We start from the raw sequence: 63,115 nt of genomic DNA on the forward strand, positions 1-63,115 counted from the left end.
AGCTAAATTATCCTTGGTATGACCATCTTAAAACAATTCCATATGTTAGCTTAGTAGAACTAATATCCAAGGTAAAAGTGTATTATTCATATCATTAATTTGGCATCCTATTTATAGGGCTAATGGTAACTACTTCTAAACTTCCAATCAACCATGGATGAATTATAGTATACCTACAGTAGATACACTTTGAAATGATGGTGTCCTTTGTTGGTTAAATCAGATGTCAATGTAGGCTACATAAACTCAACTTCACTCCGAATTTACTTTACACATACAGCTTGTGTAAGAAAAGTTAAAAGCAGTTACTTTGAACTAGTCAATGTTATTTAGGTAGTCTACGCAAATGAGTATGTAAGCAGATCAATGTTTAAATGTGTTGACATGATAGCTCAGCTGAAAAGAACGTAGGTTTTTTGGAAAGCTAAGCAGGGTACATAGAGGTAGGCATCTGCCTGTTAGACTTGTTCTCACTGAAGTGCATTACCCCTCATATACCAGTAGGAGTCACTGTTCAGGCAGAAATCGTTGGACTGTGGCTTCATATTTTATTTCAATGTACCTCTTTATTTAGGTTGATAGCATGACATTTACACAATGACGTTGATTCAAATATACCATTTTACTATCAACATTGGAACAAGGTCAAATAAAATATTTCTAATCAAATCTAAAATTCAACATCATTTCATACAGTATATTGAAAATAGGATGAAAAGTATTTTGTACGTTTCTATATTGAATTCTCAATGTATACATTGTTCTGATGATTAGGTTGAAATTAGGTTGATGTAACAACCTGTTAGTCAGGTTAAGTCAATGTATATAAATTGAAGTTTTACCCTAATTCCAATGTTTACAACGCTGGTTGAAATGAGATGAAAACAGTACTGGTTGATTACGTTTTTGAAATCCAATGTTTTTTCCACGTTGATTCCATGTCACAATACGTTGAGAAATTACGTTGAAACAACGCTGATTCAACCAGTGTGTGCCCAGTGGGTTGTAGCTTTTAACCGTTTTCTCCAGCACAGTAGGGGTGTTTTGATAGTCTGCTTGGGTCTCTGGTCTTCTCTGACTGGTAGTGAAGTATGACGTTGGTACACTGTTGGTCATACCAGGCTTCTGCTATTTTTACTGGCGAACAAGGTCAGTGCTTTAGTATGGCTTCAACATGGTGTGAATGCTGTCTTGGTACCCAGGAAATCATTGTTGTTTGGAATAACAGTGCCCTCAGGGAGTTTGAGTCAACATGGTCTCATTAGACTTGATCAAAATGCTGACACATTGGCATCTGTTTGAGTAGGGGTCAGGGTGAGATGTTTCCCCCACACACACACACATGTTTTTCTGCAGTATTTGCTACCGGTGTGAAGCATGATAAAGTAGATCCTTCATCTAAACTCAATAAATACTTCCCTCACATCATTCAGATATACAGTATGGATATATGGATATTTCCTAAACAAGCTTTTATAATATTACGTGGGGTGGTAGATAAAAAATACTCACTTACCCAGCCTGTAGCTTTGTTAAATGTTTTAATCGCTTTACTTTATCACAGTATAGTGTCAGAGACTTTCCTAATGTTAAAACGAATAGTTCTCCAACTCAGTGGCTGCTTGTTGTGTTTTGTTATGTTGTGGTGTGTCCTCTGTGAAAATCAACGGTAGTTCTCTACATTTATTAATGTTCTCTATAAACATGATCAAGTTAGGGCCATGTTGCCTGACATTTAAGCTGTTTGCAGAGGAGTAATAAACTGTGCTAAGCTCATTTGAGCTTTGCCATTTAATGTGTTTAGTACCAGGGGAGCCATAGTACCACATCCCTGCTTATGAGAGAGACCTTCCTGTCTGCAACTCAGGATAATCAGAAAACATGAGCTTTTGTTTCTCCCTATTAGATGGTTGTTCATCGCTGTGATCCCTCATCAATGCTCCTTTTCCTTTCTGCTGATAATATATGCCATTTAGATGCTTTTATCCAAAGTGACTTATAGTCATATTTATTTTTTAATGTATGGATGGTCCCAGGAATCAAACCCTCTATGCAGTCATTGCAAGAGCCATTTCTACCAACTGAGTTACAGAGGACCTTCGATGCCGTTTCCAACATAAAGCTGGGAGTTCTACTAACTTTGCTAACACTCAACGCAACACTTGATACTTAACTTCTGTTGACACTGTATTAGATTTGTCAGGGGTGATGCATAGCAGTAGTTAAATGATTTGATTTTGGTTATTATACACACAGTCATTGTCATCATGTGCAACATAATGGTATGCCTTGGTATGCCTCTACCATCAACTAATCCCTTTTTATTGTAACGTAGATGCTGTGGATTTATGCAATGTTGGTCTGTTAGATCAGAAATGGTCACAGAGTTAACTGTCATCATGCTGTTTCTCTTACCAACATGCTGCACACGTTCACTTTTTCAATATACTGTGTGTCATTCAGTATTAACATACAAATTGCTTTGTCTTAATGAACTGCAGGTCCAGCTTGTGAGGCCCATATTTTGTTGTTTAAACACTCGTTCTCTACAATCTGCATTAATGTTATTCTATTGGCGTTTCTCTCTAAGCTTGTTGTCATGATTTAGGATGAGTTCATTTTCCTTTTAGGCCCAGACAGACAGTAATCGATTACACAGTGTTCTACTCCTGCAATAGATTGGGACGTGAAAGTGGGCCTGATAAGTATATCATGTTTCTTCTAGCGAGGACAGAACACTCTCCCGAGTGGCGCAGTGGTCTAAGGCACTGCATTGCAGTGCTAGCTGTGCCACTAGAGATCCTGGTTCGAATCCAGGCGCTGGGGTGGCGCACAATTGGCCCAGGGTAGGGGAGGGAATGGCCGGCAGGGATGTAGCTCAGTTGGTAGAGCATGGCGTTTGCAACACCAGGGTTGTGGGTTCGATTCCCACAGGGGTATGAAAAATAAAAAATAATGTATGCACTCACTAACTGTAAGTTGCTCTGGATAAGAGCGTCTGCTAAATGACTAAAATGTACATATAAACACAGATAGTGGAAGTACCTGCCGCGAAGCCTCCTTTGAAGGAATCAGCCAGTATGTTTAATTGGCATCAATTATTCATTAGTGTAATTGTTCAGTGAGGTCAGCAGAGTTTTATTGCCGGCATGCAGTGAATGCTCCTGCATACAGATTGGTTGGTGATTAATCTAATTCTGGAACTAACTCGGTTGACATTAAGATCTTGCTCCTTGCTTGTGAGTTATTAATTCATGGCAGCAACATTATTTTCTGTTCTGTTGGCCTTAATTTTTGTCTTTGTTCTTTTCATATTTGCAAAATGTCCTCTGTCTGTGTATGCACACACACTTTTATCCACAACATAACCAATACACTCTTGACATCTTCATTAATGGAAGCCAAATAGAAGTGTGGCGCTTGAGTCAACTGTTAATGCTGTTAGCACAGTTGTGATAATATCTGCAAGTTTGGATAGAAGCCTCATTTTAATTTAAAATGCCTTTGGTGTTAATGTCTACATCCAAGAGAATTTTAAATACTCAAACTTTTACCCTTAAGCTATACATTCTTAAGATAATCTATATAATGTACAGTGAGCTATGCGAGCTTGGCAGCATATTCCTGCACATCTCGAAATTTGTCTCAAATACCTCAGAGGCATTTCTGTGGTATCTCTAATTGTACTATCTAGGTTGTGTACCTTGATCAACAACACAACCTTCCGTCTGATATTTCAGATTCCAAGTGAACAACTTACTTCTGCATCCAGTCATTGTGGAATGGTAAATTGCAACTTTTTTCAGTTTGCTGCACTTTCACTCTCATGAGATTCTGCAGTGTTAACTATGGGATTTTTTTTTGTCAAATTGAAGATTGAAACACTTCTGAAATGACAGGCATGCTCATTATCTTTGATTAATCAATTAAGGTCTGATTGTGTGATAGAAATTGAATAAAAAAATGGTGCATAAAACTCGAAACTCTAAGTAAAATCTAAATATTGCTTTGATAAAATACTGAAACGCCGCTTTGATAAAAGATGAAATGAACAATAATTAATCCTTGTTAATTGAAACTTCATAGAGAAGTTTAATCTATTTGGACCCTCTGTGTAATTCTGGAAAGAGTGGGAGGTTCTGTATTCTGATGTAATAAAGTATATCAGAGCAACTGCATCATTCAACTCTCTTTCAGCTTACATGTTACCTTTCTCACTGAGTTGACATAATAATGTTTTGCAGGAGGTAATTTTCCATCAGAACACATCCATCCTGTTATAGATAATTTTTATATTGGCCACCACTATTTAAAAAGTTTTCGTAGAAAAAAGTATTTGTGAAAGAAATTCAAGACCTATTTCTGGACTGTTGGGGATAAATTGAAAAGCTTTCATCTCTCAGACATCCAGATTCCATACACTCAGGAGGAGCAGCTGTATTTTGGAGACATTTTGAGTTTTTTTGGCTAAATTTGATCAGTAAAGTAGTTTGAAACTGCAGGCGCCCAGCACCCTTTCATGATTATTTTCATGGAGTGTTAGATACAGTAGGTTGTGTATGATCAAAGGCCAGGCAAATTAAATGGAAGAGTTAATGGTCAAGCTCTGAAAAATCTCCATTCTCAATTTTCCTCTTTAAGCCTCACTGCCATTTCAAATGACTTTCTGCATCTAATTTGGTGCATATTATTTTATTCCATATAATGTAGAAAGATCTCCGTCCATACGCCTCTTGATTGCACCCATCCCCTTGAACTGTAAAAACGTGTTCCAGTCATTTGTGTTGGTGCTCTTTCTATGAATTTAGTTGGCCCAAAACTGAAGCTCTGATTTAAAGAGTCAGACCTTCTCCCCATTCCCTCTTAAACATGTTATTTTGTAAGCAATGCTTTGATTCTGCAGTTTAACCAAAATGAAATTTAAATGTCACCTTTTTTATAACCACTATAGTTTAAGTCAATAAAAACATAGTGTTAATTCTAGAGCATCTTTACTCTCAGACCCACCAGTGAGATAGCAGCCATTGCAGCAGCAGCCTCCTTAGGTAATTGTGTTTCTGCTGTCAGAAGCAGTGCTTTTCCCTGGGCTGTTTTTGGCCTCCCAGGCAGAGCCCTAAGCCAGCCTTCTCAGCTGTAATGGTCTTCGTGCTTGCCTGGCTGCCCCTGGCATTAGGCTCAGACCTTTACCTCTATAGGAAGTCGGTTCATTGTGGCTACACTCCTCTCTGCTGCAAACTTTCCATTTCTTTCTCTCCTTGCTTATTACCAAAGATATTACCTAAGAGAGTTCAAGGGCCTTACCGTCCTGATGAACTGACATTTTCTCAAATGAGCTAAATCACCATTCAGGCACGTCTCCTAGGGGGGAATGACAGAAATCCTATTTTTAGGCATGTGTTAAACCTTATTAGTCTACTGTGGCTGTTTCACACTGAGTCATCTGAGGTGGTGACTGGATCTCTAATATGAAGAGAATCATTAAGACATAAATGGTGGTGGAAACCATGACCAAGAATAGAATCAGAAAAACACCTCACTAACAAGATGGCAAGATGCTGATTTCCCTGTGCGCATGTTTGTGAGTGTGTGTGTGTGTGTTTGTGTTTGTGTATGTGTGTGTGTGTGTGTGTGTGCGCGTGCGTGCGTGTGGGAGTTTGTCAGCAGTGAGGAAAGGATGAGTAATGTGGGTGTTAGCTGAATTCATTATACACCTGTTTATTGAAGTCTCACCTCAACATCGACATAGATTTACTTCCAATGCTGTGAACAGATGTGCTTTCGTATCACTTTTTCTATCACAGCCCCCCACTCTAACACATACACCACATAAACACACACACACGCACACACACACACACACACACACACACACACACACACACACACACACACACACACACACACACACACACACACACACAGCTTTGGCTTTCTTGGTGGTACTGTTGCCTCTGGCTAGGTGCTATACTGTAGACCTAGATAATGTGTGTTTGTGCATGATAAAATATAGTAATCTACACCTGGCTTGGTAACGTTAAGCAGTTGATCTAATCTAATGAACACAGAGAAGAGGCTTTTAGCCAATCAGCATTCAGGGCTCGAACCACCCGGTTTATAATATAGAAATATACACCTGGCATATTGATCTAGGAGGCTCTTGACTCCTTGTTTCTTCTCTTCCTGCAGCCGGCTGACTAAGACTGACATGGAGCTGGAGGTCCCGCGATACACTAACCGGATTTCCAGTGAAGCCCATAAAGAGGTAAAATCCTGCAGAACAGACAGACATACCTGCCACAGGGGGAGAAGGAGCTCCAGATTCTGGCTCATCTAATTTTCAAAGAGCGGTGATCTGTGCATTTTGGAAATGGGATGCCAGGATCTTCTGAGGCACAGCATTCAGCCTATGGATATGTTCTAAATGCAAAAGATGAAAGTTTACAGCCCGCTAGCAATGTAAACAGACATGTGAACCCAACATAGCGTCTTGATGCTACTCTATACAGATTAAATTGGTTCTATATACTAGGACTGTAAACATAAAGTACTGTAAACTACAAAGGTAGCCTACATAGCTACAGCTCTTAGGCATCAATTCCCACCTTGCAACTACTAGGAACACCAACCACCAGGCACTATAGTGTGGACCTAAAAGGCTTAGCCATCCCATATCCATGCAACATGGCATGATCATGGTATTGTCTCCCATTCTACACAGGCTCGTAGTAAAAAAAGCAAACACTAAGATGAGGAAGATTCATACAGTCCCTCCTAACAGTCAAGCCGGGCCAACCCTGATCCCATTAAGAAAAAGGTGCCTAGAATGGTTGGGGTTCAAAGCTCTACCCTCCATACACTCTCTCCTATTATCCATATTTAAAAGTCCTGTCTTAAAAGGTTTTCTCAGAGAAGTGCAGGGCAGTCAAGCAGCAGAAGTGAAATGTTCCTTTGGAAGCTTTAGAGTAATTGACTAATCCAGATTGATGGTCACATACTGTAACAGAAAGAAAATAATTGCTGGCAGTGAATTAAAATATGAAAGAGGTTTCTTCTAGGAAATGCAATATTAATGCACTTGCTGGCTTTTTATTGGCAAATAAATTAAGAACGTGATGACAAATAAATATTGAGTTGGGTTGTAATCTTGGCTCCAAAATAACAAATACAAATTGAGCCTGACGACTCCTCTTGAGCAATGGGAATTGCAATTTGATGTTGAAATCTCTAGGTACAGTGGCTTGCGAAAGTATTCCCCCCCCACCCCCAAAGTCAATACTTTGTAGAGCCACCTTTTTCAGCAATTACAGCTGCAAGTCTCTTGGGGTATGTCTCTATAAGCTTGGCACATCTAGCCACTGGGATTTTTTCCCATTCTTCAAGGCAAAACTGCTCCAGCTCCTTCAAGTTGGATGGGTGTACAGCAATCTTTAAGTCATACCACAGATTCTCAATTGGCTTGTGGTCTGGGCTTTGACTAGGCCATTCCAAGACATTTAAATGTTTCCCCTTAAACCACTCAAGTGTTGCTTTAGCAGTATGCTTAGGGTCATTGTTCTGCTGGAATGTGAACCTTCGTCCCAGTCTCAAATCTCTGGAAGACTGAAACAGGTTTCCCTCAAGAATTTCCCTGTATTTAGCGCCATCCATCATTCCTTCAATTCGGACCAGTTTCCCAGTCCCTGGGATGGTGTTCTCGGGGTGATGAGAGGTGTTGGGTTTTCCTTGATGGCCAAAAAGCAAGAGTACCTTCTTCCATATGTTTGGGGAGTCTCCCACATGCCTTTTGGCGAACACCAAACGCGTTTGCTTATTTTTTTCTTTAAGCAATGGCTTTTTTCTGGCCACTCTTCCATAAAGCCTAGCTCTGTGGAGTGTACGGACAGATACGCCAATCTCCGCTGTGGAGCTTTGCAGTTCCTTCAGGGTTATCTTTGGTCTCTTTGTTGCCTCTCTGATTAATGCCCTCCTTTGCTGGTCCGTGAGTTTTGGTGGGCGGCCCTCTCTTGGCAGGTTTGTTGTGGTGCCATATTCTTTCAATTTTTTTATAATGGATTAATGGTGCTCTGTGGGATGTTCAAAGTTTCTGATATTTTTTTATAACCCAACCCTGATCTGTACTTCTCCAAAACTTTGTCCCTGACCTGTTTGGAGAGCTCCTTGGTCTTCATGGTGCCGCTTGCTTGGTGGTGCCCCTTGCTTAGTGGTGTTGCAGACTCTGGGGCTTTTCAGAACAGGTGTATATATATATACACCTGGAGAAGACGAAGATGGCTGATGGTGGAGTGGCTGAGACAGAGAGCCCTGCTCCGGGTTACAGTGTGGCTATCTCCTAAGACTGTTATCTTTAATTCTGGTCCTGGAGACGCCATAGCATAGTGCAGGCTTTCGTTCATGCCCAGTACTAATACATGATTAGATGCATCTAATCAAGGCATTGATGATTGGTTGATCAGTTGTGTGTTAGTACTGGTCCGGAACAAAAGCCTATGGAAAGCCAATGGAGCGTTTGGCAGTAATCAAGGCATTGGGGGCCAGTATGAAAAAATAATAAAAAATAATAATGTATGCACTCACTAACTGTAAGTCGCTCTGGATAAGAGTGTCTGCTAAATGACTAAAAATGTAAAATGTAAAATGTAAATGTGACACTTAGATTGCACACAGGTGGACTTTATTTAACTAATTATGTGACTTCTGAAGGTAATTGGTTGCACCAGATCTTATTTAGGAGCTTCATAGCAAAGGGGGTGAATACATATGCACGCACCACTTTTCCGTTATTTATTTTGTATAATGTTTTTAAACAAGTTTTTTTGAAATCCCAATAAAAATTAATTTAAATTACAGGTTGTAGTGCAACAAAATAGGAAAAACGCCAAGGGGGATGAATACTTTTGCAAGGCACTGTAGTATTTCCCACAATAGATGAAATACTTGAAGAATATCACATTATTTATCTCAATTCTATCAGAATACAATACCCATAGTATATTCTAAAAATAATAAAAAGTGGAAAATATTAAATATTTAGCCAGTTAAAGTTAAATAGTAATAAAAAATGTTTACATTCAGTCTCCACATCCTAATACGTGCTGGATATACCCCACATGTATTCCCCCTGCACTGCAGGAAATGTTTCCACTGCCCCATCAGGTGTAGGGGTGTCCTTGACAGACAAGGCCAATCGCTGCTCCAGGTTTGCCCGACCTTGAGCAGCCTGAGGCGATGAATCTGCTTTGTGGTCTCCTTTTCTGCAATAAAGCTGTTGATGTATATTAACCGACATTGGTCTTCGTAAGTGCCAGTATCACAAAGGACTTATAAAGACAAATACCTCAGCTTTTCCACTGGCCGCTGTTCTCTCCTTTATTGCTGCATACCCTCTGAGAGAGGGTACAACAATGAAGTGAAAACAAATGGATCCTGAATGCAGAAATTAATTTAAAAATCCAATAGTGTTATGGGTTCAATACAGGGGCATGGCATACCGAGTGCCGGTGCTATTGAGTTCGTATGATTTCAACAGAACTGGTCATGCAAGAAAACTGCTCTAGAGAATTAGCACTTAGTCCAGCAGGGGAAATCTGAAACAAAAAACCTGACAGAGCTTTGTTAAAATGCAGCATGCCAATGGGTAAAGGCCAGGTCTAAGGCAGTGTCACTAATTCATGCAGTCATATTAAGTCATTAACATCATACCTATTGGTCTCTCTCGTTGCATCTTGCAATAACCATATTGGAAATGTGTAATATTTCCACTTAATTACTTAGTTAGCCTAAACCCGCCTGTCTGTTTAATTGAACATGAAGTTTCACAGAGAACAAACGCTATTGGGCATTCTGGGTAAACAACTAAATATAACTAACTGGAAGCAGTTAATCAGCTTCCTTGCCCCTATACTGTAATATTAATTATACTGTTATAGTCTTGCAATGCGATGTGAATTAATGTATATTACACTCGTAGTCATGAATGTTAAAACAGTGTGTAACGGGACAATATGTTTTTTTTAAAGAAGGAAACGCACATACCATACAGCATTTGGACATTCAGAGTGTGTCTAACATGCAGTTTATGCAGGTGAAATCAAGATACCACTGTTTAAATTGGTTTTAACTGAGCTAATTGAACAATCTAACACAATGCACTGATGTCCCATCTATTGGCCAACAGGGAGGATGTTTTACTCTGGAGCCCCAGTATTCTGTCTCCAGCTGAGGGAGGAAGATGTGCGCTCTGTCCCAAGGCCTCCCCAGTCTTATCAATCTCACTAGAGGAGGGCTGTGCAGCTGTTTGACCCTTGGTCCTGCTTGATGAGAGGGTCGGTGTGCAGGAAGATGTTAAAGGCTCTGGGCTGGGGAATACTGACACTGTATAAACTTGATGTAGTGTATTATAACAGGAGCCAGATGTGACGTCGTCCCACTTGCACTTGGAGCTCTTGCACTAAGTCAATATGGATGGAGCTAGGAGGATTCAGTGACATGTTTGGCTGCAGTGTCCTTCACTGTTGTTTTCCCATTTCACTGCTCGCTCTGATGATGTCATTTGTCATCATAGAAGAAGCTACTACAGCTCAATGATAAGAGTGCTGCCGCATGTCAACATTATTATTTTTAATAAAGTTATAGTTTTCTTTGTATTATCTTCCCTGTCTTTTATCCTTTTGGACACCTGAAGGCAGCCAAACGTTGTTGTGCATAATTAAGATTATCATAAACTTCTTTCCTTCACTGGCATAACTGTTTAATGAGGCAAATTATTTCCTGGGATGAAAATGTCAAAGTGCGAACCGGGTGGAAGAAAACACATTTGCATGTACTAGTTTGCTGCTCTGCTCTGCCTGCTCTGCCAAGGTGACTGGCTTCAGTTGGACTTGACAGGGTCAGCCTTCCTGAGCACTGTCTTCCTCCTGGGACGTCATTAAATTTCTGTTTCCAGCACCTGAGCCTCTTTGACGCCTCGGGTCACGTCCCTCCCTGACTCCCAGCTCTATGATGTGATGTCCTCATTCCGTGGCCCCGGCTCAAATTGAAAATCAAAAGTTTCTCCAGAGGCTGGTCCGTCAGTGTTGTTGAGTCTATGGAGAGATCTGGCTGGCTGTGTCGGACGGCCAAATAAAACAGGCCCTTTCCAGATCATTGCAGCGCTTGCCCTAGATTATTATAGTACCATATCACAGATAGGTTGTGTTCAGTAGGCACGAAATGGAAGAAAAAGGAGTGAAGCAGGGAGGTAGTATCTGAAAATGTCCAGTAGGAAACATATGTTTCGTGGACTGCAGATTTGTTATCTTGTTATCTTAGCTCATTGGTCACCATAGCAACACCCACCCGTAGTATGCACTCCAGCAGGTATATCTCACTGGTCATCCCCAAAGCCAACACTTCCTTTGGCCACCATTCCTTCCAGTTCTCTGCTGCTAATGACTGGAACGAACTGCAAGAATCTCTGAAGCTGGAGACTCTTATCTCCCTCACTAACTTTAAGCATCAATTGTCAGAGCACCTTACCGATCACTGCACCTGAACACAGACCATCTGAAATTAGCCCACCCAACTACCTCATCCCCATATTGTTATTTATTTTGCTAATTTGCACCCCAGTATCTCTATTTGCACATCTTCTTCTGCACATCTATCACTCCAGTGTTAATACTAAATTGTAATTATTTTGCACTATGGCCTATTTATTGCCTTACCTCCATAACTTACTACATTTGCACACACTGTATATAGATTTTCTATTGTGTTATTGACTGTATGTTTTGTTTTATCCCATGTGTAACTCTGTGTTGTTGTTGTTTTTATCGCACTGCTTTGCTTTATCTTGGCCAGGTCGCAGTTGTAAATGAGAACTTGTTCACAACTGGCTTACCTGGTTAAATAATGGTGAAATAAATAAATAAAAGTGTGCATGGTTAGCGTTTCTTTCTTCTACCTCATTGAGGCATTTAGTGAAACGTGTTCTATTTGTTTGTGTTCAACTGAAACACTGTTACCTTTTAGCTGTGTTAGACTGCAGACTGTGTCAGAGGGGACAACACAACATTTCCAACTTTCAAATTAAACATAAAAATTGAGCTGATATTGAATTTTGTGTCTACTGAGACTACAAGTATATAACAGTAATTTGTGTTTGTCTTCGTTCCTCATGATGTCATGAGGGCTTGAGTTTGTGTGTAGGGTCTATGTTTTGTGTTCTATGTTCAGTTTCTAGTTCATGTGTTTTCTAGGTTGGCCGGGGTGGTTCTCAATCAGAGGCAATGAGAATCAGCTGTTGCTTGTTGTCTCTGATTGGGAACCATACTTAGGCAGCCTGTTGTGCACTTGTGTTTTGTGGGATCTTGTTCCGTGTAGGTTTGTGTTTTGTTAACCGAGGACTTCACGTATCGTTTGTTGTTTTTGTTGTGTTCTTGTGTTGCTAAGTACTCTATTAAAGAAGATGTACGCATATCACGCTGCGCCTTGGTCCACTCATTATGACGAACGTGACAGAGTTAGAGTGGCACACATAGAATTGGTCTTGACAGTCTCTACGGTATAGGCCTATAGCATTTTGTCTAGTCCCTGGCAAATAGAGTATATAGAGTCACATTTATTTCTCCCATTTTGAAGGTAAAATGCCTGAGAACTAACTATACCAGTAATACAGCAGTACACATTGCACTGCCACAGCATACCAAGTGTTATCTTGACCCACAGTTCCTATTATAGCCTCCTATTATCTTGACTAAGATGCTTACTCCATGAGTTTGAATGAGTGGCTCTTAACTGTTCAAATCGCCTGCAATTGTGAATAATCCCCCTTTCCCTGAAGCTTAATTTTCCTTTCTGTCAGACAGTAAATTTGTTTGGACTGGAGTAGACAATGACACTTATCATGGACTCAATAGCATGTAATTTGCAGGGTATTTTACCTCATTTTCCAATCCAGAATCAAACACTCCCACAACTGCCCTCACCTCCCACAGTTTGTGGTAGATGAATTACAACAGTGAATAGTAAATGTGCACGATTAGCCTTTAGCCACAGCAGCCATTACATTCAAGAGAAGAACAAGTAGTTCTCTACAATTTTTCACAAACACAGACAAAATAAAGTGCTGTTGTCATTTCTCTTCAGATAATGAAGCATGTAAGGCCCCGTGTAGCTCAGTTGGTAGAGCATGGTGCTTGCAACGCCAGGGTTGTGGGTTTGTTTCCCACGGGGGGCCAGTATGAAAAAAATTAAAAATTAAAGTATGCTCTGGATAAGAGCGTCTGCTAAATGACGTAAATGTAATGTGAGACATGGACAGAAAGAATATGAAATGGAGAGGAGAGTGGACCTTTTTGTCTGTATATGTCACTGTTTGTACCATGTAATGTGAAATACAATACTTTAAGCACATCGTAGTTTGACAATACACTGTTAAGAAATTGTATCGTTTGGCCAGAGCGTTAGGCCTTTGCACTGTACTGTACTGTCTACCAATAAAGGTGATGGTAAAGCAGTATGTTCCTTATCTATCAAGGTGTGTTCCTCTGGCTGAATTACATTCACAGCACTACTGATAAGACATCCTACTTCCCTCCCTACTGCCCATCCCTACACCAGTTCACTGAAATCTATTTGGCCCCTAAAAACAAACTGAGATAAGCTGTGGTGCTTTGTGTTCCATCTTGATGGGATTCTTCTGACTCTGTACGCTGTCAAAGGAAAAGAGATAGAAATGCCAGGTCTGTGTCCGAAATGGCACCCTTTTCCCTATATAGTGCTATGGGCCCTTGTCAAAAGGAGTGCACTATATAAGGAACAATGTACCATTTCAGACGCAACCCTGGGCTGCGTTTGAGCTGCTGCAGAACACAGATGGGAGTTTATAGTATATAGTTGTATAGGCATCTTGTCTGACTGCTCTGCTGACCAGACCCCTCAGTCTCATCTCACTGCTGTGAGACTGACCTGCTTTTCTTTCTGACATTATTCTTGGAGATTCCAGTCAGTCTGGGGAAAGGAAAGCTTGGGCTTTGTGTGTGTGTGGGTGTGTGTGTGCTGGAGCATGTAAAAATTTGATTGTTCCTGTGACCAAATCCCTTTCCAAGCACTATGCCCCTCTCCCTGGCCACTGTTTGGTCTGGCTGGGGACAGCAACGGCTTCTCCTGAGTACTTTGGCCTGATGGTCTGTGATGTTTATATGAGACACTGGCTCTGCTGACGGTACTCCTAGCGTCCTAGTCCTCTCATCAGTCTCACTCTCAGCCTCCATGACATCATCATATTAGCTTTAGATGGGGGATGCTTCTCTAATGTCTGTGCACTAATCAGTACGGAGAGAGGATCTGACAGAACAGATGCAGGTGTGGAGAAGGAGGAGGTATTGTGTCTGAACACATCAAGGCAAGGCTGCTTTGGCTGCAGGGCTGGCAGAGAGGTCACGCAAGGCTCTGTCACTGAGGAATGCTCAGTGACAGAGGGACAGAGCCAATGACCCAACACTCACAGAGTGTCGACACACCATCACCCACTCTCACATACCTCCTCCCCCACCCCACCTGGCCTCCACCTGCTCCACAAAAAACCGCTGGAGTTATTGCAGTGTCCACTGCTGCAATCACACACTCCAATGCTGCATTCACAGGCTACTGTGAAATCATCTGTGACAGAAGTAGCCTCTAGAATCTTCCACAAGGATAATGATTGCAATCATTTCTGCATCATCGACAAACAAACAGCACTCTCTACAATTTTGAAAACCTTTTTTATAGAGGCCTAGATACTGTCATTAATTAATTAACGAGATAATAAAGTATTCATTGTAAGTAATACATTTATGCGTTTCAATATATTTTTTGCATGGTGGGAAGTGGCGGGAGGTGTATTATCCATTGGGATTCAATCTGTCAGGATTAGTGAGCAATTTTATTAATTGAGTTTTGTTGCAGTGAGTGATCACAGCCAGAGGCTCTTAACAGCCAACAATGCTGCAAATGTAATTATTTTGAAAGTAATTATTTATTTCAGTTCTGTTATGAAGGATGGTTTTGAATAATTATTACCCCTAAATTGGATTGCCCCCTTGTGCAGACAGTGCTGGTGTCCTTGCCTTAAGTTTGATTAGTGACATGTTATCCATCCTCAAATCAAACCCGCCTTGCCGTGTCTATGCAGTGGCTTTGTAATGGCTGGAATGGAACAAATGGAATGGTATCAAACACGTCAAACATATGGAAACAACATGTTTGACTCTATTCCATTAATTATATTCTATCCATTACAATGAGTCTGTCCTCCTATAGCTCCTCCCACCAGCCTCCTCTGGTGTGTTTGTCTCTCCACAGAACAATGAATTAGGAAGAGGTGAATGGCATGCAGGGGACACAGTAATAGAGCACAGCTCCTCTGTGGTGTGTGTGGTGGCAGTAGGGTGATGATGCGTGATAGGGTCTGGCTCAGGGAGGGATGTCGTGAGGTTGGTGATCACAGTCAGGAGGCAGCCCGGGGGCTTAGGAAGAGATGCATGATGGGAGGTGAAAGGCAGAGGAGCTGGAGCTGAAAGACAATGAAGATAAGATAAGAGTTGTGCGCTCTCATTGCAGTGCAAACTACGGGGGAAGATTCTGTTGCTTTTTGTCAGCTAGCTAAGCATTTATTTTATTTTACTTTTTTACAAAGGATTAGTTAGTGATGTTGTCTGGCACTTTTTAATTGTGAGGTTGACCAACTTTTAAGATTACTTTATCTACTTTTTTCATTTAATGAATTGTATCATTCACTTTTCCACAGGTACTCACAGTGCTAGCAGATGGTACGCAAAGCCAATAAGATGACTTAGCTGTTTGATTTACTCAAACAGCTAAGTCCATCAGAATCTTTTCAAACTGAGAGAAGTTTCAGTTATATGTTTTGTATCATAGAACTATACTAAAATAAATACCGCTATACAGACAAATATCTGGGTTTTAAGCTTAGAGTTGAAAAACTAATATTTCAGGGTTAAAAGAGTTGTATTCAAATCAAATCAAATCAAATCAAATTTTATTGGTCACATGCGCCGAATACAACAGGTGCAGACATTATAGTGAAATGCTTACTTACAGCCCTTAACCAACAGTGCATTTATTTTAAACAAAAAAATAAAAATAAAACAACAACAACAAAAAGAAGTGTTGAGAAAAAAAAGAGCAGAAGTAAAATAAAGTGACAGTAGGGAGGCTATATATACAGGGGGGTACCGTTGCAGAGTCAATGTGCGGGGGCACCGGCTAGTTGAGGTAGTTGAGGTAATATGTACATGTGGGTAGAGTTAAAGTGACTATGCATAAATACTTAACAGAGTAGCAGCAGCGTAAAAAGGATGGGGTGGGGGGGCAGTGCAAATAGTCCGGGTAGCCATGATTAGCTGTTCAGGAGTCTTATGGCTTGGGGGTAGAAGCTGTTGAGAAGTCTTTTGGACCTAGACTTGGCACTCCGGTACCGCTTGCCGTGCGGTAGCAGAGAGAACAGTCTATGACTAGGGTGGCTGGAGTCTTTGACAATTTTGAGGGCCTTCCTCTGACACCGCCTGGTATAGAGGTCCTGGATGGCAGGAAGCTTTGCCCCAGTGATGTACTGGGCCGTACGCACTACCCTCTGTAGTGCCTTGCGGTCGGAGGCCAAGCAGTTGCCATACCAGGCGGTGATGCAACCAGTCAGGATGCTCTCGATGGTGCAGCTGTAGAATTTTTTGAGGATCTGAGGACCCATGCCAAATCTCCTGAGGGGGAATAGGCTTTGTCGTGCCCTCTTCACGACTGTCTTGGTGTGTTTGGACCATGATAGTTCGTTGGTGATGTGGACACCAAGGAACTTGAAGCTCTCAACCTGTTCCACTACAGCCCCGTCGATGAGAATGGGGGCGTGCTCAGTCCTCTTTTTTTTCCTGTAGTCCACAATCATCTCCTTTGTCTTGGTCACGTTGAGGGAGAGGTTGTTGTCCTGGCACCTCACGGCCAGGTCTCTGACCTCCTCCCTATAGGCTGTCTCATCGTTGTCGGTGATCAGGCCTACCACTGTTGTGTCGTCGGCAAACTTAATGATGGTGTTGGAGTCGTGCCTGGCCATGCAGTCATGGGTGAACAGAGAGTACAGGAGGGGACTGAGCACGCACCCCTGAGGGGCCCCCGTGTTGAGGATCAGTGTGGCAGATGTGTTGTTACCTACCCTTACCACCTGGGGGCGGCCCGTCAGGAAGTCCAGGATCCAGTTGCAGAGGGAGGTGTTTAGTCCCAGGATCCTTAGCTTAGTGATGAGCTTAGAGGGCACTATGGTGTTGAATGCTGAGCTGTAGTCAATGAATAGCATTCTCACGTAGGTGTTCCTCTTGTCCAGGTGGGAAAGGGCAGTGTGGAGTGCAATAGAGATTGCATCATCTGTGGATCTGTTGGGGCGGTATGCAAATTGGAGTGGGTCTAGGGTTTCTGGGATAATGCTGTTGATGTGAGCCATGACCAGCCTTTCAAAGCACTTCATGGCTACAGACGTCAGTGCTACGGGTCGGTAGTCATTTAGGCAGGTTATCTTAGAGTCCTTGGGCACGGGGACTATGGTGGTCTGCTTGAAACATGTTGGTATTACAGACTCAGTCAGGGACATGTTGAAAATGTCAGTGAAGACACTTGCCAGTTGGTCAGCACATGCTCGGAGTACACGTCCTGGTAATCCGTCTGGCCCTGCGGCCTTGTGAATGTTGACCTGCTTAAAAGTCTTACTCACATCGGCTACGGAGAGCGTGATCACATAGTCATCCGGAACAGCTGGTGCTCTCATGCATGCTTCAGTGTTGCTTGCCTCGAAGCGAGCATAGACGTGGTTTAGCTCGTCTGGTAGGCTTGTGTCACTGGGCAGCTCGCGGCTGTGCTTCCCTTTGTAGTCTGTAATAGTTTTCAAGCCCTGCCACATCCGACGAGCGTCAGAGCCAGTGTAGTACGATTCAATCTTAGTCCTGTATTGACTCTTTGCCTGTTTGATGGTTCGTCGGAGGTCATAGCGGGATTTCTTATAAGCGTCCGGGTTAGAGTCCCGTTCCTTGAAAGCGGCAGCTCTACCCTTTAGCTCAGTGCGGATGTTTCCTGTAATCCATGGCTTCTGGTTGGGGTATCTACGTACGGTCACTGTGGGGACGACATCATCGATGCACTTATTGATGAAGCCAGTGACTGATGTGGTGTACTCCTCAATGCTGTCTGAAGAATCCCGGAACATGTTCCAGTCTGTGCTAGCAAAACAGTCCTGTAGCTTAGCATCTGCGTCATCTGACCACTTTTTTATTAACCGAGTCACTGGTGCTTCCTGCTTTAGTTTTTGCTTATAAGCAGGAATCAGGAGGATAGAGTTATGGTCAGATTTGCCAAATGGAGGGCGAGGGAGAGCTTTGTATGCGTCTCTGTGTGTGGAGTAAAGGTGGTCTAGAGTTTTTTTCCCTCTGGTTGCACATTTAACATGCTGGTAGAAATTAGGTAGAACGGATTTAAGTTTCCCTGCATTAAAGTCCCCGGCCACTAGGAGCGCTGCATCTGGATGAGCGTTTTCCTGTTGATTAATGGCCTTGTACAACTCCTTCAGTGTAATCTTAATGCCAGCATTGGTTTGTGGTGGTAAATAGACAGCTATGAAAAATATAGATGAAAACTCTCTTGGAAAATAGTGTGGTCTACAGCTTATCATAAGATACTCTACCTCAGGCGAGCAAAACCTCGAGACTTCCTTAGTATTTGATTTTGTGCACCAGCTGTTGTTTACAAATATACACAGACCGCCACCCCATGTCTTACCGGAGTCAGCCGTTCTGTCCTGCCGATGTAGCGTATAGCCTGCTAGCTGAATGTTATCATTGTCGTCGTTCAGCCACGACTCGGTGAAACATAATATATTACAGTTTTTAATGTCCCGTTGGTAGGATAACCGTAATCTTAAGTCGTCCACTTTATTTTCAAAAGATTGAACGTTGGCTAATAGGATTGATAGAAGAGGCAGTTTACTCGCTCGCCGTCGGATCCTTACAAGGCACCCCGATCTCCGTCCACGATATCTCCGTCTCTTCCTCACGCGAATGACAGGGATTTGGGCCTTGTCGGGTGTCTGTATGATATCCTTCGCGGCCGCCTCGTTGAAGAAAAAATCTTCGTCCAATACGAGGTGAGTAATCGCTGTCCTGATATCCAGAAGCTCTTTTTGGTTATAAGAGACGATGGCAGAAACATTATGTACAAAATAAATAACAAATAACACGGAAAAACACACATAATAGTACAATTGGTTAGAGGGCTGTAAAACGGCAGCCATCTTCTCCGGCGCTGTATTGATTCTCTCTGAGAGGAAAACAACCCTGCTATTCTGGGCTTGTATCACTAAAAGCTACATTTAATAGATTTGGGTCTTGCTTTCACCGAGAAGCTAAACTGCAGCTTAACTGCCCCTGTGTGTCACGACTTCTGCCAAGGCTGCCCCCCTCCTGGTTCGGGCAGGCTTCGGCGTTCGTCGTCAACGTAGTACTAGCTACTGCCGATCCCATTCTCATCACTCCACTTGTCATGTCTTGTCAATCACACACACCTGGTGCTCATTCCCCTAATTAGTATGTGTATAAGTGTTCCCTCTGTTCCCCTTGTCTTTGTGAGTGATTGTTTGTTGTGAGAGTGTGTAGCTCGGTTGAGCTACTATTCACTGTGTTTATGCCAAGGTGGATGTTTTCCCTTGTAATAGTTTCGTTTGAAGCTTTGGGCGTTTGATTTATGTAAACGGAATAAACTCTGGACTTTGGTATTTTACCTCCTGTGCCTGACTCCTTCATTCACACCTCGTCACACTGTGCTTATTCATAGCAGGGATAAATAGTTATAGAATGAAAGAAAAAGGGGCGAAAGAGGCAGAGCTTTTTAAAAGTAGAATAGGACTCTCTCTCTGTCTGTCTCTCTCTCTCTCTCTCTCTCTCTCTCTCTCTCTCTCTCTCTCTCTCTCTCTCTCTCTCTCTCTCTCTCTCTCTCTCATACTACTGACGTTAGACCACTTCTGTCTCAAAGAAAGGACAGGTGTCAGCACTCCAGTTAGGGAGGCAGCCATGAGCCTGGGGGTAGAGAGAGAGAGAGAGAGAGAGGCGAGCACACAATAGAGCTATCCTCTCTCCTTCTCCATGCCTAAGGGTAGAGAGGCTAACCCACCATAGAGCTATCCTCTCTCCTCTTCCCCTCGGCTGGACAGCCCAGGTGGCCTTGGAGGGATTTTTGCTCTTATTAAATAAAGACCTTCTGAATTTAGTGAAAGTTGTCCACTGCTGTTTAGATCACCAGGGAGATGAAAGGGCAAAGCGTGTGTGCGATAATGAATAACTCACATTGGTATCTCCTTCCCAGGCAATAGCTTTTGGAAATGCACAATACAAATAAATATCCATTTGACATTGCGTGCTTGTTCATTATTAAGGAGGATAACAGGATGTTTGGACACAAGACTCTGTAAGAGTACTTTTGAAATAGTCACACAACCTTGGAAAGCCATTGAAAGGGATTGGAAAGTTATTTTCAGGACATCATCCTCATGTCCTTCACTCTCAATGGACCATTATGCTCTACCATGTCTTTCTACTAAGCACTCATATGTGACTCATCTCATCATAATCTTTTAAGGCGCTCCAAATTGCATTTGAACAAGGTCAAGAGAAAATTAATAAATAATTGGATTCTGATAATCATTTTTAATCCCGCTCTGTTGTAACACAAAACAAATTTATACTGTATTTGTTAATTTATTTTTGATCAATCTCATTGGCTGGTGAATAAATTGTTTTGGTCCCTAAACTCCCCACAGAAGGATTAATACTCCTTCTGCATTGTGCAAATATCAGATCAGAACCAAGTTGGAATGAGGCTGTGTGATTGGACAAGGAAGTGTAGGATCTTTACCCCAGCATGCATTAGGTCAAGTTCAGGGAAGTGTGACCAGAGGATTGGTTCAGGGAACAATTACTGTAGGCCTCACTAAAGAAAGTTGGGATGGGAGATGGAGTCTGGAAGGTGTCAAACAACACCATAATCCCTTGTCAGCTATAAACCTGATGGCCCCACTCCAGATAGGAGGGTGAAGCCATTTGAATTCAACCACGTTTTGACAGCACCCCATTCAATTTGAACAAATCCTTCCATACATATTCACCCATTGTAGAAGTGCTCAGAAAGGGACTTTTTGGACCTGAATGCCAAAACATTCAAGAGATAAAGTTGTTCAATGTTGACCTATTTTGCATACTCCACCATACCATGAGACATCCATGTCTTCAAAACTGGAAAATATTACTGGTTGAGATTTATATCATTTAAAGCTCTAAAAACGCATACTCTGATTTTTTTTCATATTCTCATATGTTATAGTTTAGACCCTGTTCTTCTGAGGTTTTTGTGTTGTGCCCGCCATCGGTTGAGATACAACATGCTCTTGAATATTACAACAAAATAAAAAACACCTGGGCACGTAATCTGTCCATGCGAACTACAAGGTTTAGATAGCTAGTTAATTTACACATGTAAATTAGCCAGTTTGCTACAGCAGGAAAATAATCCTGGTGCAACAGGAAATGTGAATTATTATGTGTATTTTTCGTAAGGGAAAATCAAGTCTTAAAATTCAAAGTGGAAATTACAAACTTCAGAAGCCTTTTTAACCTCAAATACACTACAAGTTTTACATTTCCTGCATCCTGCAACAGGGTGATCAAATTAAGATCCTACATCTGTACATACCTAGCTAAAAAACGTTGGCTGACATGGGATAGTTGATCTACCAGAAATGTATGACAGGTTATTAATAGCTCAAACTAAGGTCTGTCAGTGACTGACGTAAGAAGAGGAAAACTGCACATGCACTACCAATTTTTCGAAATTGCATATTGTGCATTCTACTATTACAATTTAGTTTAATCTTTCCCATCTGCCCTATAGCCCTGTCGTTTAATTCATTGTGCAGAATAAAAACCGTTCTACTGAAGGTTTGTACACGTGATTTCATGGAAGCCTCTTGATAAGGATGCTTGTCTTCAAAACAAATAATACAATCTTGTGGAATCCTGCTAAGAGTTGCTCTTGTATTAAGTATAATTGTATTTAAAATGTTTCCTTCCTTCTCGTTGTCTCTTTCACAACGCTGAAGAACACTCTGTAAACATGTAACAAGATGAGTTTGTTCTCCCAGGAACAAAAGACACATAGTGACAGGAACTCTCTCAGATTAACCAAGGAATATAGCAGTTGTTATGGTTACAAGTTATAAATAGAGTGGCTGGGAGACGGTGCAGGTGACAAGGGAACTGAGAGAGTTTCGGGATGAAAGGCTCTGCTCAGATCCATCCCAGAATTCATTGCTGTAGCTCAGCAAACTTGCTGGGAAGAATTCAGTCAGCCGTGGTTCTAACATCAGGCAAGTAAAATCACTCTCTTGCATTAATTAGATTGAATACTGTGTGTATAGTGGCCCGCCTAGCAGCAGTCCTGAATATTAACTTGGATGGTCTGAAAAACAATTTCTGTAATCTAACCTTCAAGAATCTCTATGAGCTCTATAGCTATGAGATGCCAGTTTTTCTAATGAATGTTGATGATGCACTAAAGATTATCTTATGAATTTGATTGAAATGTAGCACGTTCTATATCTTCTGTGGTCACTGGTCGGTGTCCCCATCTTCCTCCATGGTGTTTGGCATTTGTGTCATGCACATTGTTCTCTACCCAGCCAGGCACCTCCATCGCACGGACTAATTAGAAGCAGCTCGAGGATTTAATGAAGAGGCGCTCTCTTGATGGCAGCAGCGCTTGAGACATTGCCAGTGGCTCCGACTTCAAAGCGCAGGGAGATATGGCTCCAACAGCAAAGACCGGGAAAAGCTGCAAGAAGATAACAAGTCGTGGCTTTTCTTTTGATTTGTGTCATGCCACGGCACTTACTGATACAGATGTAGGACCTTAATTTGACCGACGTATATACTGTCACAGCAAAATAATCCTGTAGCAACAGGATTTGAAAGTTTAGTCCATAATGTTGCTTGATCGGTGGTTAGGCTATTAGCTGGCCAAAAGTTGGTTACATGAAATGTGCAATACTGTTAATATAACTGTGTGTTAGTGTGGGTTTTCAGTGAATTTATGTAAATCACGAAGCAACTAAAGTGATCAAATTAAGATCCTGCATCTGTAGGTCCGCCGGAAAGTAAAATCATGCCAGCCAGCAAGGGCACTCAAAAGGCTGATCAGTGTGGCATTGCGTTGCGCCCTTGCGCGGTGGGTGTCATCAGATATGGAGCCTCTGTAATGATGGTGAGGGTGTGTGGTGAGATAAGATGGGCCACGTGATTTCCCAGTCAGAAGCCATACTACTCCCATCACCCCTTCCTCCCCCGTTCTCTCACTTTGAGTCTGCACTGCAGCCTTCCAGAAACAGGCTTGTTTGTGATCAGCGTGTTTAAAAGTGTTTTAGAAGTGTTTTAAGTCATGTATTAGATTGCTGTAAACCTGAAAACATGTTTTTACTCAGTCTCATTCGACAGGAAAAGTTATGCACTCCATATGCACCCATGCATAGAAGTCACATTTGACTTTTTTGTAGGTTACAATGTTCTTCCTTACATGCAGGAATGGACCATCACTGGAGTTGGTGGTTCTTAGAAGTACTGTACTTGTCTTGTGGGGTCACATGGATAGCGAGCTAAACTCAGTGTGCCAGGCTTTGCCCAGAGGTTACAGGCTACTTTGAGATAGCAAGTTATAGTCATATCAAATCAAATCAAATCAAATCAAATCACATTTTATTGGTCACATGCGCCGAATACAACAGGTGCAGACATTACAGTGAAATGCTTACTTACAGCCCTTAACCAACAGTGCATTTATTTTTAACAAAAAAAGTAAAAATAAAACAACAACAAAAAAAGTGTTGAGAAAAAAAAGAGCAGAAGTAAAATAAAGTGACAGTAGGGAGGCTATATATACAGGGGGGTACCGTTGCAGAGTCAATGTGCGGGGGCACCGGCTAGTTGAGGTAGTTGAGGTAATATGTACATGTGGGTAGAGTTAAAGTGACTATCCATAAATAATTAACAGGGTAGCAGCAGCGTAAAAAGGATGGGGTGGGGGGGCAGTGCAAATAGTCCGGGTAGCCATGATTAGCTGTTCAGGAGTCTTATGGCTTGGGGGTAGAAGCTGTTGAGAAGTCTTTTGGACCTAGACTTGGCACTCCGGTACCGCTTGCCGTGCGGTAGCAGAGAGAACAGTCTATGACTAGGGTGGCTGGAGTCTTTGACAATTTTGAGGGCCTTCCTCTGACACCGCCTGGTATAGAGGTCCTGGATGGCAGGAAGCTTGGCCCCAGTGATGTACTGGGCCGTACGCACTACCCTCTGTAGTGCCTTGCGGTCGGAGGCCAAGCAGTTGCCATACCAGGCGGTGATGCAACCAGTCAGGATGCTCTCGATGGTGCAGCTGTAGAATTTTTTGAGGATCTGAGGACCCATGCCAAATCTTTTCAGTCTCCTGAGGGGGAATAGGCTTTGTCGTGCCCTCTTCACGACTGTCTTGGTGTGTTTGGACCATGATAGTTCGTTGGTGATGTGGACACCAAGGAACTTGAAGCTCTCAACCTGTTCCACTACAGCCCCGTCGATGAGAATGGGGGCGTGCTCAGTCCTCTTTTTTTTCCTGTAGTCCACAATCATCTCCTTTGTCTTGGTCACGTTGAGGGAGAGGTTGTTGTCCTGGCACCACACGGCCAGGTCTCTGACCTCCTCCCTATAGGCTGTCTCATCGTTGTCGGTGATCAGGCCTACCACTGTTGTGTCGTCGGCAAACTTAATGATGGTGTTGGAGTCGTGCCTGGCCATGCAGTCATGGGTGAACAGAGAGTACAGGAGGGGACTGAGCACGCACCCCTGAGGGGCCCCCGTGTTGAGGATCAGTGTGGCAGATGTGTTGTTACCTACCCTTACCACCTGGGTGCGGCCCGTCAGGAAGTCCAGGATCCGGTTGCAGAGGGAGGTGTTTAGTCCCAGGATCCTTAGCTTAGTGATGAGCTTAGAGGGCACTATGGTGTTGAATGCTGAGCTGTAGTCAATGAATAGCATTCTCACGTAGGTGTTCCTCTTGTCCAGGTGGGAAAGGGCAGTGTGGAGTGTAATAGAGATTGCATCATCTGTGGATCTGTTGGGGCGGTATGCAAATTGGAGTGGGTCTAGGGTTTCTGGGATAATGCTGTTGATGTGAGCCATGACCAGCCTTTCAAAGCACTTCATGGCTACAGACGTCAGTGCTACGGGTCGGTAGTCATTTAGGCAGGTTATCTTAGAGTCCTTGGGCACGGCGACTATGGTGGTCTGCTTGAAACATGTTGGTATTACAGACTCAGTCAGGGACATGTTGAAAATGTCAGTGAAGACACTTGCCAGTTGGTCAGCACATGCTCGGAGTACACGTCCTGGTAATCCGTCTGGCCCTGCGGCCTTGTGAATGTTGACCTGCTTAAAAGTCTTACTCACATCGGCTACGGAGAGCGTGATCACATAGTCATCCGGAACAGCTGGTGCTCTCATGCATGCTTCAGTGTTGCTTGCCTCGAAGTGAGCATAGAAGTGGTTTAGCTCGTCTGGTAGGCTTGTGTCACTGGGCAGCTCGCGGCTGTGCTTCCCTTTGTAGTCTGTTGTAAAGGAGGGCGGTCACGTGTTGCGAAGCAGAAGATCACTGGTTCGAGCCTAGTATGGGGCAGTCAGACAGTAGAGGAAGCTAAGCTGTTAGCAATACACTGACCCCCGTTAAGGCACCCGCATAATAGGTTTGGTTTGCTCATAGCAGGGCTAGGCGAAGTGCACGTCCGTGCCTCAAATACTCTCTTAAAATACATTTTCTTGAAAAACCATAGCAACAACATAGCCAATAACACTTCCTCAAAATAGTGTGAATTAATCTAAGTTCAATCAAGAAATCTGTAATACATTTTGATGTTTTTGCCGAGCAGGTCTTAGTTGTGCAATTTTACATCTAGCTAAGTGGTTTGGTGCAGTACATCTCAAGTGAAAAAATGTGCATGAAAACTAGTATTGAGCTGCAGACAGTAGGGCCTACCTGCTGCTGTGCTCTCTCTTCTCTCTCCTTGAATGACAGCAAACACTTCATTGAAGAATCCCGTACATAGTTCCCACCCCTACTGTTGACCAATCACCGACGAAGGGGCATAGATTTCGACTACCGAACTTCGACTTGCCTCAAGAAAAGATGTGTGTGCGAACAGACAGAAAAATATCTACCGAACACCAAAACGAAAAAAAAAAATGACAACATTTCGTCATAATATACAGTACCAGTCAAAAGTTTGGACACACCTACTCATTCAAGGGTTTTTCTTTATTTTTACTATTTTCTACATTGTAGAATAATAGTGAAGACATCATAACTATGAAATAACACATATGGAATCATGTAGCAACCAAAAAAGTGTTAAACAAATCAAAATATATTTTATATTTGAGATTCTTCAAAGTAGCCACCCTTTGTCTTGATGACTGCTTTGCACACTCTTGGCATTCTCTCAACCAGCTTCATGAGGAATGCATTTCCAACAGTCTTGAAGGAGTTCCTACATATGCTGAGCACTTGTTGGCTGCTTTTCCTTCACTCTGCGGTCCAACTGAGGTTGGGTGATTGTGGAGGCCAGGTCATCTGATGCACCACTCCATCACTCTCCGTCTTGGTCAAATAGCCCTTACACAGCCTGAAGGTGTGTTTTGGGTCATTGTCCTGTTGAAAAACAAATGATAGTCCCACTAAGTGCAAACCAAATGGGATAGTGTATTGCTGCAGAATGCTGTGGTAGCCATGCTGGTTAAGTGTGTCTTGAATTCTAAATAAATCACAGACAGTGTCACCAGCAAAGCACCCCCCCTCCATGCTTCACGGTGGAACCACACATGCAAGAGATCATCCGTTCACCTACTCTGTCTCACAAAGACACGGCGGTTGGAACAAAAATCTCAAATTTGGACTCATCAGACCAAAGGACAGATTTCCACCGGTCTAATGTCCATTGCTCGTGTTTCTTGGCCCAAGCAAGTCTCTTCTTCTTATTGGTGTCCTTTAGTAGTGGTTTCTTTGCAGAAATTCGACCATGAAGGCCTGTTTCACGCAGTCTCCTCTGAACAGTTGATATTGAGATGTGTCTGTTACTTGAACTCTGTGAAGCATTTATTTGGGCTGCAATCTGAGGTGCAGTTAACTCTAATGAACTTATCCTCTGCAGCAGAGGTAACTCTGGGTCTTTGTTTCCTGTGGCGGTCCTCATGAGAGCCAGTTTTATCATAGCGCTTGATGTTTTTTGCTACTGCACTTGAAGAAACTTTCAAAGTTCTTGAAATGTTCCGTATTGACTGACCTTCATGTCTTAAAGTAAAGACTGTCATTTCTCTTTCCTTATTTGAGCTGTTCTTGCCATAATATGGACTTGGTCTTTTATCAAATAGGGCTATCTTCTGTATACCAACCCTACCTTGTCACAACACAACTGATAGGCTCAAACGCATTAAGAAGGAAAGAAATTCCACAAAATAACTTTTAACAAGGCAAAGCTGTTAATTGAAATGCATTCCAGGTGACTACCTCATGAAGCTGGTTGAGAGAATGCCAAGAGTGTGCAAAGCTGTCATCAAGGCAAAGGGTGGCTACTTTGAAGAATCTCAAATATAAAATATATTTTGATTTGTTTGACACTTTTTTGGTTACTACATGATTCATGTGTTATTTCATAGTTTTAATGTCTTCACTATTATTCTACAATGTAGAAAATAGTAAAAAATTAAGAAAAACCCTTGAATGAGTAGGTGTGTTCAAACTTTTGACTGGTACTGTATGTGCGAACTGTTTAGACTGGGAAGCATGCGACAAGCTTTACCGTGGTGCTGTGACCTGGATCGGCAGTTTGGCTCAGCTCAATGGCCCGGGGTAGCTCGCTGTGTTGCAAGTTTAGAAGGGTTGAGTGTAACGGCGTTAAGAACTTAACGTAAGCTCACTCCACAGCTAGCTTGAAATGTTGCGGATGGAGCCATCCAATTGCTACCTTTTGGGTGGCTCAACCCGTTGGAACGTTGTAAAGGAGGGCGGTCACATGTGTTGGGAAGCAGAGGATCACTGGTTCCAGCCCAGTATGGGGCAGTCAGATAGTGGAGAAAGCTTAGCTGTTAGCAGAACACTGATCCCGTTACACCTATACACTGAATACCTGTCATGTGGGGTCACAAAGATAGCAATGTGCTGGGCTTTACTAAGAAGTTATCCTTTGAGAACCTGTCATGTGGGGCCATATACTGTATTAGATTGCGAGCTGAACGCAGTGTGTTGGGCTTTGATGATTACTGGGAAAGTCTGAGGGTTTCTGTTCTGTTCTGTGCTAGGCTGTAGTACTGAAGGGGTTCCGCCCCCACACTCATTCCACATTAACTAAATCTATATTCCTCTGGCTTTACCCCTGAGATAAGATTCTCCCTCTCTTTTGTTCACTTTGAGTTGCCCTGAAATTGTATTTAGCTGATTTATAATTAGTTGTATTACATAAGTTGTATAAAAAGATCTCCTATCCGTGCTTGGGCTTTACTTTTATGTAATACTGCAGAATGGAAATGGTTATGTAGAAATATTGAGCTCATAAAACTGCATTTTTTAAAAACAAGATATTTCGCTCTGTGTAAATGATCTATGAAACTGATTGTAAGCCTTGTTTCTTAATCTGTAATTGAAAAGCAGAAAGACATGACAGAGTTTTGTATTCTCCTCTGAAGTATAGTTCAAGGAGCCCTGGAGATGCACTTTCAAGTTTCAAGTGATAATTTTTTCATGCCCTTATAAATGGTGACTAAAATGACCATTTTGTGTTTTCCACAAACTTTGAAGTATTTAGTTGTGTGAAATAGATTATGCATCCTGAAAATCCTAATCGGCCTCGCAATATCTCCTAATATGATTAGTTGAGGGATGTGAGGGATTCTCTCTTTCTCTGTGTTCTGTCCTCTTGCCTCATCATTGATTTTCCTTGGGTTTTATGACATCTACAAGAAGTGTAATTATTGTATTGTTACAATTCTGACCTTTTCAAAGTGAGTCACCTGTCAAATGACAAAACCTTCATCCATTCTCATCCTGACATTCAGAAGCACCCCACTGATCCTGTAAATAGAAAAAGTAGACAACATGGTACTACCCAGTGGGCAAAGCTGATGTCATAACAACCAGTTTAATACAGTTGTAATCTGGTTATAATTACATAATTTCCACCAGTCTTGTCCGCTGGGTAGCTACATGTGTCCCAAGTGGCTTTTCCTAGTGATGTCACATTGATGTAATTACAATTCTGACGGTAAAAATAAGAGGCGACAGTCTAAAACATCAGAGCCTGTGAATGGGTTATGAACGGGTTGTTAGCATCAAGGGAGCAGCTAGCTATTGATCAGGGAATAAGGCTCACCTGGTAATGATCCCCTCTAGATGAAATAAAAGGCACAGTTAGATATAAGGCTTGAATATAGTACATTCTAAGAAATGCACAGGCATAAGGATGAAGTGATCATTATTTTAATATCATACAGTGTTATTGGAGCACATTGTAGACACATTGTAGGCATATTGTAGGCATTTACTTCAACATAGCACAGCAGCAACTCAACAACCTGGTCACACACAGCATTTACAGCCACTATCTATTGATGGGCCTTTCTCTGCATTAAAGGCCCTATTAAAACCAAACTAGTTTTTATGGCTGATATGCAGGGTTCTTTATTCACATTAATCTGCCTGTCTAACCTCATTCTCTATGTTTTCATCTTATGGTTATTTATGATCCAGCACCACTCTCTGTGTGACATCACTACACACAGTGTTCCATTCGGTAACTATACCATTATGACAGGACTAGAGTATTGGGATTCCTGTGTGCTGGAGGATTATTGAAACAGTCCCATGTTGGCCCTATTTAAATTGATTAACACTGAAAGTAATTTGTACTGCATCATATTTGCTATGTTCTGATTTGCATTTATCACCATTATTGTATATTACTACAGTTCACCTATCCTCAAAAGTACAGTGGGTGTCATTGCTGCTGTATTTGACTCAAATACATATAATATTGGTCTCCTGTAGCTCAGTTGGTAGGGCATGGCGCTTGCAACGCCAGGGTTATGGGTTTGATTCCCATGGGGGGCCAGTATGAAAAATGTATGCACTAACTGTAAGTCGCTCTGGATAAGAGCATCTGCTAAATGACTAAAATTTAAACAATTGTAATAATACCATTCATTAGAGTATCTCCAAAGATACTTAAATTAAACTACAACAAGAGCAGTTGTAAGTGTTTTTCTCATGTGCCCCTTTAAATTAAATGTTTGGCTATGTACTGTATGTATTTTCCCATTGAACTAATTGATCATCCTTGAAGTAAATTATGTTTACAGCACATAGCCAATCTATTCTTATCCTTCTTGAGTAATCGTTCCAATTTCTTTGGCTGTAAACAATACCTCTGATACTCTTAGCTCAACTTTTCAACCAATTGCTCTCAGTCATTAGAGTAAAAGGAGTGGGTGACCAGCTCCCTTTCTTTTAATCCTCTATCCTTTACTTGGTGTAATTGCAGTTTGTGTGAACATGAAGATGTCTGGTAAAAGTGCCCTTTAGAGTGAATATTTGTGTGTAATTCGAATTGGGAGCAGGCCTGTGAAATACAGATGAAGGTGCTGGATGGCCTCCGATTCACTAATTGGAATGATCTCCCTGTGTATTTGCTTTTGCAATGCTCATAAAAAATGTATGGGAGAGAGAGAAGGAGAGGGGGAGGGAAGGAATGAGAAAATGAGGGAGGGAGGGAGGGAGGGAGGGAGGGAGGGAGAGAACAGAGGGAGAGCGAAAGACAGAAGAAAGAGAGAGAGAGAGAGAGAGAGAGAGAGAGAGAGAGAGAGAGAGAGAGAGAGAGAGAGAGAGAGAGAGAGAGAGAGAGAGAGAGAGAGAGAGACACACACACACAAACAGACCCCACAGAGCCCCAGGACAACAACAACAACACAATTAGACCCAACCAAATCATGAGAAAACAAAAAGAGAATTACTTGACACATTGGACAGAATTAACAAAAAAACAGAGCAAACTAGAATGCTATTTGGCTCTAAACAGAGAGTACACAGTGGCAGAATACCTGACCACTGTGACTGACCCAAACTTAAGGAAAGCTTTGACTATGTACAGACTCAGTGAGCATAGCCTTGCTATTGAGAAAGACAGCCGTAGGCAGACCTAGCTCTCAAGAGAAGACAGGCTATGTGCACATTGCCCACAAAATGAGGTGGAAACTGAGCTGCACTTCCTAACCTCCTGCCAAATGTATGACCATATTAGAGACACATATTTCCCTCAGATTACAGAGATCCATAAAGAATTAGAAAACAAACCCAATTTTGATAAACTCCCTTATCTACTGGGTGAAAAACCACAGTGTGCCATCACAGCAGCAAGATTTGTGACCTGTTGCCACAAGAAAAGGGCAACCTTAAATTGAAATTAAATTTAATTGAATTGAGAGAGAGAGAGAGAGAGAGAGAGAGAGAGCGAGAGAGAGAGAGAGAGAGAGAGAGAGAGAGAGAGAGAGAGAGAGAGAGAGAGAGAGAGAGAGAGAGAGAAATGCGTAATATTCTAGAATCAGCATAAAGAAAATATGTGCATTTTCCCACCAAACTGCCTTGTTGCGGATAAAAATCAGTATGTGATGATGCAGTGCACACAAAATGTACTTTTTCGCTTAAGGGAGCATATTTCTTACGGTGATTACTGGTCCAAAAAAAATAATATTGGATTTAAAACAAGCAATACTAAAACTTTCAGATTAAGTTTGTGAGTTTATTAAACATGTTCAATAGCATTCATTATCTTATTTTCTCACTTCCATGAGTTTAAGACAAGGGTTTAGCTATATTGGAATTAAGAACACTTCCAAGAAGAAATCCAATAACTTTATTTTCAAGAATTTAATTTCTTCTTAACAATTTTCTTATGCAGAAATAGGAAGAAACTTAAAGCTGCAATATGTAACTTTTTGGGCAACCCGACAAAATTCACATAGAAATGTAGTTATAGATCTGTCATTCTCATTGAACGCAAGTCTAAGAAGCAATAGATCTGTTCTATGTGCGTAAATTCTATGCTTCCCGTGTTTAAGTTTTGTTTTTGTGTCTTTTACTTTTGGTTTTGTACACCAGCTTCAAACAGCTGAAAATACAATATTTTCGGTTATGGAAAATATATATATATATATATAATGATTCCCTCTTTTGTCACATAAACTGAAATTAGGAAAGCTATTAGAATTTTAGCAACCAGGAAATGGCGGAACGATTTCTGCATAGTGCATCTTTAAGAACATTTTCAAGAAATGTATTGAGTTTCTTCTTAAGTATAAAGTTAAGGAAAAAATTGCACTTAAGAATACACTTCTTCTTAAGAAGGTTTTGTGAATCCGGGCCCTGGAGTCCAGTCTGTCTGGCTGGACCCTTGTGGGTTGGTCCATGGGGTAGGCAGTAGACCAGACCAGTCTGCTGGAGATGCACATAGAAAGCCAAACTAGTCAACTAGAGTAATCTGTTGGATGCTTCTGCTCCTACAAAAACAAAGTCCTGAGTTGGTAGTGCTGAAGCTACTTAGACTGTTGACGGAATGTGTGATTTCTAGAACTGCCACAAAACATAGGAAATAGCAGTAATCCTCTGTAATTCGATTTAGATAAAATGTCTCCATGCCAATAGAATTGTGGCAGACACAGTGACAATGAAAGGCAATACTGTACTGTATTCTTTATCTGCCTGAAGTATTCAATCTGAAGGTCGGTTGAAGGTGTGGTTGGTTGTAATGACAGATCTGTCGGAAGCCCGGAACACTCAGAATCCCTCCGTCACAAGCGACCTCTGCTGAGAAGTAGTTGCAAAATAATTGAAATGATTTAGCAGCTAAACTGAGTGGATTTAGCGCAATCCATTTTTTTTTTCAACTGACAGGGAATGAATCCAGATGAAATATGAGTGCTTGTCCCATAAACCAAATCCCCTCCGTAATAAACAGCTGTCCTGGGTTATGGATGTGGCTGTTGCTTAACCTGAAGAGGGCTTTGATCAGGATTTCTGCTCTGCCCAGATTGCACTGACTATCCTGATCTCTTTCCAAACCATCTGCCATATTTGCATCACTTTGGCCGGTTTTTCTTTTTTTTAATTACATGTGTGAGTCCAAACAGAGTATTAGAAAATGGACAAACATTTGGTCCCCTCATGTTCTTTTAGTCACTTTTCAGGGCATAAAGGATGTCCATTCTGGTCACCAGATGAGTAGATTAATTGTCTTAGCCTGTATTATATTCCTGGTATTGTGATGCATACTAATGACTATCTGATTCAGTGTAATGGATGAAGGTCAAGGTCTTTGTGGCCCTGTGTAGCTCAGTTGCTAGAGCATGGCGCTTGCAACGCCAGGGTTGTGGGTTCGATTCCCACGGGGGGCAGGTATGAAAATGTATGCACTCACTAACTGTAAGTCGCTCTGGATAAGAGCGTCTGCAAAATGTCAAAATGTCTTTCTATTGCATTCCAATTTGTCACACTGTCACTAAAGTCTTCAGAACTGCTTTGGAATGGATAGCATTTACATTCTAGAATCGGAAGCATTCTTATACATGCGGTAGAGATTAATCGAACTTGACCAAAACAATGGAAACGCCACACATGCGTCCTCTCGTGGGCGATGGATCCAGAATCTCCTCATTGCCGCCCGTCATAAGTAGCCTACATTAGGGATATTGTTTATATGTTTATATCACACTTAGGTTGGGGTCAAAATCTGAGTATAATGCTGGTATGGATGTCAACCCAATACATGTTCATATCATCGTTACCAATGCTACCATCTTCGTTACCAATGCTACCATCTTATATATAGCATTTAGCAGATATTTTTTCTAAACCCGAAAAGGACAACTTATATAATATAATAATATATAATAATAATAGTATGCAGAGAAAACATCCAAATATATCCAAATTGGATTTTAGTAACCACATTGTGGGCCTGTTCAAACACATAGGCCTACATCATGATGTGCTTGATGAATATCCACTTGGTTAGACCAGCCTTTTTCTATGCCCCACAGTCTGTGTTCCATTGATCTCATTACCTCATGTAATGTAGTTTACAAAAGCTCAATTAGTAAGGCTGGTCTGAATGCTCACTTTAACTTAATACAGGAAGCATAATATAATTCACATAGTGTCTTCAGAAAGTATTCACACCCCTTGACTTTTTCCACATTTTGTTGTGTTACAGTCTGGATTTAAAATGGATACAATTGAGATTGTGTGTCACTGGCCTACACACAATACCCCATAATGTCGAAGTGGAATTATGTTTTTACAAATGAATAGAAAATGAAAAGCTGAAATGTCTTGAGTCAATAAATATTTAACCCCTTTGTTATGGCAAGCCTAAATAAGTTCAGGAGTAAAAATGTGCTTAACAAGTCACATAATAAGTTGCATGGGCTCACTCTGTGTGCAATAATAGTGTTTCACATGATTTTTGAATGACTACTTTGTCTCTGTCCCCTACACATACAATTATCTGTTAGGTCCCTCAGTCGAGCAGTGAATTTTGAACACAGATTCAACCACAAAGACCAGGGAGGTTTTCCAATGCATTGCAAAGAAGGACATTGAATATCCCTTTGAGCATGCTGGAGTTTTTAATTACACTTTGGATGGTGTATCAATACACTCAGTCACTACAAAGATAAAGGCGTCCTTCCTAACTCAGTTGCTAGAAAGGAAGGAAACCGCTCAGGGATTTCACCATGAGGCCAATGGTGACTTTAAAACAGTTACAGAGTTGAATGGCTGTGATAGGAGAAAACTGAGGATGGATCAACAACATTGTAGTTACTCCACAGTAATAACCTAATTGGCAGAGTGAAAAGAAGGAAGCCTGTACAGAATAAAAAATATTCCAAAACATGAATCATGTTTGCAATAAGGCACTAGTGAAACTGCAAAAAATGTGGCGAAGAAATTAACTTTATGTCCTGAATACAAAGTGTTATGTTTTGGGGCAAATCCAACACAATACATCACTGAGTACCACTGAATTAAACTTACCCATGTTCTAAAAAGTTACAGACAACTCTCTACCTAAACACCAGCTATAATAACCTTATAAGGCCAGTCACTGGAACTCCTTTCTTCCAGCACAGGGGTTTTGATGCCAGCAGTCCCGCATAGGGCTACTGTACCTGCCATCACATCATCTGGCTCAGAGGATCTTCCCTCGGAGACGAGGCCATTGCCCAAACTATTTAATAAAATGTCAAATTGCATTCTGTCCCTGTGGTCCATTCAGTTAAGATTGAATTGAGAATATTAGCTACTTAATTTAATTGCGTCCCATTAGGTTACTGAACCTGTTCTAGCAAGGTCAAATGTTTCATTATATTTGCGTCAATGATATAGTTTGTTACATTCAGCAGGAATGAATAACACATCATGAATAATACTGAATGCCTCTGACTGAAATATTGAGAGAGAAATCTGAATAGGCATACTTTGATATATCCCTATAAATCCCTGTTGTTGTCTGTGTTGACTATACCCATCATTGAAAATGTTATATAATACCGTTAGCCACAAAACTGCGGCGGGATCTCTTCCTATAAATTTGTGCAGATTTTCTTAATTTTAAGCTCGAAAGAAGCGAGCTGTCCTTTTACATGCCACTGGCCCCTTAATATTCCGCTATGTTTGTATTTTTCTGTATTTTCCCGGCTTTTGTGTTTTGGAGTTTCCGGTATCCCTGATAATATTGTGCTGTCACAATGCATATAATATACAGTTGAAGTCGGAGGTTTACATACAACTTAGCCAAATACATTTAAACTCAGTTTTTCACAATTCCTGACATTTAATCCTTGTAAGAATTCCCTGTCTTAGGTCAGTTAGGATCACCACTTTATTTTAAGAATGTGAAATGTCAGAATAATTGTAGAGAGAATGATTTATTTCAGCTTTTATTTCTTTCATCACATTCCCAGTGGGTCAGAAGTTTACATACACTCAATTAGTATTTGGTAGCATTGCCTTTAAATTGTTTAACTTGGGTCAAACGTTTCGGGTAGACTTCCACAAGCTTCCCACAATAAGCTGGATGAAATTTGGCCCATTCCTCCTAACTGAGTCAGGTTTGTAGGCCTCCTTGCTCACACACGCTTTTTCAGTTCCCATGTGCAGTTGCAAACCGTAGTCTGGCTTTTTTATGGCGGTATTGGAGCAGTGGCTTCTTCCTTGCTGAGCGGCCTTTCAGGTTATGTCGAAATATGACTTGTTTTACTGTGGATATAGATACTTTTGTACCTGTTTCCTCCAGCATCTTCACAAGGTTCTTTGCTGTTGTTCTGGGATTGATTTGCACTTTTCACACCAAAGTACGTTCATCTCTAGGAGACAGAACACGTCTCCTTCCTGAGCGGTATGACGGCTGCGTGGTCCCATGGTGTTTATACTTGCGTACTATTGTTTGTACAGATGAACGTGGTACCTTCAGGCATTTGGAAATTGCTCCCAAGGATGAACCAGACTTGTGGAGGTCTACAATTTATTTTCTGAGGTCTTGGCTGATTTCTTTAGATTTTCACATGATGTCAAGCAAAGAGGCACTGAGTTTGAAGGTAGGCCTTGAAATACATTCACAGGTACACCTCCAATTGACTCAAATGATGTCAATTATCCTATCAGAAGCTTCTAAAGCCATGACAACATTTTCTGGAGTTTTCCAAGCTGTTTAAAGGCACAGTCAATTTAGTGTATGTAAACTTCTGACCCACTGGAATTGTGATACAGGGAATTATAAGTGAAATAATCTGTTTGTAAACAATTGTTGGAAAACTTACTTGTGTCATGCACAAAGTAGATGTCCTAACCGACTTGCCAAAAGTATAGTTTGTTAACAAGAAATGTGTGGAGTGGTTGAAAAACAAGTTTTAATGACTCCAACCTAAGTGTATGTAAACTTCAGACTTCAACTGTATGCATTTGTGCATAGAGATCCTATTAAATTAGTATTCTAATTCCTAAGTCTATGCATTTGTAGGCCAATTTGGAAACTGTAGAATCACTAAATTCCCCATAATTCTATCTGCTTCCATTTCATTATGTGATATCATGTAAATGCATCATAATGCTTTTGGTAAAAAACCATAGAGATCGTATTAAATGACAAATTCTTAAGTCTATGCTAAAAACATTGGTGACCAAACTATATGACTCTGGAGGGGAAAAGTGTCCCCTCACATATGAACAACTGCATATCTCATGGACCGCTGCCCTGTTTTCCCCAACTCTTAAACTAACATTCAAATCCTTTCAAATAAAGCAAGGTTCATAATGAGTTAGCTGGCTTCTACATACTATAGTGGCCTGGCTCTCTGGGTGGATCCATGATAACACCTAGGGGGGTTCAAGTACTATGATCAGTGATTGAACCAGGTATGATTCCAGACATATTTCCCGGAAACCTTTCAGACAATTTACGAGGAACTTTTCAAATTGCCTGTAATTATACATTTTGTTTGAAAAAGTTGAACAAATAAACACATTTCTGAGGGGGGAATTGCATTGAATCAAATTATTAATTTACAATGATTTGCCACCCATAAGGACAGGGTGCTGTTAGTTGCTATTTGCTATAGTGGAATTATGAAAAGTCAATCCAAGCATCCTGGCACTCTCCTGCTAATGGCTTGGTACTGAAATGGCACTGTCAGTAGTCTCTTTACAAAAGGCCATCACTGCTGCCAAAACGATTGATCATGTTCAAACAGCGCTCGTTATAAAGTGTTTATAACATTCTGACATTTATACACCTCACCCATCAAATGTTGAGAACGGGAGATGTTGATGTTTTACAAAGGACCTGCACTGAATGTTAATTATTGGTCCAGAATGAGCACAGGCAACACAGGCAAATGATGACCCAGGATCAACAAAGTAAGTTGACGTTCCTAGGGCTGGTTTCACAGACACAGATTAAGCCTAGTCCTGGACTGAGAATCTACATTGAACATGCCTTTTAGTCAAAGGCTGAATATGTATCTGGGAAACTGGCCCTAAGTGTGCTACACTAATGTACTGTAGCCTACAGTAGTGTTGCAGTTGTAGAGACCACAGAGCAGGACAGGGCTGGTCTGGGCATTAATCAGCAGCAGCTAGTTACCAAGGCAGCCGCCGTGCCCAGCCCCAGACTCTCCTCTGGAAAACGCAAGGTTATTTATGCTAGCTCTGAAGGTCCCCCTGCCTTCGACAAACCATGTTTATCTTGTCCAAGTCTCCAGAGCTAGCCCCCAGAGTGGGCATCCTGGCTCGCCTCGGTCTCTCACAGGGATATTAACAAGATGGAAACAAACAGAACCGGCCCTGGGTGGAAAATCCATCTCCTGGCCTGGCATCTGTGGAAGACGGAGGAATTGGCACATGGTGTTTGTGCCACCAGTAGAGTGCCCTGGGGGCACCCCAGAGGACGGATGGATCGACTTGCTTTAACTCAAGGATGAAAGTGTTGTTTAAAGCAAGGACAGCATTAAAGAAGAAGTTCCCTTTATGTGAACCAAATCTGTATTTTGGGTGTAAATGGCATGTTATAGAAGAGTCCAGACACTGTTTTTGTGTGATTTCACTTGGTTTTGAGAAACTTACCCTAACCAACGACACACTTCCTCATGATCATTCTGCAGTGCCAGGGCTTAGATAAAACATGAACAAAAGCTATAAAAAAACACCCAAATACGTCCTTTTAGAAACGGCAATGCTCTCATTGTAGTGATGCGGGTCTTTAGATGTTGTTAACATGAAACTGTGTCATTATGAACTTTATCTGCAATGTTATATTCCATTTTGCGCGACACGGGCCATACCTTTCCATGTGAGCATGTGCAGGCTACACAGATAAATATCACAGCTGGATAGGGGAAACCCCTCGAGTCGCACAAAATGGAATATAACGTTGTTTTATCTAAGCCCTGGCACTGCAGAACGAGTATGGGGAAGTGTATCACTGGTTGGGGTAAGTAAGGGGGGGGGGGAAGTGTCTTGTATAACATGCCATTTACATCCCAAATATAGAGTTGGTTAAAATAACTTCTTCTTTGAGTTAAGTTTCATTTTGTGAAGTTCAAGGCTTTATTTTCCACCTCACCTGTGAACGTGTGTGTCTCTGTGAACATGCATGTATGTGTAATTTATGTGCCATGTACATTGTGACAGGTGTGCATTATGGTGAACACGACCACAGGTTCGCTGACCCATATGTGTCTCAGTGGAGCTATTCAAACGGCAGCAATAGGATGGATTCAGAGTGTTATTAGTCTCTCTGCCTTCACCAGAACAGCAATAGCCTCCTCGTCTGCATTAGGCATAACTAATCAGACAAACATTGCCTCAAATAGATATCCTGCTGAGTTGCTTTAGTCAGAGCTTTCCTTTCAGTGTAAGAAACTCTGAGTTTGCTAGTAAATGTTTTGACAAGTTTGCAAGCAGGTAGGGGGGACTGCATTTTGTTGATATGTTCGAACCAAGCGGAGTGGCTTGGATCAGTGTTTTGGATCAGCCGTTTGATGTAGATGATAGGGTTTGTAGAGGAAACTTTAGTCTTATGATAAAACATGAACATGGGCAATCACTCCAACAACACTAATGACTGTTGTATCCACCCTATTAGCTATGATTGTGTTTGTTTCTTTCACAAACATACTTGTTGGTTCTCATCAATTATGTATCACCTGTGTGATTCTCTGTTGCCACTGTGAGGGGAGACAGCTATGGAGTTTCTCCCCATCGCCTTGGATACCATTCATGCTGATGTTAATATAGAGCGGTTAGAGATGCAGAGCTGTTTGATCTGTCTCCTGGAATGATGATTAGAGGAACGCAGGAGGACTTCTTAAAGCAGCAGGTCAGGAAGAGGGCAGAAGTGTTTGAACTGCTGTTTGGAAGACCATTTTGAGCTGACCAGCATTTGTCTGATCACTGATGATTTTTTGTTTGAAATGTCCAGACGCCGGCCAACTTTAGTTTATGGTAAAAGTATTCTAGACACATTTTATTCTGATAAAAACACTGTTGGTTGACACTAGTGAGGTTTGAGGTCAAATAAGTACCAGGATATCTCACTGAAGGAGGAAGGTGTAGGCCTGATCTAACAGTAGTACAGTCATAATTTAAAATGATAAGATAAAAATAAAATATATATAGTAAATATAAAACAGATAACATTTGTGTTCCATTTTGAGGTACAAATCATTACCTCAAACCACCCACTTATTTCTATCCTATCTTCCACTGCAATCTCCTTGAAAGCGTCTGGTGCTGTGATCCTCTGGAGATGGATCCACCTGAAGGTGTTGCAGCAGCCGCCACCCACTCAGCAGCATCCATTTCCTGTTTCTCGCTGGCAGCTTTTTGTGTTTTAATTAAACCTTCATCTGGGTGGCTGAAGAGTGTAAATAAACTGAGTTATGATAGCAGCGCAGCTCGCCACCCCACTATCTGCCTAATTGACTGCACCACGTCTCCACGAACGACACCTTCCCTGGTTTGCTTTGGGAGGAGAGACTGAGCTCTCTGCCTTTCTTATCTCTCTTTCTTTTCCTTTCTCTCGCTTTTTCCTCTCCCTCTCTCCTACTGTAGCTGGAGGCTGCTGGCTTTCTGTAGAACTCTCCATGTTGCTCTTATATGTCTAACAAATTAACACTGCTCTCTGCTGATATTTATATCAAGCTAGAGTGCGAGGAAATTCAACAGCTCAGGTTTACAGTATTATGTACAGGTAATTGCCAAAATAAAGGAAACACAAAGTGTGCAAATTGGGCGTTGGGCCACCACGAGCCTCCAGAACAGCTTCAATGCGCCTTGGCATTGATTCTACAAGTGTCTGGAACTCTATTGGAGGGATGTGACAGCATTCCTCCATGAGAAATTCCATAATTTTGTGTTTTATTGATGGTGTTGGAAAACGCTGTCTCAGGCGCCGCTCCAGAATCTCCCGTAAGTGTTCAACTGGGTTGAGATCTGGTGACTGAGACACACACCCTTTAAACCCCATATGCTCCTTTGAGACTCTGAGATCTCTTCTAGCCATGGTACCCAAAATAATGGGTAACTGGGCATTTTTATACATAACCCTAAGTATGATGGGATGTTCATCGCTTAATTAACTCAGGAACCACACCTGTGTGGAAGAACCTGCTTTCAATATACTTTGTATCCCTAATTTACTCAAGTGTTTCCTTTATTTTGGCAGTTACATTACCTGTAGTTGTTGGCTCAGGTTTAGTTACTGCCGAGACAACAGATTACCTGCTGTGAAAACCTTTACTCTTCTGTTTACATCAACTTGAATTTCAGCCAAACTGGACTATTTTCAGGTCACTTAGTGGAAGCGAGTTACAAGGACATGCTAAGGAATTGATCGGTGAATTATCACTGTTTCAGTCTCACGAGATAAAAACATCAATATAGATGGAGATTTTGAAGGTGGGAGGTTTATGTTGTCATGTCATTTCTGAGAAGATCTTCTTCTTCTGTTCTATATGTAAAGGGGTAAAGAGGATAATGTCTTACCAATGGGTTCATTGCTAAATCTGTAGTTGTGTGTGATTCTCATGTCAGTGCTTTTCTGTTGCAGCCGGTACCAGCACTACTGCTACTCCAGTGGGGGAATGTGTCACACCTCCTACACCTGTATCAGTGGAACGTAAGGCACCTCCTCACTTCACAGAATTGAATTTATGGTGAACATAATCTATCATTCTTTTACCACTTCAATGGGCCATTGGCAATGGTAATAGCTATGACCACTATTCTGTTTTGAAGTCGCCTCGGATATCTATACAAAGCAACATCCCAACTAATGTGTTTCATGTCTTTCTCCATTTTGTTTATTGCAAGTTACACCATTGCTTTCTTCTAGGACATCCTTCAAGCCACTGTAATGGTCCCAAGCCCTCAGGTTTTCAGTTCAAAGCTCTACAGTTCAACTGTATCATCAGAACTTGCAGCTGGCAGTAGAGATAACATTTAGGATGCAGGGGAACTGGCACTGTATCCAGGGACTGGGGTGTCTTGACATTTTGGAGCCCAAGCTTTACTGTACTGTTTGTGCTACTGGCAGATCCAGTTCCTCTCTGCTGGTCCAGGACTGCTACTGCTGGTGGTGAACAACATCAGTATATTTTGGATGAAATGTTTTTAAGTAAATATGATGATTACAGTTTGGCCTGTAAACATATTATTTATTATTATTATTATTAATTATCATTATTGTTATAATGAGCTTCTCTTTTTCTTCATCTAAGAAAAAAGTAAGAGGTTGATTTTGCAATTTTGCACAAACGTGGTTCGATTTTTTTATTTGACTCGCATGTCCATTGTCTTGATGATGATAAATGTTTTAGATATTCAACAGAGGACACACCTCAGCTCTTTACTATGGTCATCTAGGAGCTCCCAATGACAAGTCTATAGTGGATGATACATGGTGAATCAGCAATCACTGTATATACTGTACCTCAGTGGTTCACAACCAGGGGTACTAGGCCTATCCACAGGGGGTACTTGAAAAGACCCATGAGTCCATAGGGTTATTGTTAAAATGCACGAGGGGGTACTTCAGGGGCACTCCTGGCAGTTGGGAACCACTGCTGTACCTTACTGTTACATTTTGCTACTATTTTCTCCTCCTTTGTTATATAACACATCATTTGAGTCAATTGGAGGTGTACCTGTGGATGTATTTCAAGGCCTACCTTCACACTCAGTGCCTCTTTGCTTGACATCATGGGAAAATCAAAAGAAATCAGCCAAGACCTCAGAAAATGAATTGTAGACCTCCACAAGTCTGGTTCATCTTTGGGAGCAATTTCCAAACGCCTGAAGGTACCACGTTCATCTGTACAAACAATAGTACGCACGTATAAACACCATGGGACCACACAGCCGTCATACCGCTCAGGAAGGAGACGTGTTCTGTCTCCTAGAGATGAACGTACATTGGTGAGAAAAGTGCAAATCAATCCCAGAACAACAGCAAATGATCTTGTGAAGATGCTGGAGGAAACAGGTACAAAAGTATCTATATCCACAGTAAAACAAGTCCTATATTGACATAACCTGAAAGGCCGCTCAGCAAGGAAGAAGCCACTGCTCCAAAACTGCCATAAAAAAGACAGACTACGGTTTGCAACTGCACATGGGGACAAATATCGTGCTTTTTGGAGAAATGTCCTCTGGTCTGATGAAACAAAAATAGAACTGTTTGGCCATAATGACCATCGTTATGTTTGGAGGAAAAAGGGGGTTGCTTGCAAGCCGAAGAACACCATCCCAACCGTGAAGCACAGGGGTGGCAGCATCATGCTGTGGGGGTGCTTTGCTGCAGGAGGAACTGGTGCACTTCACAAAATAGATGGCATCATGAGGAAGGAAAATTATATGGATATATTGAAGCAACAGCTCAAGACATCAGTCAGGAAGTTAAAGCTTGGTTGCAAATGGGTCTTCCAAATGGACAATAACCCCAAGCATACTTCCAAAGTTGTGGCAAAATGGCTTAAGGACAACAAAGTCAAGGTATTGGAGTGGCCATCACAAAGCCCAGACCTTAATCCTATAGAAAATTTGTGGGCAGAACTGAAAAAGCGTGTGCGAGCAAGGAGGCCTACAAACCTGACTCAGTTACACCAGCTCTGTTAGGAGGAATGGGCCAAAATTCACCCAACTTATTGTGTGAAGCTTGTGGAAGGCTACGCAAAACATTTGACCCAAGTGAAACAATTTAAAGGCAATGCTACCAAATACTAATTGAGTGTATATAAACTTCTGACCCACTGGGAATGTGATGAAAGAAATAAAAGTTTGTATCAGTAGTAAAAAACAGCATATCACAATGGACAATTATTTACAATTATTTAAGTAAAGAACAGCATAGTATGTCCAATTAAACAGCATAGTATGTAATTAATTAATTTCCTCCACACATTACAGTACTGTATCCAAAGAAAGTTACACCTCCCCCTGCTGTCCATACTATAGTGGTGTCTTACTGTAGTTTTTTTGCCTGTTATTTTGTAAAACATGATGGATGCTATGCTGTCCCTGATATGATCTTACCCTCGATTCAGTCATAATATAGCCTAGCCCTAGAGTGTGATTGAAGCTGTAAGATGTTATATTTATTATGAGCTATTGTTACATATACAGTACAGGTTTTATGTGGCAAAGTGGCAGCTATATATATATATATATATATATATTTTTTTTTTTGTCATTTAGCAGACGCTCTTATCCAGAGCGACTTACAGGAGCAATTAGGGTTAAGTGCCTTGCTCAAGGGCACATCGACAGATTTTTCACCTAGTCGGCTCGGGGATTAGAACCAGCGACCTTTCGGTTACTGGCACAACGCTCTTACCCACTAAGCTACCTGCCGCCCATATATGCCAGGAGAACGCTACCTGCCCGAATGCATAGTGCCAACTGTAAAGTTTGGTGGAGGAGGAATAATGGTCTGGGGCTGTTTTTCATGGTTCGGGCTAGGCCCCTTAGTTCCAGTGAAGGGAAATCTTAACGCTACAGCATACAATGACATTCTAGACAATTCTGTGCTTCCAACTTTATGGCACAATTTTGGGGAAGGCCCTTTCCTGTTTCAGCATGCCAATGCCCCTGTGCACAAAGCGAGGTCCATACAGAAATACAGTGAGGGAAAAAAGTATTTGATCCCCTGCTGATTTTGTATGTTTGCCCACTGACAAAGAATTGATCAGTCTATAATTGTAATGGTAGGTTTATTTGAACAGTGAGAGACAGAATAACAACAACAAAATCCAGAAAAACGCATGTCAAACATTTTATAAATTGATTTGCATTTTAATGAGGGAAATAAGTATTTGACCCCCTCTCAATCAGAAAGATTTCTGGCTCCCAGGTGTCTTTTATATAGGTAACGAGCTGAGATTAGGAGCACACTCTTAAAGGGAGTGCTCCTAATCTCAGTTTGTTACCTGTATAAAAGACACCTGTCCACAGAAGCAATTAATCAATCAGATTCCAAACTCTCCACCATGGCCAAGACCAAAGAGCTCTCCAAGGATGTCAGGAACAAGATTGTAGACCTACACAAGGCTGGAATGGGCTACAAGACCATCGCCAAGCAGCTTGGTGAGAAGGTGACAACAGTTGGTGCGATTATTCGCAAATGGAAGAAACACAAAATAACTGTCAATCTTCCTCGGCCTGGGGCTCCATGCAAGATCTCACCTCGTGGAGTTGCAATGATCATGAGAACGGTGAGGAATCAGCCCAGAACTACATGGGAGGATCTTGTCAATGATCTCAAGGTAGCTGGGACCATTGTCCCCAAGAAAACAATTGGTAACACACTACGCCGTGAAGGACTGAAATCCTGCAGCGCACGCAAGGTCCCCTGCTCAAGAAAGCACATATACAGGCCCATCTGAAGTGTGCCAATGAACATCTGAATGATTCAGAGGAGAACTGGGTGAAAGTGTTGTGGTGATGAGACCAAAATGGAGCTCTTTGGCATCAACTCAACTCCCTGTGTTTGGAGGAGGAGGAATGCTGCCTATGACCCCAAGAACACCATCCCCACCGTCAAACATGGAGGTGGAAACAATATGCTTTGGGGGTGTTTTTCTGCTAAGGGGACAGGACAACTTCACCGCATCAAAGGGACGATGGACGGGGCCATGTACCGTCAAATCTTGGGTGAAAACCTCCTTCCCTCAGCCAGGGCATTGAAAATGGGTCGTGGATGGGTATTCCAGCATGACAATGACCCAAAACACACGGCCAAGGCAACAAAGGAGTGGCTCAAGAAGAAGCACATTAAGGTCCTGGAGTGGCCTAGCCAGTCTCCAGACCTTAATCCCATAGAAAATCTGTGGAGGGAGCTGAAGGTTTGAGTTGCCAAACGTCAGCCTCGAAACCTTAATGACTTGGAGAAGATCTGCAAAGAGGAGTGGGACAAAATCCCTCCTGAGATGTGTGCAAACCTGGTGGCCAACTACAAGAAATGTCTGACCTCTGTGATTGCCAACAAGGGTTTTGCCACCAAGTACTAAGTCATGTTTTGCAGAGGGGTCAAATACTTATTTCCCTCATTAAAATGCAAATCAATTTATAACATTTTTGACATGCGTTTTTCTGGATTTTTGTTGTTGTTATTCTGTCTCTCACTGTTCAAATAAACCTACCATTAAAATTATAGACTGATCATGTCTTTGTCAGTGGGCAAACGTACAAAATCAGCAGGGGATCAAATACTTTTTTCCCTCATTGTAGTTTGTTGAGCTCAATGTGGAAGAACTTGACTGGCCTGCACAGAGCCCTGACCTCAACCCCATCAAACACCTTTAGGATGAATTGGAACGCCAACTACTAGCCAGGCCTAATCGCCCAACATCAGTGCCCGACCTCACTAATGCTCTTGTGGCTGAATGAACGCAAGTCCCCGCAGCAATTGTCCAACATCTAGTGGAAAGCCTTCCAAGAAGAGTGTAGGCTGTTATAGCAGCAGAGTGGGGACCAACTCCATATTAATTCCCATTATTTTGGAATGAGATGTTCGACGAGCAGGTGTCCACATACTTCTGGTCATGTAGTGTATCTACCTCAATTACCTTGTATCCATGCACATCGACTCGGCACTGGTACCCCGTGTGTATAGCCAAGTTATTTTTGCTCATTGTGTATTTATTATTACTTTTATTATTACTTGTTTTACTTTTCTATTATTTCTCTCTGCATTGTTGGGAAGGGCCCGTAAGGAAGCATTTCACTGATTGAAGCAAATAAACTCTTTAATTTGTATTGTTGCATTCAACCACTGGCGTACCACACATCCCCGCAATGAGGGTAGCCCACGAGCTCTGGAGGGGGCCCGCAAGCTCAGATAGTCATAAGCCATGGCAAAATGTTTAAAATTACAGGAAATTATCTTTTAAACTGCAACATGTTTTCTCAGCCTCATGGCAAATGTGTAGAATAGCAGGAATTTAGCTTTAAAGTAACTGTCCAGTGAAAATCTCAGTTTTAAAAGTTTATATTCTGTTAATACCCCTAAATAATGTTGTTTACTCATCCTATACTTGCATTTGTGGCCAAAGCATCATTTCTATTAATTTTTTTAACACTAAAACACCACCTTAAACAGCTTGCTATTTCCTCATAGAACATGGTGTTGGCTCATTGGCTGAATTGGCCAATCAGTGGTCTACTCGCATGAATAATATATTGTTCAAATCATTCAAACACAGAAAAGCTGCTTTTTAACATACTTTTTTTTTATGTAGTTTTGTTACCTTCGGTATTTTAAAAAATGCTCTCAGAGATCCATTGTTTCTCAGTTTTATATTGACAGTATAGTACTGTATCCAAAGAGAGTTACACCTCCCCCTGCTGTCCATACTATAGTGGTGTCTTACTGTAGTTTTTTTGCCTGTTATTTTGTAAAACATGATGGATGCTATGCTGTCCCTGATATGATCTTACCATCGATACAGTCATCATATAGCCTAGCCCTAGAGTGTGATTGAAGCTGTAAGATGTTTCATGTTATATTTATTATGAGCTATTGTTACATATACAGTACAGGTTTTATGTGGCACAGTCGTAGCTTTAAAAAGATGACGGTCTTTCAAAGGGGAACTCTTGGACAGCCTCTTTAATGTGCCCACTGGATTCTTCTTGAACCTTTGTCTTAGAGGTTGAAAGTGGAGCAGGTTTTAAATATTGATACATAGAAAATATAACCATTAGGGTCTTCTAGCACTGAGTGGCTCTCCCATGGGTTTACTCATGGACAGAGCACAGCTTGGACTGGCTTTGAACCTGAGGCAGGCTGCTGTGTGCATAGGACTACTGATGGAGATTTAAAGTGGCTGTGTGGAGCGCCCATGGTGACACAACATGAGCACCTTTGAAAGGCAAACAGCCTCTGCTCGAAACTTTTATTCATTCTGATGTGCATGCTGGGAACAATTTATTGTCTGTTTGACATGGGTGGGGAAAGCCATCTATGAGGCTTAGCTGAAGTCATCATGGACCATCATGGCTCTCATTAAACCAGGTCATTAAACACATGCATACTTACAAATTATGTCTAAATCAAGTGTCAACTCCCTCCATCCATATATGCTAGTGAGCAAATAAAATGGGCTATGGGAATACTAGATTCAGTCCACAAAACATGACTGGATGAGTCTTGTGTTTCAGAGGTCAAGTGGACAGAGATGCACCGTCTGGCTGACCGGGTTCTGCAGGAGCTGGTGAAGATTGGGATCCTGCGTGGGAGTGTGGAGGACATGCTGAAGGTCCACATGGGCTCTGTCTTCATGTCCCACGGCCTGGGACACGTGCACGACGTGGGCAGCTACCCAGATGTCAGTGTTTCCTGAACCATCCAGGGTGTTAGACACTTAATTAGAGTCTCAATTAAAGGCACAGTCTGTCATTTCTCTGTACTTTGTGGCATCCAGGCAGAGTACAAGCAACTTATTGATATGTTAATTATATTTCTAAGTTATAGCAGTAATTCTAATGGTGTATCTCTGTTGTTGGTCAGGATGTGGAGAGGGGTCCTTGTCAGGAGAATAACCTATGCATTTACACTGGCTAGGAAGTACATGCTGTACGGAGTACAGTACTGATCTGTATCTTCTGATACGGATTTAGCAGTGGAAAGTACAACTTTACTGCCTATACTTATCTACCTAGTACACATTAACATGGGTTATCGCATTATAATTACACTGTAGTAAGATCTCTGAAATGGGTTACATTAATCTGTGCAGTTGAGAAAAATTCATCAGAATTGAGCTGCCTGTGTAAATGCAGCCTCAGTCACCACATGGTGTCTGCAAATGCTTTCTTGAACCTTGAACTAAGTGTTGAAATAATTGCTGCTTCTGATAAAAGAAAGGCCACAATAAGTTACATAACTTGTGTGGGATGGGCACTAGAACAGACTTCTGTAGAAGTTCTGTGAGACAAAATATCAAGAATATTCACTGAAGAGTGACAATGAAATTGAGAATGAAATAACACCTCAAAAGTTGGTTCATAATAAAAACGAAAAGTTGAACAGTATATAAATCCAACACAAACATTTAAATATTTACTTATAAAAAAGTGGATTTGAAACTGAAACATCACCCTGGGGTTTTTCTGAAAGATAACTATAAAGACCTTGCAATGCAATACAACCCTAACATATATTTCAAGTTAGTGGATCAGATAAATGGCCATACTATTTCAAGCATCATTGAAGTTCGTCGCTTGATATCACATAACGCCGACATACATTTTGAAACAATGTTCAGCACTCACTCACTCCAGCCAAAATCAGCTGATCGGCTTCACAAGGGAAGCCACGTGTCACATGACACTTCCAGTCTTGAGCAACATGGCTGCACGACAGGAGTGAGTACATTATTTTCTGTATTATTTCTGTGATTTCTCTTTGTGTTAAGCGTAATTGGGCACTGATTCTAAATAAATAAAAATGTATAATGCATGAATTGTTAGCTCGCTAGCTATCTGCATATACCTGATCAACTAAGCTAACTCTCGTTATCGGTGCTAACTGTCAAGCGTAAGAAAAGAGCGGCGTACTTTTTGCAGGTTGGCAGTCAGGAATCAATGAGCAACGTTGCCAGTTAATTAACTAACTAACTACCTATGCCTGTCTAACTTGATATTTATTCGCAGGATAGGGAAAAAATAGGTGGTTACAGCTCCAGTTTGTGGATAATATTAGCAAGTCTCTCTACAGACGGGTTGCTTCCGGAATAATATTAGTGCTGGGAATTGCCAGGGACCTCACGATACGATATTATCACGATACTTAGCTAGGTGCCGATACGATATGTACTGCGATTCTATATGTATCACGATTTATCACATTTCGATGTCTGCGGCAGAGGGACAGGAGAGAGCCATAATTATAAAAACTAGTTTTGATCAGTCAAGCACTGAAAACATGTTGGCTCACCATTTAAAAGTAAGATTGAGGCCAAACTATAGGACGTTTTTGCGCAGGTACAGCCAACTAGCACTAGCCAACATTAACTACCTAGCAAAAAAAAGGGAGAGAGAATCGATATAATATTGTAAAAAATACGCTACTGCAGTGGTCACCAACCTTTGAGTCAAGATCACTTTTGCAGTCCAAAAACAAGCCGAGATCTACTGCTCAGACCATGCAACATTAATAAAAACAGTTCTGTAGGAATGAAGTTTGTGCAGTAGGCCTAATACTTTGTCACAGCATATTGGCTATATGTGCGTGGCCTGCCAATATTGTTATTCTAAGACCATATTATATTTAAAAACTCGAGCTTTGATAACGAAATAGATCAGTTGTACCACTTGCGAGGCACAGCTGAGCATACATTGAAGTAATTCGCTTTTTTATTTTACTGAACTGAGTATCTGCATCTGATGGTCAGTCTCAGCGGAGGGAGGGAGAGAGCAGCAGAGGGTCCGCCTCTCACTGTCCCTGCTCTCTCCTTTACTCCGGTGAGACTGGACAGAGAGAGGAAACCGTCCTACCACGGATGGCGAAACTCGAGTCGCACCGCATTATTTTTGCCTCATGCACAAATTCATGTTGCTTTGACTAGAGGAAGTGAAATATTCCTTGATATTAAAATAGATATGACAAGCTGCTAATAATAAAAGCGCAGGCCTATCGATACACTTGGCTACTAATTAATTGCAGCTGTGGCGCGAGAGGAAGTAGGGAGAAGCGCGTTTTGTAAAAGTGTTGACTGTGCTGAATAAAAACTTTAAAACAAACTAACTCATAAAAACAGCAGGGCTTTGCTGTATTCTTTGACAGTTTATCTCTGGTCATGGTTTTAAAAGTTATGAAATCTCACGTAGGCTAGTATCAAACTTTGCTGTGGGGTCATGGAAGCTGTACTAGGCACTGTGATTTGAGCTATCTAATTGGCCAGCGCAGTAGGCACACTTGATTTAACTACAGCTCTTCTGGTCAGCCGGGTAGATGGAGTTTGACCCTTCAGACAAATTAAATGTTCAAAAGACATTGCCTACCTGGCACGCAGGGCTTCTGAATCAAGTGCACCTTCTGTCAAAAGCGCAAAGTCTAATCAAATAAAAAAAAAGGAGCGCAAGCCTTTATCGTTGGCTTTTCTACAGAAATGTTTGGTGATCAACTAAGAATGCCTAGAATATCGACCGGTTGGTGGCCACTGCTCTACTGTATCGATTTTCCCCATCCCTACAATATGTCAATGCTCCAATTGTTATTAATTGATATGGAGGTGATATGATGCATTATACTATATCCTCCTATCATAGCTCATGTTTCTTGTTTAAATGTACTGCATCTCTGAAACAGGAAGCCCACGTTGAAACCCACTCACATGATCACAGAAGTGTTTAGACAACTTATTGTTGAGTTGACAAAATCTGAGGCAGGTTGGTGATCAACAACTCTACAGTTAGTGATCTTTGATCATGTAAATCGGTATGTGTTGTTACTAAATCACACTAGGAAGGGAGCACTCTCCAGAGATCAAGTGTTATCTTTACCACACACTGGGGATCATTAAACCAGATCCATTTAGGGCAATAATGTTCTACAGTTCCATCCATCTGAGTTTGTGCACAATCATCTTTTTTGTTGAGTGTAAAACTCTTGAGTCCTAAAAATGGTCAATATCCTCACCACTTCTGCTAAAGTTTCACTAAAAATGTCACTTTCATAACTGTGTGCAGTGTAATGATGAACAACTATTTTAATTTTTTAAATTGTATATTTACTAAAGGGTTTGTCAGTATTTTATAGATTATTTTTTTGAATGTTTCAGTTCAGCTGATTCTGTCTAAGGCAGGCAATTGGGTTAGGTAACTGAAAATAGCAAACTACTAGACAGTAATGTACAACATATTAACCCATTTCCCAATGCTGTCTTTCTGTAGACCTGTGTATTGGCTGGGCAAAGACACCCTGAGAGTGTCAGCAGCCCTGTTTGCTGAGAACCGGCGGCGGCTGTGCCAGGGCCTGAAGGCCAAGGATGGGATGCCCCCCAAGTCTGTGGTCGTGCTGCAGGGAGGGGAGCAGAAGCAGAGATACTGCACCGATACAGACATGCTCTTCAGACAGGTACATGTTTAATAACAGTCAATTACAGATATGCCTTTTATCCCAAAGCAGCGTATAGTGCATACATTTTCATATTGATGACCCCAACGGGAATTGAATCCACAATTCTGCCGTTGCTCTACCAACTGAGCCACATAGGATCACACATTGATGAGATGGATGAAATGTGACTGAGGACCCTGGCTGACTCTTGACTCATGTGGTTCTGTTCTGTAGGAGTCCTTCTTCCATTGGGCTTTTGGAGTGACTGAAGCCGACTGCTACGGAGCCATCGATGTGGACACTGGAAAATCCATCCTCTTTGTGCCCAAGCTGCCTGAGAGCTATGCAACCTGGATGGGAGAGTGAGTCAGTCACTGTAACTCAAACTATATGTGAATATGATCAGCCTCAGGAGACAGCCCACCACTTTCAGCATCATGGACTCAGACACTAAGAATACTCCTTAGGCCTGCTCATTTAAAACAAATTGTGTCATTGTCTGTTGACAGGATCCATCCGCGGGAATACTTCAAGGAGAAATACGCCGTCGATGAGGTGCAATACACCTGTGATGTAAGTTAGTGTGTCACGTTTGCATGCACATACTGTACACCTTACCCATCTTTGTAGTGTTGTAGCTTAGCTTGTGACCTTGTAGCTTCACTCGTTTCCCTCTATTTGATAGTCAGTTCTCTCTGATCCCTCAACAATGCTGCCTTTCTTTCTGAACTCTTACAGATTGCTGATGTCTTCTCCAAGATGAAGCTTAGAGCCCTTCTCACTTTGGTTTGCTCTTAATATATTCTGTTGATGCTATGATAGTGGTTTACAGTAGCAGTTCATTAGATAAAGTATCATTTTAAGAGAGACGTGAAAGTGGGCCTGATAAGTATTTCATGTTTCTTCCAGCGTGGACAGAACACAGATAGTGGAAGTACCTGCCGCGAAGCCTCCTTTGAAGGAATCAGTCAGTACGTTTAATTGGCATCAATTGATATCCATTTGAATCAAACTTGTATTTCTAATTTATTTGGTTGAATGTTTTACCTTGATCAAATGATCTTGTGTCTTATATTTCAGATTCCAAGTGAACAACACTCTTCTGCATCCAGTCATTGTGGAATGGTAAGTACTGTATGATACTATATCCAGCTCGTAACCATTGGTTGCTGCTTCTTTTCTGTTATTTATGTGGAACTATTTTTGTAAAACCTTATTAGTCTACTGTGGCTGTTTCACACTGAGTCATCTGAGGTGGTGACTGGATCTCTAATATGAAGAGAATCATTAAGACATAAATGGTGGTAGAAACCATGACCAAGAATAGAATCAGAAAAACACCTCACTAACAAGATGGCAAGATGCTGATTTCCCTGAAAGATAAAGAGGGCAGTGGAAGGCTCCTCCAGCAGTGAGGAATGGATGAGTAATACAGGTATTATTTCTGCATTCATTATGAGCTACCAAATATAAAGCACCCACATGCATACACACACAAACACAGAGCTTTGGCTTTCATCATCATTCTTTTGCCTCTGGTTGGGTGCTATAAGCCAGGCTTAGTATGTGTTTGTGCATGATATAATTAAGCAGTAAGGCCCAAGGGGGTGTGGTATATGACCAATATACCACAGCTAAGGGCTGTTCTTATGCACGATACAATGCGGAGTGCCTGGATACAGCCCTTAGCCGTGGTATATTGGCCATATACCACAAACCCTGAGGTGCCTTATTGCTATTATAAGCTGGTTACCAACGTAATTGAACAGTAAAAAGTCATGTTTTGTCATACCCGTGGTATATGGTCTGACATAGCATGGCTTTCAGCCAATCAGCATTTCAGGGCTCGAACCACCCGGTTTATAATATAGAAATATACACCTGGCATATTGATCTAGGAGGCTCTTGACTCCTTGTTCCTTCTCTTCCTGCAGCCGGCTGACTAAGACTGACATGGAGCTGGAGGTCCTGCGATACACTAACCGGATTTCCAGTGAAGCCCATAAAGAGGTAAAATCCTGCAGAACAGACAGACAGACAGACATACCTGCCACAGGGGGAGAAGGAGCTCAAGATTCTGGCTCATCTGTGCATTTTGGATTTTAGGGGACCAAAAGTATTGGGACAAATTCACTTATGTGTATTAAAGTAGTCCACAGTTTAGTATTTGGTCCCATATTCCTAGCACGCAATGATTACATCAAGCTTGTGACTACAAACTTGTTGGATGCATTTGCTGTTTGTGTTGGTTGTGTTTCAGATTATTTGGTGCCCAATATAAATGAATGGTAAATAATGTATTGTGTCATTTTAGAGTTACTTTTATTGTAAATAAGAATAGAATATGTTTCTAAACACTTCTACATTCATGTGGATGCTACCATGACTACGGATAGTCCTGAATTAATCATGAATAAAGATAAGTGAGAAAGTTGGATGCACAAATATCATACCCCCCAAAAATGCTAACCTCCCCTGTTATTGTAATGTTGAGAGGTTAGCATGTCTTGGGGGTATGATATTTGTGCGTTATCATTATTCACAATTAATTCAGGACTATCCTAAGTCATGGTAGCATCCACATGAATGTAGAAGTGTTTAGAAACATATTCTATTCTTATTTACAATAAAAGTAACTCTAAAATGACACAATACATTATTTACCATTCATTTATATTGGGCACCAAATAATCTGAAACACAACCAACACAAACAGCAAATGCATCCAACAAATTTATAGTCACAAGCTTGATGTAATCATTGTGTGCTAGGAATATGGGACCAAATACTAAACTTTGGTACACTACATAGCCTTTGGTCCCCTAAAATGGGGGGACTATGTACAAAAAGTGCTGTAATTTCTAAACGGTTCACCCGATGTGGATGAAAGTACCCTCAAATTAAAGCTGAGAGTCTGCACTTTAACCTCATAGTAATTGTATCATTACAAAGTGCTGGAGTACAGAGCCAAAACAACCAAAAATGTGTCACTGTCCCAATACTTTTGGAGCTCACCATGTTGTTATATCAAGATTCATATATGAATATAATCAAAGCTAAAATAATACATCTCAGAGGCATCAATGCCCACTTGCAGCCTTGTATATCACAGGTACAGCCAACCTGAAGTGCTTTTTTCATTTCTCTTCAGATCATGAAGAATGTGAGACCTGGACAGAAAGAGTATGAAATGGAGAGGTGAGTGGAGCTTTTTATCATGAAGGGTATGCCTGCAATATTGAACTGTTTCTACCGTATAAAAGTATATTGTATGACGAAAAGGCTATGTAGTGTACTATGTCCTGTCTGACCATAAAGGTGATGGTAGAACAGTATGTTCCTTATCTATGCCAAGGTGTGTTCCTCTGGATAAACTACATTCACAGCACTACAGATCTGATCACTACTGAAGTCATAAGTATTTGGACAAATTCACTTATAGTGTAGTCAAAAGGGTAGTATTTGGTCCCATATTCCTTGCACGCAATGACAACATCATGCTTGTGACTATAAACGTGTTGGATTCATTTTGGTTTGTCTTGTGCCATTTACTTTTATTGTAAGTAAGAATAGAAGATGTTTCTGAACACTTCTACCTTAATGTGGATGTTACCATGATAATGGACCATCAGGCAAAAATCCTATCCTCCCCTGTTATTAGTAATGGTGAGAGGTTAGCATGTTTTGTTGTAGCCTCTGAACGGCATCTCACTCATCATTATTCATGATTTTTCTTAATCGTGGCATTATCATGATTTATTTAGAAGGGTTCAGAAATATCTTATCCACTGACTTAGAAAGAAAATGATTAGTCATCATTCATCATTCAGTTACTATTGGGCAAAACATAATCCAAAACAAGTTTGTAGAGTCACAAGTTTGATGTAATCATTGCATGCAAGGAATAAGGGACCAAATAATAAACTTTTGACTACTTTGATACACTATAAGTGCATTTGTCCAAGTACTTATGACTTCTTCACATGGGGGGGACAATACATGAAGTGCTTTTATTTCTAAATGGTAAAACAGAGACAGTATGTATGAAAATCCCCTCAAATAAAAGGTGACATTCTGTACTGTCACCTCATGTGAAACATTTGATTTAAAATCTAAAATGCTGGAGTATAGAGACAAATGAAAAAATGACTTCACTGTCCAAATACATATGGAGGGGAGTGTATTTACGATGTAGCAACAGCCACCCACTGAGCTGAATCAATTTCCTGTTTCTAGCTGGCAGCTTTTTGTGTTTTTAATTAAACCTTCATCTGGGTGACTGAAGAGTGTAAATAATCTGAGCTACTATATCAGCGCCCCTCGCCAGCCCACTATCTGACTAATTGACTGCAGCAAGAACGTGCAGCAGAGAATATGTAATCACTGACTCAAGTCTCCAGTGAATAGACAAATAAACTAGTGAAGATGAGTCCAAATGCTTTTATTATACTATCCTCCTGTTAAGTATCAGGCGATGGAGATCTTCAAGGTGGGGTCGCTTTGGATAAAAGCGTCTGCTAAATGGCATATTATTATTATTATTATTATATTATTATAGGTTTAAGTGACTCCCCTCTTGTATTCTAGGCTAATGAATATGAAAAATGAGGTTAACCCCCTCATATATTGTCATTGTTAGAGCTGGGGAGCTTCTTGTGTATGGTCGCTCATGTCAATGCTTTACTGTTGCAGCCTGTTCCAGCACTACTGCTACTCTCATGGGGGAATGCGTCACACCTCCTACACCTGTATCTGTGGAACGTAAGGCACTTCCCTTTGCTACACAGAATGGGGTTAATGGAGAACATAGAGCATCTGAAATGCATGACAGCTGAGGTCAATTTGGATATACAGAAATTAGGTGCTATTTTTCTATCTGACTTGTATGTTCAGTGCCTCTATAATGACCTACTTGTATGCTTAAATCTTCAACAGTGGAAACAATGGCTCAGTTCTGCACTATGGCCATGCAGGAGCTCCTAATGACAAGACCATCCATGACGGAGACATGTGGTAAGTCGGCCATCATTTCACATGATGTGTCGTTATTCCACTCCTCAATTGTCCTTTTTGGGTTGTTTGCTTGGTTTTGTTAGATGTGTTCATTTCGTCTTGGATTTGTATATCAAAAACACTTGCAGTGATCTGTTGTTTTGTTTAATGGAATACTGTACATCTCAGATAGCTACACCTCCCCAGCTGTCATTAGTATAGTAGGGTGTTGTCTTGTACTCACTGTTAGCTGGATCCACTGAGTGGCTCTCCCATGGGTTTACTCATAGACAGAGCACAGCTTGGACTGGGTTTGAACCTGAGGCAGGCTGCTGTGTGTATAGGGACTACTGATGGAGATTTAAAGTGGCTGTGTGGAGCGCCCATGGTGACACAACATGAGCACCTTTGAAAGCCAAAACTTGTATTCATTCTGATGTACATGCTGTGAACAATTTCTCTGATTTATGTTTGGAAATGATGCTGGAATGGCTGTAGAGCCCTCTGGGTGAGCAATAACACTGATGTAACTGTGACCTGTGGTTTTTTCTTGCAGTCTGTTTGACATGGGTGGAGAATACTACTGCTACTCCTCTGACATCACCTGCTCTTTCCCAGCCAATGGAAAGTTCACTCCAGACCAGAAGGCCATCTATGAGGCTGTGCTCAAGTCATCACGGGCTGTCATGGCTGCCATTAAACCAGGTATGATCATACTGTACACAGGCAGGATTGAGGAAGCATTCACTAAACATACAGTACAAACTTAGCTTGGGCAATTTGTTCTATGGTTAGACTAATAGTGAGTTGTTGAAGTCTGAAGACTACCACAGAACATGCCATATCCTCACCACCAGTCATTATCACCTGCATACTAGGCTGCTTTGAAACTTTTAACCTCCAATTAAAAACCTGACTGGAGGGGTCTTGTGTTTCAGAGGTCAAGTGGACAGAGATGCACCGTCTGGCTGACCGGGTTCACCTAGAAGAGCTGGTGAAGATTGGGATCCTGCGTGGGAGTGTGGAGGACATGCTGAAGGTCCACATGGGCTCTGTCTTCATGCCCCACGGCCTGGGACACCTGCTGGGCATCGACGTGCACGACGTGGGCGGATACCCAGAGGTCAGTACCAAAGAGATAGATACAGTATTCTATTTATCTCAATGATCAGTGCTACATAAAGTTCTAAATACACTTCCAAAAAGACATGAGTGGCTCTTTCCTTATGGACAAAGCTAACGTCCGTGTCATGTCGCTTGTTCTTGGTTACACAGGGTATTGAGCGGGTCAACGAGCCCGGTCTGAAGAGCTTGAGGATGGGCCGTCTGGTGCAGGAGCGCATGGTCCTGACTGTGGAGCCTGGTATCTACTTCATCAACCACCTGCTGGACCAGGCCTTGGCCAACCCAGCCCAGAGCTGCTTCATCAACAATGAAGTGCTGGCCCGCTTCCGCGGCTTTGGAGGGGTACGTTTACCTGTCCACAGACAATTTGTGCTAATTCGTTTATGTGCTGGTTTTACTGTCAAAGTGAACCACCCAAAGCTTGCACATAGAAACCCCTTGGTCTCAATCAACTCCATGGCAGCAAATAATATACACATATGCTCTTCTGTTAAGTCTTCTGCTATAACTGCTTCCCCCTGATCCTTATCTGCTGTTGATTGTTAACCTTGGCTCTGACCCTCGTGTCTTACTGGATGTTTCCCCTCCTCTGTCCAGGTGCGTATTGAGGACGACATTGCAGTGACTGCCAGTGGAATGGAGCTGCTCACCTGTGTCCCTCGTACAGTGGAGGAGATTGAGGCTTTCATGGCCGACCGTGGAAAATCCTTCTAAGTAACGTCACTCAAATCCAAGATGATCTAACCAAATGGTATTTTCACTCCTAAATCTGGAGAGAATATCTGTTTTCTGATATAAAGGATGCAGTTTCTCTAATGATATCTTACCTGTCTACATAATGCTATATCTAATCAATAATGGATGCTTTAAATGCTGAACTTTTCAACAAAAGCAGGTTAAACTACCTATACTATTTTAAGCTCTTAGTGATAAAGATAATTTTGAAAATGAAGAGAAATGCAGTGTATTAAACTGCTGTGGCCATCTTGCCATGTAAAAACAGTGTTGACGGTTGACAATATTTCAGTGCCTGGTTAATTGCTTTATGACTGTGTGTAATAATATACTTTATTTTCTTGGACATTTATGCAATTCTCATAAAATACAGTGCAATTTAAGTAAATAAACCCCTCAATTTGCAGTTTTGCGTTCTGTGACATTTGTAGAGGGTGCTTCCATTTGTAAATGCCAGGGAACATAAAGTGTCATGGAACAGTGGGTTGGTTTACTACAACTTTGTAGTAATACTGCCAGTCTTCACTAGATGGGGTCCTTAAGTCATTCTCAAGTTCATGTAGCTCTGGTAAGAAGAGTTGCCTTGTTTCGATGCTCTTATTTGTTACAGATTTGATTCACACCACCAGTGAACTGGTGTTCAAATAAATGGAATGACTACAAATATGCACTAAATAAGTACAAACAACAGAAGTTTATTTACCCATTCTCTCCAACAGTGTCAATCAAACCTTGCCCATTTCCATTATGAAGTAGTGTACAGTACATTGCAGATGTTTGCATTAAAATTCAAAATACTAAAGTATAGCATTTCAGTCATACCCCATGCCTCTGATAAAAAAAAAAGATAGTGTTATGTTAAATAAGTGTTAAATCATCAACTTAAATACTTGGCAGTTGGCACATTCAGTTAATTCCCTTTAACTCAGACAAAGTTGCATTGAATACACTATATTATCATGTCTTTACCTACAGATTCCATCCCAGATGTAGCATCTCATTACACATACAGTACATACAGGATGAGAACACATCAACCATGGTAAATATGTCCTCAAAACCTTTTATTACAGTGAATGTTACTATGCTGGATGGAATCAAAAAGGAACTCCTTGCTCTTGAGGTACAATACAGGATAAAGGACAAAATAGTGGGGCATAATACTTTACTGGCATGGTCAATGTATCACCTTTGTTTAGGTGTTTACTAGGCCTACATGAGCATAACAATTTACAATGGTGTAATACTTTTTATCTCACACAAATGTAGTAGTTATTTTACCTTCTCTTTAAGAAGTATAGTGTTCTAGAACTTCTAACCATCTGCTTTAACCATCCAGTGGGCTCTGGAATGCCTACATCCCTTTCCTAGGCAGCGATTGGTGGAGAGGTAACAGACGTTTTAACCCTGCAGCCAAAAGTGGCCACTGGTGGCTGATAAACCAACGCCCTCCCTGGGGACCCCAACAAATAAATAAAGAGGGCATTCTGCTCTGTTCAGTCACTGGGACGACCTGCTGAATTGCCTTCAGTTCAGCAACGTCTTAATTCACTCATTCATGTATATATGTGTGATATATATATATATATATATATATATATATATATATATATATATATATATATATATATATATATATATATATACACACAGTGGGGGAAAAAAGTATTTAGTCAGCCACCAATTGTGCAAGTTTTCCCACTTAAAAAGATAAGAGAGGCCTGTCATTTTCATCATAGGTACACGTCAACTATGACAGACACAATGAGAATTTTTTTTCCAGAAAATCACATTGTAGGATTTTTAATGAATTTATTTGCAAATTATGGTGGAAAATAAGTATTTGGTCAATAACAAAAGTTTCTCAATACTTTGTTATATACCCTTTGTTGGCAATGACACAGGTCAAACGTTTTCTGTAAGTCTTCACAAGGTTTTCACACACTGTTGCTGGTATTTTGGCCCATTCCTCCATGCAGATCTCCTCTAGAGCAGTGATGTTTTGGGGCTGTCGCTGGGCAACACGGACTTTCAACTCCCTCCAAAGATTTTCTATGGGGTTGAGATCTGGAGACTGGCTAGGCCACTCCAGGACCTTGAAATGCTTCTTACGAAGCCACTCCTTCGTTGCCCGGGCGGTGTGTTTGGGATCATTGTCATGCTGAAAGACCCAGCCACGTTTCATCTTCAATGCCCTTGCTGATGGAAGGAGGTTTTCACTCAAAATCTCACAATACATGGCCCCATTCATTCTTTCCTTTACACGGATCAGTCGTCCTGGTCCCTTTGCAGAAAAACAGCCCCAAAGCATGATGTTTCCACCCCCATGCTCCACAGTAGGTATGGTGTTCTTTGGATGCAACTCAGCATTCTTTGTCCTCCAAACGCGACGAGTTGAGTTTTTACCAAAAAGTTATATTTTGGTTTCATCTGACCATATGACATTCTCCCAATCCTCTTCTGGATCATCCAAATGCACTCTAGCAAACTTCAGACGGTCCTGGACATGTACTGGCTTAAGCAGGGGGACACATCTGGCACTGCAGGATTTGAGTCCCTGGCGGCGTAGTGTGTTACTGATGGTAGGCTTTGTTACTTTGGTCCCAGCTCTCTGCAGGTCATTCACTAGGTCCCCCCGTGTGGTTCTGGGATTTTTGCTCACCCTTCTTGTGATAATTTTGACCCCACGGGGTGAGATCTTGCGTGGAGCCCCAGATCGAGGGAGATTATCAGTGGTCTTGTATGTCTTCCATTTCCTAATAATTGCTCCCACAGTTGATTTCTTCAAACTAAGCTGCTTACCTATTGCGGATCCAGTCTTCCCAGCCTGGTGCAGGTCTACAATTTTGTTTCTGGTGTCCTTTGACAGCTCTTTGGTCTTGGCCATAGTGGAGTTTGGAGTGTGACTGTTTGAGGTTGTGGACAGGTGTCTTTTATACTGATAACAAGTTCAAACAGGTGCCATTAATACAGGTAACGAGTGGAGGACAGAGGAGCCTCTTAAAGAAGAAGTTACAGGTCTGTGAGAGCCAGAAATCTTGCTTGTTTGTAGGTGACCAAATACTTATTTTCCACCATAATTTGCAAATAAATTCATTAAAAATCCTACAATGTGATTTTCTGGAAAAAAAATCTCAATTTGTCTGTCATAGTTGACGTGTACCTATGATGAAAATTACAGGCCTCTCTCATCTTTTTAAGTGGGAGAAATCATGATACACTACAACAAGATATCATGAACATTTTAGAGCTTCATTTGTTAGAGGGTTGCTGTATAAAACTGGTAAACTGTCACTTAAACACTTTACAACTTAAGTTGTCTTAGCACCATAACTTGGGGCTCTATTCAATCCGTATCGCGGAAGTTCAGCGTTACAGCGTGATAGAAATTTAAAGGCAATGTTCCGCATTAGTGGAGACTGCATCACGGTAAACACTGCATATGTCGGCTCAATCGGAAATTACCTTAACATTTATATTGCGCCATCTGTAACACTTCACTGGTACAGATTAAATGGAGCCCTAGATCTGGACAGATTGAGCAATTACTGTTTGACATGTCCTCCTGTGAAATACTGAAATCTTTGGTCAACTAAACTGCTATGTCGGAGAGTATTGAATAGAGCCCTCATGATACGTAATTGGGGATAATTTCAGAGCAAGCTTGGGCAACTTCATACTACATGTAGTTAATTAGATCATAAATATTGTGGATTTTAAAGATGAAAGAAGCTTATTAAAATGTGTGCAGTCTATACATTACGCAAAACAAACAATCTTGCTTTCCTTTCATACTGTATCTTCCTCTCCTTTCATGTAATCCAAGAGAGCCATGGTAGTCAAGAGTCTCATCACAGATGCGGTAGCAGTCCTTAGTTGTAAGAAAGATAACTCCCACACCTGATATTACCTCTGTACGTTGTTTATTTTGTCAATGTTTAGGCCAAATACCTTTTTCAAGACCTTAAG

The 63,115-nt window shown here is 41.4% G+C and overlaps 1 protein-coding gene across 1 annotated transcript; it reads left to right on the forward strand.

The window, feature by feature from the left end:
• Positions 1–49,514: 49,514 nt before the first annotated feature.
• LOC311127599 (xaa-Pro dipeptidase-like) lies at positions 49,515–59,552 on the forward strand. The gene is made up of 15 exons (XM_084159417.1): positions 49,515–49,599; positions 52,129–52,312; positions 52,529–52,656; positions 52,804–52,867; positions 53,033–53,080; positions 53,204–53,265; positions 53,375–53,419; positions 54,229–54,304; positions 55,446–55,492; positions 56,987–57,055; positions 57,230–57,307; positions 57,843–57,991; positions 58,225–58,409; positions 58,562–58,753; positions 59,009–59,552. The coding sequence occupies exons 1-15, from the start codon at positions 49,559–49,561 to the stop codon at positions 59,123–59,125; spliced, it is 1,485 nt and encodes a 494-aa protein (XP_084015543.1). The 5' UTR covers positions 49,515–49,558; the 3' UTR covers positions 59,126–59,552.
• Positions 59,553–63,115: the final 3,563 nt, after the last annotated feature.

This window comes from Coregonus lavaretus (genome assembly GCF_964263955.1).
Source record: "Coregonus lavaretus genome assembly, chromosome: 4".
Classification (NCBI taxonomy): domain Eukaryota; kingdom Metazoa; phylum Chordata; class Actinopteri; order Salmoniformes; family Salmonidae; genus Coregonus; species Coregonus lavaretus.

What these genes read in the sequence shown, in the direction of transcription:
- LOC311127599 (XM_084159417.1), top strand. Translation starts at nt 49,559, where the DNA reads ATGACACTTCCAGTCTTGAGCAACATGGCTGCACGACAGGA. An exon ending in CCAGTGAAGCCCATAAAGAG is followed by an intron (nt 54,305 to 55,445) that starts GTAAAATCCTGC and finishes ATTTCTCTTCAG; the next exon opens with ATCATGAAGAATGTGAGACC. An exon ending in TACACCTGTATCTGTGGAAC is followed by an intron (nt 57,056 to 57,229) that starts GTAAGGCACTTC and finishes AATCTTCAACAG; the next exon opens with TGGAAACAATGGCTCAGTTC.